The sequence below is a fragment of the Peromyscus leucopus genome, chromosome 1 (genome assembly GCF_004664715.2).
Source record: "Peromyscus leucopus breed LL Stock chromosome 1, UCI_PerLeu_2.1, whole genome shotgun sequence".
NCBI classification, from domain to species: domain Eukaryota; kingdom Metazoa; phylum Chordata; class Mammalia; order Rodentia; family Cricetidae; genus Peromyscus; species Peromyscus leucopus.
Window position 1 is genome coordinate 160,602,338 of NC_051063.1, and position 70,099 is coordinate 160,672,436.

Here is a 70,099-nt window from a genome sequence, read left to right on the forward strand (position 1 = left end):
CCCTCTGATCTCCAGATAAGCTTTATTTCTCAGAATATAAACAAAATATCTCACAAAAATATGCGCTGGGTAAGAAGAAAAAGTAATGACTATGCAAAAGAAGACTGAGCATTTCAAAACAAACTATTTCCTCACCACACCAGGAGGCTCATGGCAAAGTTCACGTTCGGCCACTTCAGGACAGGTGGGTTTGGAATCTGATTTATTTAGTTATTTTTATCATTAATTGTGTGTATGTGTGTTTGTCATGTAAGTGTCAGAGGTGTCAGATCCTGGAACTAACTGGAGTTACAGGTGGTTGTGAGCCACGTGACATGGGTGTCGGGAACTAAACTCTAATCCTCTGCGAGAATAGGAAGGGTTTGTAACTGCTAATCTATCCACTCACCCCACCTCACCTGCTTCTTTTCTTTCTTTCTCTTCCTTTTTTTTTTTTTTTTTTTTGGATACAGGGTTTCATGTAGTTCAGGCTGGCCTCAATGTTGCTCTGTAGTCTATAGTTAAGGCAGGCCTTGAATACCTGATTCTTCTGCCTTTACCTCTAAAGGACTGGGATTACAGTTATGAGTCACCATGCCTAGCTCAGCACCTCGTTTTTTTATCAGCTACCTGTCCCTTGAATGGAAATCAGAACCACGGGCTGGGGCTGAACTTACCACGCCATTAGAATCCCATCCCTTGGCCCTGCCCAGCTTCCCTGGGTGTGGCGACTCATGATCCCATCACTAAGGAGGCTGAAACAGAGTTTGACTAGTGAGTTCCAGGGTAGCCTGGGCTACAGAGTGAGACTATGTCACAAACAAACAGCAGTGACAGGCACAGCAGTGACAGGCGGCGTGGAAAAAATATATAAATCACTTTAAAGATGAATTTCTAAAGAAAACATGAATTTTACCAGGCAGGAGGGTGACTCTAGGTCCTTTTGCAACAGGTCCCCAGACCTTAGCACAACTGACTTCATTCTGGCCATAACACTCAGCACATAGACAGCACCACCTGCCAAAACAAAAACAAAGACCTACTCCATCAAAGCCCATAGCTCTGGGAAAGTCTCTAAATGTACTGACCTTGCTTTTTGGATTCTGTAGTTCTGCTTCTGGCTAACCGTTCTTGTTAGCTGAAGAATGTAAACTCTGGACATGGTTTTTGTGCTTAAAACCCTGAAAAAGACTCTACACTGGGATCCCAAACACTCAGTGTAGTAACCAGCCAGCTAATAATCTATTGGCTTAAACTCAAATCTGAGAGGTCTTCTCTTGTGGATACCCCACAAGACCGTCAAGTTGGTAATCAATATTAATGATTGAAGTCATTGTGGCCAGGGCAAACCACACTGTCCTCACTGTGGTCTTCCATGAGTGAGGGGGATTGTAAGGTAAAAGGGTCTGAACCAACTTTGGGGTTTGAAAACCTACCAAACCCCACCAAACCCACCAATCCCTGGGCTTGTCTTGAAATCTCACCAATCCCTACCCTGGAAATTTCCCTTAGGAAACTCCTCTCCCAGGAAACTCTGTATAAGCCTGTCTCCTGTTCCATTCCTGCTACTTCTCCTCAAGAGCAGAGGCAGCCCCTCTGGTGTCTATAATCTCTTGAGTATGGTTTGTGGTTGGCCGGCTGGAAGTCTCCAGTTCACGCCTGCTTGATCCGGAAAGCCCCATATCTCTCTCTCTCTCTCTCCAAACCCTGCCCTCTTAGAAAAATCTCCAACAAAGAAAAGGCACCAAAATCCCAGTTCCACATCCTTGGTGGCTGCAGCAGCTCCTCCCTGAAGTTGCCAGCAGCACAAGACCCCGTCTAAAAGCAACATTGGGCACAAACCCAGCTTATCAAGGACAGGTCACCCCTCTTTGCCTACAGGTCATTTAAACTCCCTGACCTCTCCAGGCCAATCTCTGGGGCTGAAGGGGTCACCAGGAGTTGCTTTGCTCAAATAAACCTGTTCTTTCAGGTTTTCAGTTCGGCTTGATCTGGCTTACTGCATATGCAGAGAAACCTACTACTACTGAGGTGTGGAAAACCTACTAGTTGTGTGGTATGACTTCATGGTATTCCTTGGCTCCCAACTGCCAGGATACCTTTCCTTCAGAGTTGTAACACTGGCATAGGGAAACTATAAGGGACCTTGGAGTTGGCACAGAACACAGCCAGACTCCATTTTCTCAGCACAGAGGAGATTTATTACCCTGGAGGACAAGCAGGAGTGGGGAGGTGGGGTTTGGGGGTGTCAGGGGACTGCCTCTGGATCAGAAAAGGACAGCAACAGGTATCTCTGCAGAAGTGGGTTTAAGGAGAGAAGGGGAAGTCTGTACCAGCCACTGAGTAAGAAGTAAAGAAAGGTATATAGAATAGAGAAACATAAAAGTCCAGAGGCAAAAGGTAGACAGGATAACCTAAGAAAAACTGGCTAGAAACAAGCCATGCTAAGGCTGCCATTCATAAGTAATAATAAGCCTTCATGCGTTTACTTGGGAGCTGGGTATCAGTCCCCAACAGAGCCAAAGAGTGAAACAACAACGTTTTGGTGTCCAATGTGGGGCTTGAATTTCCATGGGGCCTAAGAAAGCTTGAAAAGAAAAGGGAAAAAAAACAAACCAAACCTCTCCTTTAAGAAGTTCTGCTGTGCAGCAGAACACTTAAACAGACTTTTTCATGCTAAATAGAAACAAACAAACAAACAACAACAACACCTGCTGGCTGGGCAGTGGTGGCGCATGCCTTTAATCCCAGCACTCAGCAAGCAGAACCAGGCAGATTTCTGTGAGTTCGAGGCTAGCCTGGTCTACCCTCCCTCTAGGTACAACCTGGTGATGTGCATAATATGGAAAGGTGAGGTTATCCCCCCACACACAGAAAAGAAACCCCTAGGGGCACGTTGGGTCCATGAGTGCATTGCAGGGCAGTGCAGGGCAGAGACTAAATATGAGGATACCGACCTTTGTATGGAGGGATACTGCAAAAATATCAGTCATGGAACTGCTTACTGTGAGTCCATTTCTGTAAATAATACATCTATCAGCATTTTCAAAAGCAATTGGGCCTGTCCCAGAAGGACAGATGCCATATGATTCCAGTTAGACGAGCTACAGACCGTGGGATGGCACTTGCTAGGGGCTAAGGGGGAGTGGGGATGAGAACTTGTTTAGAAGTTTAATAAAACGGGGAAAGTTCTGGAGATGGATGGTGGTAGAATCCCATAATGTAGTCACATTTTTAATAAATTATTTTAATAAATAATAAAAAAAATTTTTATTAGCCAGGTGGTGGTGGTGCATGCCTTTAATCCCAGCACTCGGGAGGCAGAGGCAAGCAGATCTCTATGAGTTCAAGGCCAGCCTGGGCTACCGAGTGAGTTCCAGGAAAGGCGCCAAAGCTACACAGAGAAACCCTGTCTTGAAAAAACAAAAACAAACAAAAAAATAAATAAAATAAAATTATTTTTATTATTTTCAATTATGTGTATGTGTGTGCATGTGGATATGTGCCCATGAATGTAGGTGCTTGAGAAGGCTAGAGACATCAGATCCTCTAGAGCTGGAGTTACAGACAGTTGTGAGCCACTTGCCATGGGTGCTGGGACCCAAAGTTGGATCCCCTGGAAGAGCAGCAAGTGCTCTTAATTACTGAGCCATTTCTCCAGTCCTGTGATCAAATTTTTTTAAAAAGAATTTTAAAAAATTTTATCAGTAAGAGTGTTTGCATGTATGTATGTATGTATGTATGTATGTATGTATGTGCACCATATGCACACAGTGCCCAAGGAGGCCAGAAGAGGGCACTAGATTCTCTGAGCCAGAGAATCAGCATATTCTCACGAGAGCATGAAGTTCTGAGCCATCTCTCCAGTCCCCATATATGTTTGAAATGAAACATGAAGGTAGAAAGGGGAAGCGAGTGGGGGACGTAAGAAGGTCTAAAGGAAGAGGGGAAGAGAGCAAGAGGAGGTGCTGGGAGAAAAAGAAAACTGTGTTTTCTCATCTGTACATATTCTTTCTCTCAGGTGTGTACACACACACACACACGTGTGCACATGCACACACACACGTGTGCACACGCGCACACACACGCATGCACACACGCACACAGAGGTATTTGGGAGAGGAAGGTGACCAGTGAGAAGTGGGGGCCAGGGACGAGTAATAGAGGGTGAATATGAGCAGAGAACAATGATATATACATATGGAAATGTCTTAATGTAACCTGTTATTTTGTACACCAACTAAAACAAATCATTTAAAAATAGGGATGAAAACTCATCTAAATAGGAGACAGAAAAGATTGCTGAAATCACAAAAAAGATTGCTGAAATTAGCAAAACCAACAGCGTCGCTCTTGGGTGGTCCTTTCGTTTACAACGAACATGTCACTTCTCTAGCCAGTGAGCTCATTCTGGCCAGCCTGGAGGCCAGCCAGCAGATACCCCATTCCCATTTAAATTTAAAAAACAGTGTCTTGTCCACCTGGAACCTGCCTCCCAGATGCTGCCCAGCATTTCTGTCTGGCAAGTTTAACTTAGAAGCAAAGGTCTAGTTCCTGACCCTGTCTGTCACTGACCTCTACTCTGGTAGCTTCTAAAGTCCCAAGTGACTGGAGGCCATTCCTACCCCTGGTGATGCCTACCCTGACCACCAGGGGAGGTCTCTGCGCATTTGGGGAGGAGGGCAAGGCGCTGGGGTGGTTGATGGAAGTCTACTGCAAAACAGGCACCAACTTGGCACTGGCAAGGACCAGACACCGCAGCTCCCGCAGCACACACCGCAGCTCCCGCAGCACACCGCAGCTCCCGCAGCACACACCGCAGCTCCGGCAGCACACCGCAGCTCCCGCAGCACACCGCAGCTCCGGCAGCACAACCCGCAGCTCCCGCAGCACACCACCGCAGCTCCCGCAGCACACCACCGCAGCTCCGGCAGCACACCGCAGCTCCCGCAGCACACCCCAGCTCCCGCAGCACACCACCGCAGCTCCCGCAGCACACCGCAGCTCCCGCAGCACACCCCGCAGCTCCCGCAGCACACCCCGCAGCTCCCGCAGCACACCGCAGCTCCCGCAGCACACCGCAGCTCCCGCAGCACACCGCAGCTCCCGCAGCACACACCGCAGCTCCCGCAGCACACCGCAGCTCCCGCAGCACACACCGCAGCTCCCGCAGCACACACCGCAGCTCCTGCAGCATACCCCAGCTCCCGCAGCACTCACCGCAGCTCCCGCAGCACACCCCAGCTCCCGCAGCACACACCGCAGCTCTGGCAGCACACCGCAGCTCCGGCAGCACACCCCAGCTCCGGCAGCACACCCCAGCTCCCGCATCACACCGCAGCTCCCGCAGCACACACCGCAGCTCCCGCAGCACACCCCAGCTCCCGCAGCACACCGCAGCTCCCGCAGCACTCACCGCAGCTCCCGCAGCACACCCCAGCTCCCGCAGCACACCCCAGCTCCCGCAGCACACCGCAGCTCCCGCAGCACACCACCGCAGCTCCCGCAGCACACCGCAGCTCCGGCAGCTCACACCGCAGCTCCCGCAGCACACCGCAGCTCCTGCAGCACACCGCAGCTCCCGCAGCACACCACCGCAGCTCCGGCAGCACACCGCAGCTCCCGCAGCACACCCCAGCTCCGGCAGCACACCGCAGCTCCCGCATCACACCGCAGCTCTCGCAGCACACCCCGCAGCTCCCGCAGCACACACCGCAACTCCCGCAGCACACCGCAGCTCCGGCAGCGGCTCCTCACCTTTGTGTAGGGCCCTGGCCTTCCCATTTTGAGTAAGCTGTAGCAGGAATCTTAAAGAGTCTTATTAATAAAATCAAACCTGTGGCCAGGTATTGGGGTGAGCACTGGAAGATCAGAGAGACAGAACACAAACCACAGCTGACCTCACCTGCCAGTTCCTCTGCTGATCCTGTGTCCTCAGACTTGGAAGCCTCTGTGTCCTCATATCCAAATGAATCTCAGCTGAACTGTGCTGCTCAAAACCTAAAAGCTTAACCAGCCAAATGCTTAATCAGCCAAATGCTTCTAGTTTCTGGTCCTCACGCCTTATATATCTTTCTGCCTTCTACCATCACTCCCTGGGATTAAAGGCTCGCTTTCTGGGATTAAAGGCTTGAGTCACCATGCTTGGCTGTTTCCTTGAACAGATGGATTTCTGCCTCTGGAATGCTAGGATTAAAGGCATGTGCTATCACTGCCTAACTTAAGTATCTAGTGGCTTTTCTGTTCTCTGACCCCAGATAAGTTTATTAGGGTACACAATATTTTGGGGAACACAATACCACCACAGTAAGCTATTGCCTGCTTGCCGACCTTGACCAGATGTCCTCCCTATGCCAATTCCTTGCCGGTTTCCACCCTCCTGAATGCTTAAGGGAAGTTCCTTGTCTGTGTATCCTGCATATTGGGCATTAACAGCTTAGATGCAAGATTGTAAACATCAGTAGCGAACTTCTGCCCTCTGGGGTCCTCCCATTGTGCTGTAAGCCTGTATTTAAGACCTCCTCCCTCCTTCAGTAAACGGCATTCGGCATTCTGCTGAGGTGAGTGACCGCTGTCTTTGTCTTTTGATCCACAGCCCCTCACTCGGACATGGTGAGGGTAGTGGTAGTGTGGGCGGGTGTTACCTACACCTTTGCAATCCCAGCTCTCAGCTCCTCCAAAGAGAGGCAGCCATGGTGCAGGCGCCAGGGCAGGGGCTGTAGCTTCCTAGAGCACTTTTCGGCCAGAGGCCCCCAAACTCCCACATCCTTAGTTTGGTTCTCTCCAGTGCACTTTCTCTGTGCCTGTTGGCTTACCTGCCTGTTACCTAGCTAGAACCCTGGTCCTCTCCTCCACTGCTCTGTCACCAGACCCCAGACTGTGTCTGGCAGGCAGAGGGTTCCAATAGCATGAAGTGTAAAAGAAAGAATAAGTGAAGACATTGTAGAGTCATGAGCTAAGGACATGTTCAATTTGATGACAGTGCCATCCCCAGGCTCCTCTGAGGCCGGGGAATGGTCAAGGAGAAGCTCAGTATCCAGGACTGAGAACAGAGAGAACCAGATGTGGGAATGTGCATCTCTATATATACAAGTTGTCTTCTACTGCACACCAAAGAAAGCACCCCCATGCTTAGTGGCTTAAAAAATAGCAGCAATGGATAGGGGGCTAGAGAGATGGCTCAGGCGTTAAAGTGTGGACTGCTCTTGCAGAGGACCTGAGTTCGGTTCCCAGCACCCATGTACAATGTTTCACAACTGCCTGAAACTCCAGCACCAAGAGGTCTGACACCTCTTCTGGCCTTTGTAGACACACACACACACACACACACACACACACACACACACACACACACAGAACAGAGAGAGAGACAGAGAGACAGAGACAGAGAGACAGAGATAGAGACAGAGACAGAGAGACTTAGGACAGCTCATAATGTGGCTTTCCTCAGGGTGAGCTGCCCAGGGGATGAGCAAGAAGAGAGCGAGAGAGGGCAGTCCAAGATGGAAGATTCATACATGTGTACACATGCTTTTTGTTTTGTTTTCAGTATTGACAACTGAACCCAAGTAACAGCCCCTGCTAGGCCACATTTTACCACCGGGCCACGCTTCCAGCCCCTCACTGGTGGACTCTAGGTGGGAGCTCTACCATTGAGCCATCTCAAAGGGAGATTCAGGAGGTGGAGGACTCTGTTCCCACAGGTCTCCTAACCCATCTTGCCAGCCTTAAGTCCCAGGATCTTTACCTGTGTCTTGGGCTCCAGGCTACCTCCATACACAATCTTTATTCCCATAGAAACAATAGGGTTAATTCACCTTGGGGATCCCTCTCCATTAATCATTTAGTGAGGTACCCTGGATTTGGATTGACTCTCCCCACCAAATCAACACCTCAATGACCACCGTTTCAGCACACGTCTGAGTGCTCCAGCAAGGCCAGCAGGAAGTCCTTGACTGACATCTGGGGATGCACTCAGAATGTTACACAACCCAAGGTGTTCTGGTGCTTACATTCCATGACAATAAAGGCATCTGTGTGTGTGTGCGTATGTGTGTCTGAGTGGTGTTTTTATAACATACTTTCTCTCATTATTCAAGCCTATATTTTAAAATTGCTGCTCAATATTGAAGGAAAAATGATTTTATTGCTACTGGTCTGTAGTGTGGGGTCTAGGGAGATAGCTCCTTGGGTAAAGGTGTTTGCCAATAAGTCTGATGACCTGAGTTTGATCCCTGGGACCCACATGGTTGTCCTCTGACCCCAATGTGTGCACCATGATGTTCACACAAAATTAATAAATGCACTAAAAATGTAAAACAGATAACAATGGCTTTTTTTTTTCCAGGACAGGGTTTATCTGTGTAGCTTTGGAGCCTGTCCTGGAACTCACTCTGTAGACCAGACTGGCCTCGAACTCTCAGAAATCTGCCTGGCTCTGCCTCCTGAGTGCTGGGATTAAAGGCGTGTGCCACCACCTCCCAGTGATAACAATGGCTTTAAGAGTGTGACTAGACACACTAGGCCATGGATGTTCCTGCAGATGAACATAGGTAGACAGGTAGACTATGGCCTGGGCGTCTCACATCATAACTCTGCTCTGAGCCTTGCCCCTCCCACCCAGGAAGACTAAAGCTCTTGGATGAGAGAGACACTGGGAACCTGTCCTAAGTACCCAGCAGCCACCCAGAAGGCTACCCTACTCACAAAGTACACATGAAAATATTGTTACAACCAAGTACCCTGGTAGTTTGCTTTTAGTAAATTTTGTAATGGTGGTAAGAGACACATAACATGACATTTACCATTTTAAACTTGCTTTTTTAAAAAAGTGCTGGTGATCAAGCCCAAGGTTACACATGCTGGGGAGGTGCTCTACGACTAAGCCATATTCCAGCCCCTCCCTGGGGGATTCTAGGCAGGGGCTCTACCACTGAGTCACACCCCAGCCCTCACTGGGGGATTCTAGGCAGGGGCTCTACCACTGAGCCACACCCCAGCCCCTCACTGGGGGATTCTAGGCAGGGGCTCTACCACTGAGCCACACCCCAGCCCTCACTGGGGGATTCTAGGCACGGCTCCACCACTGAACCACACCCCAGCCCCTCACTGGGGGATTCTAGGCAGGGGCTCTACCACTAAACTGTAGCCCCATGGCTCCATTAACCATTTAAAAAATATACAGTAGACTGTGTAGGCAGAGTCACATTATCACACAACCACTGTCACTTACTATCCATTTCTAGACCTCTTCATTTTCCCAAACTGAAACTTTGCCTCCATTAAACAGATTTTTCCTTCCTCCAGCCACCACTCTTTCAGTCTGTACGATTTTGACTACTCTAGGCTCCCCATTTGAAAGGAATCATAGAACGTCTGTCCTTCTGTGATAGCTTGTTTTACTCTCATAAGGCTCTCAGGATTCATCCATGTGGCACCATAGGTCAGAATGTCCATCTTTCTAAGGACTGAGTAAATATTCCATCACACAGCTGTGTATGCCACATCACACCTGCTCATTCATCTGCCAAAGGACACTTGGGTTGCTTCCATGGTTTAGCTACTGTTAATAACTCAGTTATCAATAATGGTGTCCCAGTCTCTACTCAAGCCCCTCACTGAAACTCATTGGAGTATGTATCCAGAAATGGAATTCCTGGCTTACACGGTAGTTATATTAAGTCTTTTGAGGATCCACACCATACTGTTTTCTTTTGGGGGAATGGTGGTGCGGGCTCTGGCCTCGAACTCACAGAGATTCCCTCTGCCTCTTCCTGGATCAAGGAATTAAAGAATATGCAACGTTAGCATGTGCTACCAAGTATTTTGCCTGCATGTGTCTATGTGTGCCATGCACATACCTGGTGCCCAAGGAGGCCAGAAAAGGGTCCCAGATCACTTGGAATTGAGTTGTGAACCAATACGGGTGCTGAGAACCCAACCCCAGTCACCTGGAAGATCAGCAAGAGCTCTAAACCACAGAGCCATCTCTCCAGCCCTGCTTCCTTGTCAGATTTTTAACCCCTTTAACACTCCCTGAAGAAGGCTGCTTTGGAATAATCACAAAAGATGTACATGGAGAACAAGAAAACACAGAAAAACTCCAGTCTCCCCAAATAAATACTTTTGGTTCCTGCACAGTGAAAGTGAATTTGTGAGTTACTGTGATAGCAACTTTCACGAGTGGACCATTGTGGCCCTCAGCCTTCATAATGAATGGGTGATGGCGCCGTGAGAGCATGCACTCAAGCTCAGGAGTGTGGGTGTGTGGAAGGCGGGGCTCACCTGGACTGGTGGAGCCTCCTCGCTAAGGCGTCTTTGGAGACCTCTGGTTTAGTATCAGTTTTAAAGGACAGCTGACCTCGATTGACCTAACTTCGCTTCTTCTCCCAAGTCCATTCTGGCTTTTGCTTCCCCTGGATCCAATCCCTTGGTCATCTCCAAATGGCAAGCCCACACTTGGAAAGCATGCATCACCGTGGTCCCCTGGAAGACGAGGGGGTCACCGAGCCGGTTAGGGACAAAGGTGGGTCTCCAGAGGCCTCTGGGGGTTCTCACTAATGACTCACTTTTCAAAAGTGAGAGTCAGGGTGAGGTAAATGAGGAAGGCAGCAGGAGGGGATTCTCAAAGCAAACCACCCAGGAATGTATTGCATTTGTAAGAAGTTGGGCCTCAACCCTGCGCCTCCACGCTTTGTCTGGGTCCCCCAGCAGCCCCTTCCGTGCCACCCCAGCTACTATTGACCGTCTGTCTCCCTCTCTTCCCAGCCCAGTCGCCTGGCGTCCTGGCTTCGGGGAAGAGAGACCAGATCTTGGGATCAAGAGGCCAGGCGAGCGCTGCCCAGGACCCCAGGCTCAGTGCCAGCCCTAATCCCAGGGTCCAAGGTCCAGAGCTAGCGGGACCGGGCCAGAGCCGCCTGTGTGGAGCTGTCCAGCACCCCGAGGCGGGGCGTGTGCCCCCCGGCCCGCCCCAGCCGCCTCCGCCCGCCCGCCCTGTCAGCGCCACTGCGGCTCGGCGGGCGCGTCACGTGGCTGGCGCGGCGCGGCCTCCCGGCTCCAGGCTCCGGCGAGGGGCCGGCGGGAGGACAGACGGACCCACCGACGCACCCTCCTTGGCACCGTGCGGCGCAGCGCGGGGCGGCCCGGGGACCGACGGGCAGGGCGCGCCGGGGCATGGGCGCGCCGGGGGTCTCCGTGCGCAGGCCGGGCTGGGCGAGCCGGCCGCGGCTCGGGGACAGCGGCGGGCGACGGTCCTCCCCGGCGACCGCCGCTGAGCCCCCGCGGGGCCCGTGACGCCGCGGCCGATGTGGCCCCGCGCGTTGCGGGCCTGCACCGCCGCCGCACAAAGACGCCGCCGCAGCCGCCGTCCGCACCCGGGCCGCAGCCGCCGCGCCAGCCCTAGCCCCAGGCGGAGCCCCGGCCGCAGGGCAGCAGGCGCCCGCGCGCGGCTCGCCCCGGCATGGAGAAGCGCGCGGCCGCGGGGCCGGAGGGGCGCCGGGCGCCAGGGCGCCGCTCGCAGTCGTCTGCCTGGGTGAGTGGGCCGCGCGGGGCCGGCCAGGGTAGGGCTTGGAGCCCGCACTGCGATGGCTCCCGTGCCCGGGCTGCAGAGCACGCAGCTCCCCAGCACCCTTGGGCTACTGAGGAGGGCGACTCCCACAAAGCGGCACTCCAGGCCCCAGAGCTAGCGGGGGTGGGGTGGGGAGTGGGGGCGGTGGGAGCCAGAACGCCGGCCTTGGCTTCCTAGGGGAGGCTGGGGTTTGCCTGTCGCTTTCAGGCCGGCTTGCCTGAGCTGTGCTCTGGCCTCCGGAGCTGCGGACAAAGGCCTGGACTGCTGCTCCCCGCAGAAGAAACCGTTTCCTGCCTGGAGTCAGGGCAGGCCTGGGAGCTAGCCAAAGATGGAGAATCAGCTTGGGGGCTGGGGGGCTGGGGGAGGCAGATGTGAGAACTCATTTTCCCATTGTGTCTTCCTAGACCCAGATGGCCATAGGCTGTTCAGCCCTAAGGGGAGTGGGAGTCTGTTCTGGGGAGGGCCAAGAACCTGCCGGGACTGGAACCTAGGTTAGAAGGCTCCTTCCCAGACCAGGACATTTTTTTTTTGGGTCCACTTTCTCGGGGCCCATTGCTGGAGAGGGGAAGGAAAGAGTTAAATCCTCAACCCACATGGCTCTTTATTTACCTTGATGAAGGAGGGAGGCCCTGAAGAGCTGGGGTCATTAGGGGACACCCTATGATGTCACCGTTGAGGGCCCAGGAACCTGACAGGCTCCCTGAAACCACTGAAATGATAAGTTGGACGGGGAGCTCATTCATTTTAAGTTGTAACTCTCATCTGGCCTCCAAGAATACAGAAGAGTGAGTGTGTGTGTGTGTGTGTGTGTGTGTATGTGTGTGTTACTGCACAGGCTGGATGAGCTGTCGAAGTAATGGCATATGCCCAACGTGCCTGCTTCATATGCTGTGGGTGGCCATGGCATCTGGGTCCTGGCTGTAGTGTTTCCCAGGTGGGCAGGGCAGAGGTAAGATTTAAGATTCTCCTTGCTCAGGAGATGTCCATGTCTGGGTCTAGCAGAGCCTGGATGCCCTGGGGTGGGGATGGGGTGACTCCCTGTTTCTTCACCAAATGGAGAATGACTGCTCTAGAGACGAATACCTCAATCAGGGAGGGGATGCCCTGATCCCCAGGAAGTTAAATTTGCTTCTCACTTGGCCTAGACTCACTTGTTTCAGTCTGGAGCCCTTGAAGCAAAACAGTAGATGGAGGCTAAGGACATTCCTGTGGAGGTGGACCCTTACTGTGGTGGGAGCAGGCAAACTCTGCCTTTAGGATGGTGGGATGCCCATCAAAGGAGGAAGCCCTTCGGGTGGTAGAAACCCTCTTGAAATGCAAAGTTCTTGGGACTAAACCTAAGTGATGGGTAGCCTCAAGCCTGACAGAAAACCAGCTGATTCTGAAACCCAGGACAATACAGTCAGGCTAGCACACTGCTGTTTCTGGCTGTGGGTGTATGAGGGCAGGTCCTAAGACCTCTGAGTTCCTCGTCTTTGCCTATCCCAGATGGAACAGAGCTGGGAGGGAGGGTTTCTGGCAGTGATGTGGGCCATGCCCAGTGAGATAAAGGGGCCTCCCTTGATTTCAACTGTATTGTCCTGTGTTCACTGCAGCCCAAACATGTGCCCTGGAGTCCAAGTCCCTTACTGATGCCTCTTTGTGTCTTCCACAGTGAACCTCTTTCTCACTGGGAGGCTCAGCAGTGCGGTTCCTGCCTTAGGTGAGTTAAGCCCCTTTCTCAGGACGGCCTTCAGTCTGGGCTGTACCCTGTGGCCATCAGGCTTCTGGTTGGAAAAACCTCCCCCTGTGCACCTTTACAGCACCACAAAGGAGCTGTTGGCCTTAAGCAAACTTAACTTTGGTGAGCCTTGATTTCTCTGGTAAAATAGGTGAAATGCCAGACTACCGCAAACTTGGCCATTAGTGTCCACTGAAGCAATAACCTAAGATGTTCAGAAGGGATCTGGTGCTCTGTGGCTTGGTACTACCACAGACTGTCAAAATCCCTGTCTAGTTGATAGATGTGCCTCTTGTGGGTGGTGGCATTCCTGAGGGACCCTGGATGCTCATGTGTATTAAAATCATGCCTAGGCTTTACTTATAGAGGTAAGATTAATGTTGCCCCAGAGACCAGTACCACTGAGGGGAAAAAAAAAAAAAAAAAAAAAGCTGGACCTTTAAGACTGATTTGGTGGCACAGGCCTGTAATTCCAGCTACTCAGGAGACTGAGGCAAAAGACTGAACTTAAGGACTGCTTAGACTACAAAGTAAGTTCAAGGAAAGCCTGGCTGACTTTGTGAGACTGTCTAAAACTTTTTTTTTTTAAGGGCTGGGGATGTAGTTCAGTGGTAGAACACCTGCCTAGAATCCCCCAGTGAGGAGCAGGGGGTGTGGTTTAGTGGTAGAGCCCCTGCCTAGAATCCCCCAGTGAGGGGCTGGGGTGTGGCTCAGTGGTAGAGCCCCTGCCTAGAATCCCCAGTGAGGGTCTGGGGTGTGGCTCAGTGGTAGAGCCCCTGCCTAGAATCCCCAGTGAGGGGCTGGGGGTGTGGCTCAGTGGTAGAGCCCCTGGCTAGAATCCCCCAGTGAGGGCCTGGGGTGTGGTTCAGTGGTAGAGCCCCTGCCTAGAATCCCCCAGTGAGGGGCTGGGGTGTGACTCAGTGGTAGAGCCCCTGCCTAGACTCCCCCAGTGAGGGGCTGGGGTGTGACTCAGTGGTAGAGCCCCTGCCTAGAATCCCCCAGTGAGGAGCAGGGGGTGTGGCTCAGTGGTGGAGCCCCTGCCTAGAATCCCCCAGTGAGGGGCTGGGGTGTGCTCAGTGGTGGAGCCCCTGCCTAGAATCCCCAGTGAGGGGGAGGGGTGTGGCTCAGTGGTGGAGCCCCTGCCTAGAATCCCCAGTGAGGAGCAGGGGGTGTGGCTCAGTGGTGGAGCACTTGCCTAACCTGGGATCAAGCCTTAGTAGGTTTGGCCAGGCTGACTCAGGATGAGGGGAAGGCAGAAGCCCCAGCTTTCATTGTGGTTTCCAGGAGAAAGGCAGAGAATCAGGCAAACAACTTAGAAAGCTTAGAATGGCCAGTTGGAGTCATTCTGGAGGCTAATTCTAGGGCAGGTTCTGACTGGCTGGTACCTGGCCCTGGGATTCTTCAGGGCAGAAGAGTGTATTGGCTTGTGTGTGAGGGTCTGGAGGCTGGTGGATAAGAACACAGCCCTGGATCGACTGACTGCTCTGCGTGTGACAGGCTTGTTCTGGACAAGCCAGCTTGCAGCAAAGAGGTCAGCATGTACGGTGCGGGAAAGCAGTGAGAAGTGCTGGCCTCTTGCCTGTCGGTGTTGCTGGCCATCTGATGGCTGTCTGAGCTCTGATCTGGTGTCAGGAGAGGGAAGAGCAGCCACCGATACCCCTCCTTGGTGGTGGCGAGGCTCCCGCCGTTTGGAGAATGAATAGGTTGGGTAGCTGTGAGGCGGGTGACTTCTTTAGTCAACGTATGGCCATCTTCAGCAAACCCTAAAATGATGTTTAGTGCCAGGTGTGGCGTTGCACGCCTGTAACCTAGCACTGGGGAGGCTGAGGCAGGAGAGTTGCAAGTTCCAGGCCAGCCTGGGCTACATGGAGAGACCCCGCCTCAAAAGTAAAGCAAAGGTTTCAAAGGCTAAGTAATTGGCAGAAGTACACTGAGTCACAGTGCCTCGGGGTGTGGTCAGTAAGGATGTGTGACCCCAAGTCTGGCGACTGGAACTTGTGTTGTCTCTAGTGCCACAGCGTGAAGCGGGAGCCATGTGGCATGTCAGGTTTTAGGTCTGAGCCCATGACACTCCAGGTGGGTAGAGCTATCTGGTGGTGATCACAAGGATTATGGGAGGCGGGCAGAAGCATGGTGGAGATGTTCACAGAGTCCAATTTCCCTGCCTGTCTAGAAGACTGGGTTTCTGCTCCCCACAATCCTCTCTGTACCCCAGCTCTGTGTTTTTCTACAGCTGGGCCTCCTCTGCTGACCCAGGCTGGCCCAGAGCCCTGCCTTAGTCAGCACTGACCAGCCCGGCCCCACTTGCTGTACTGACCACAAAGGACAGCTCAGTTTCACATCCCGTTTCCAGGAAAGCACTGACTAGGTCAGGTGTCTGTGGCCAGGGTACGGTGCGGGAAGCGGGGTGAGCGAAGGCTGATATCTTGCAAGCGTGAACCCCAAACCGGCGGATGGGCATTGCTGTTCAGATGTGTCCCCCAGGTTTGCAGAGGTGGTCCTCAAGGGACAAGGGAGTGCCTGGGAGAGAATGACCCGGGTCCTCATGTTTGGCTTCCTTAGCTGTGCAGACCTGAGGCCCAGCAGAGCGTCATCACTCACTTCCACAGTGGTTGTTCACACATTGGTGTCTGTGTGTGAGGTCCTTGATGTGGGGAGCAGGATGCACAGCTTGCATGGCAGTGACAGGTGGTAGGGTGGATCCTCGTGTCCCTGGAGTCCAGTTCTGATCCCTCTGGCATTGCTGACCAGCTTCTCCCTGGCCTAGTCGGCCCCTCCCAGCATGGGCCTCATGACTGCATTTCCAAATACTTTCTCTGTGGTCCTACCGTCTCCTAGCCCTTTCTCAGCCTGCACCAGATGCATTTTGTGCCTCAGCCCAACCCTTGCTCCTCCTGTGTCAGGTCCTCCCTGGATCAAAAGACCTACCTCCTGAGTCCTGCATCCTGCTGCTCCCACTGTGATGCTAGGGAGGTCTGGATCAAGTTCACACCATCTCCTACTAGTCAGTCAGGCATTGGCCAAGTGCCTGGGGGTGAGAGAAGCCTGCTGGCAGGTTATAACATGCAGGTTGTCCCGGTTACCAATAGCTTCTGGAAATCAGATCTACAAGTCATGCTGCATCCGGCCCTGCCCCTGCCCTCTCAGAGGATTTGACAATTCTTCAGACCCACGACTAAGACACTGCCTATAAAACTGCTGTTTATCCCTTTCCTATATAGTCACTGAGAGCTCAGACAGTCTCCTGTAAGAGCAAAGGTTGGCCTCCACCTGAACATCAAAGGGACCTCCCTGACGCCCCAACACCCCCAGCATCTCTCCTATACCAGTATCCCATGAACAGTCCTGTTTCTGCTCTGACCTTACTATACCCTGTCAAATCCTCACCCCCACAAGACATTCCTGTAGACTCCTCTGCCCCACTGGTCTGTCCATCACATGACTGTCTGCCTCGAGACTGTCTCTCTCTCTCTCTCTTTTTTTTCTCGAGACAGGGTTTCTCTGTGTAGCTTTGCGCCTTTCCTGGGACTCACTTGGTAGTCCAGGCTGGCCTCGAACTCACAGAGATCCGCCTGCCTCTGCCTCCCGAGTGCTGGGATTAAAGGCGTGCGCCACCACCGCCCAGCAAGACTGTCTCTTTCTTGATTGTTTCTAACCATAGCAACATTCTCCAGCTCTACTTCTACAGACGTATAAGGTGCATCCTCACACAGGGATACATATGGCCATGAAGGTTAGGCCTAGGCCCTAGTGTGGTGCATTGGGGTGGAGATGAACCTACTGTCTTGGAGAATTGGGGATCAGCGTGTTGAGCAAGCTAGACACATCTCCAAGCTTACTGCCAAGTAGTCAAGAGCCCTTCATGGAGCTCCCAGGGTAGACTTGATGTGAGACCCAAGTAGTAGTTGTAGAATCATGGTCCGGTACCCATGACACCCCCCAGAGATGAGGAAACAGTTAACAGTGATGCTCTGTGGGCCTTATAGGATAGAGGGTTTGTGAAAAGGCTGAGTTGGGCTGGCAGTGGTCCAGTTGTCTGGACAGACAGGCCACCTAAACCCTCAACAAATGTGGGTGCAGATGGACAAGTGTTCTGGCTGAGACAGGAAGAAAGCAAGATGTTGATTTAGGACCTTGATGGAGTCTGTGTAGGAGAAACACACCCCCAATCTCACTGGGCTCTGCCCACCAGGAACCACTCACCCTGCACCTCAGGAAGGAGAAATCCTCCAGGTCATATGAGGTGGACACCGAGGTCTCCACAAGATCCTCCGGTTAGTGGCTTTATTTGTCGGCAGGAGCCAGGTCCAGCCTGGGGGCACCTGCAGGTTCTCTTGAGACCCTGTTCTGCTAGCTTTGGCTCCTGGGCTGGAAGTGGAGTGCACAGCTCCTGTTTCCTTGGCGAAACACCTGAGACTGGGGAGGGAGGCTGCATCCTCGGGCCACGTGTGAGCATCAGGAGCAGAGGAGCTGGCATGCACCTCACTGAGCTGGTACCCTTGATGCCGCAGAGAATGAAGCTCTGAGGATGGCCACCCCCACATTAGGGACAAAGGTGGCCTTCTCTTCCCTCCTTTTGTTTCTCCTTCCTGTTTCTTCTTTCTCCTCCTTCTCCTTCCCATTTCTCTCCACTCCTCCCTCAAATCCTTTTTTCCTTTCTTCCTTTGGTCCTTCCTTCTTTCCTTTTTTCCTTCTTTCCTTCCTTCCTTCCTTCCTTCCTTCCTTCCTTCCTTCCTTCCTTCCTTCCTTCCTTCCTCTCTCCCTTTTCTTTCTTTCTTTTCTTCCTCAGGGTCTCATGTAGTCCATGCCAGCCTAGAACTCACTATATAGCCCAGGCTGGCCTCAAAATCAGGCTCCTCCTGCCTCAGCTTCCTGTGTGCTGTGAGCCACCACACCTTGTTCAAAGATGGCATTTCTGACTTAGCTCTTTGATGTTCTTGTGAGTAGATTGGATAATAGGATGCTCATAAGGTACTGGACTGGCCATACATACATACAGCTGGGCACCTGCTGTATGGCAGGCACTGTGCTGGCCCCTGGGTGTCAGGCCAGAGTGTCCCAGCCTGCCCTCCTCTGGGGACTTGTCATCAAACAGTTTCTGGAACAATAGGGAAGTGACTATTGTGGCAGAGGCGAGGAGGAGAAGAGGGGCAAAGGATAGGGGCTCCATTGGGGGTGACATGGTGAGGGCTTCTCTACAAAGGGGCCCCAAAGAGCTGAAGCTGAGGGGTCCTTCTGCAGCGCTTCCCAGTCAGAGGCCACACTGGAGAGAATGACTTTTCAGAGGCATCATGACAGGTGCCTGGAGTCCACTGAGGAAGTAAACTCGGAGAGAGCCTTGCTCTTCCCTCTGTAAAGTGGGCCGGCCTTTGTAGCAGGTTGGATTAGATAAACATTTGGAAGTCACGGCAGGGATGCAGCTGAGTGTAAGGGAGGGAGAGCCCATGCAGCAGGGCAGGTGTGGTGTCTCTCACTCATGCTGGCTAATAATGGCTTTATCTTCATTCCCTCATGTGGCATTCAGTTGACGCTCCATAAATGTTTGGGAACTTAGGTTCTCCTGCGGTGAGAGGTTGAGCCCACCAAAGGACCAGGTGAATCCTGACTCTGCTACTAACTGGCTGTGTGCCCTGGAAAACATTTACCTTCTCTGAGCCTTATTTCTTTACCTGGCTAGGATATCTACCTCCAGTGTCTTTTCACATATTTTAGATAAAAATCTCAAATTTTAAATGAAAAAAGATTTATTTTTACTTATGTGTGTAATGTGGGGGAGGATGGGCTGCACATATGTGTGCAGAGGCCAGAGAGGGCATTGGATCCCCTGGAGCTGGAGTTACAGGCAGTTGTGAATTGCCCACCAGGGGTGCTGGGAACCAAACGCTGGTCCTCTGCAAGAGCAGCAAGTGCTCTTAACCACTGAGCCATCCCCTCAAGTCCCCCAAACCCAACTTTATACAAAGTGTGCTGAGACCCAGACTACACTAGCAGCCAGGTCTGGACGTTGCCACCTGCCTTCACGTCACCAGGGGTTCTGTATAAATTCTGTGTTTTCAGCCCCAGCCTGCGAGGTGCACAGGGATGGCATGCCTGTCAACTTTTGCTTGGGGCATAGTAGGTGTCCAGTAAGATGCATCAGATGACAAAGCCCCTCTTTTCCTGGCACCGTGTTATTTTTTAATATTTGTTTATTTAATTTTATGTGCACATGTGTGTGCCTGAGCGTATGTTTGTGCCTCGCATGTGTGCAGGAGCCCATGGAGGTCAGAAGAGGGCCTTGGATCCCCTGGAACTGGAGTTACAGATGGTCGTGAGCAGCCATGTGGGTGCTGAGAATTGAACCCGGGTCCTCTGCAAGAGCAGAAAGTGCTCTTAACCGCGGATCCATCTCTTTAGCCCCCTTGGGGCTGTGTTCCACACGGTCACACAGGACACTGTAGTAGGATGGCCTGTGGAGGCCTCCATGCAGAAGGTTGATTTGTAAGACCCCCACTAAGCTGAGGTTTTGAGACCTCACATGGCATGTGCTGGGTGCCAAGGGGAATTAAACATGTCTTGCTCTTTGTCCTACTGAAGTGGGGGGCGGAGACTGGACACACAGGGTCAAGACTCCACTATACTACAGGACTGGGCTACACTGCTTCAGGTCTAGAGGGTCCCTCCTTGAGTTCCACCCACACATGACTTCATGAAGACTTGAACTGTGGACTGGCTGGGCCTAGTGGAAGCTTGTGTTCAAGCCATGAGCAGAGTACCCCACCAAGCCTGCTTTCCACCCATAGGTGAGCGGACATTTCTCGGCCTTCTCTCCCAACAGCTGCCTGCAGTGGGAAGTTGGAACAGCACACTGAACGGCGAGGGGTCATCTACAGCCCAGCCTGGCCCCTCAACTACCCGCCGGGCACCAACTGCAGCTGGTATATTCAGGGTGACCGTGGTGACATGATCACCATCAGGTAAGCGGAACCTCTGTGCGACTGCGCGTGTGTGTAGGCCTAGCAGGTGTGGAGGGCACACACATGTGGGTGTGGACAGGTGTGATGTGCAGAAGCCCAGGACTTAGCAGGGATGATGATGATGATGATGATGATGATGATGATGATGATGATGTGTGTGTGTGTGTGTGTGTGTGAGGTATGTATGTGTTAGGTGTATAGACACATTTAGGAACAGACAGCTGAGAGACCTGTGTGGCCATGTGTGAGCTATAAGCCTGCGTATGTGAGCATATGCGTATGTGAGCATATGATCATTTAATCGCCCACTTCCTTGGCTGGGTGCTCTGAGCTGGGCCACTTCCTGTACTGAGACTTCTCTTTTCAGTCCCCCAAAGTGAGCCTGAGGAGCTGGTGGGCAGTCTGGCTGCTTAAGGTGGCAAAGGAGTTTGTTTCTGTCCTGAGGAGTGGCTTGAGGCCAGACTGGCACGGAGCCCAGGCCAGGGTTTCTGCAGGGACCTCAGGTGGTCCCTCAGTGAATGGAGCTGTAGATACGGGCAGAGGGTGACAGCGAAAGGTGCTAGTGAGTGTCACTGAAGAGCTAGAAACCCGGACCTAGGGTGATCATGGGACATTTGGCTAGGGAGTCTCCATGGGTTCTGTGTGCCACACTTGTAAATGCTACAATCCAGAAGCCTGCCCCACCGACCAGGTCTACTTCCTCCATAGATCTGAAGGCTAGGAATGGGATGGGTATGAGCGGAGCCTGTTCTGGTTTCTGTGCCTATTTTGCTCAGCTCTGATGCCAGTGTTTCACCTGGGCAGCTTGCAGTCACCCAGCTGCAGTGTGGGGTAACCCCGTGGGCAGAGTTCCACCTTCAGTGTGCAGTCCTGGGAGTTTGTGCAGTCCAGTTGACTCAGGATGGGAGGGATCTGAGCCCTTGGTTACCACCCTTTAGGGGACCGTGTCAGAGGGCTGCTGACACTCCAAACTCAGTTTTGAGCTGGGGGTGCTATGTGTGTGCTCATGGGGCAGAAAGCTGGAAGGGAGTGGACTGATGGATGCGGCCCATGGATGCCATGATCTCTCATGGAGCTGCCTCTGGACCCTGGGGTCGGGGCAGAGTGGGCCCTGGGGGCTGAGAGCGTAGAGCCAGGCAATTTGGGAGCTACAAGGAGGGCCACTGGGTGAGACGGAGCTAGCCTTTGCCATGCGCTCCAGCGTGACTGCTGCTGGCCCGTCCTGGGCCATGAGGCCCCTGTCCTCCTCCCCATCCCTGGGGTCCCCTCTGCCCCACAGTTTCCGGAACTTCGATGTGGAAGAATCCCACCAGTGCTCCCTGGACTGGCTCCTGCTGGGCCCCGCAGCTCCACCTCGCCAGGAGGCCTTTCGCCTCTGCGGCTCGGCCATCCCACCCGCCTTCATCTCTGCCCGCGACCACGTCTGGATCTTCTTCCACTCAGACGCCTCCAGCTCCGGCCAGGCCCAGGGCTTCCGCCTCTCCTATATCCGAGGTGATGCAGCAAGCTTTTCCTCTGGCCCCGGTTTTCTGCGAGGGCTCCCCTTGCCTCCCTTACTAATCCTGGGGTAGGGGTAGGGCTGATGTCTGGGGGTGCTTCAGCGTCTCTTTGGGTAATTGACCCCAGTTTGCAGGAAGTGAACCTGCCCTCAGCCTAAGCTCAGCTCCGATACTGAACCTAGCCTTCCGTCCATGAGTCTGGGCCCCGTAGGTGGCCCTGCTTCTTTGTACAGAGCCCCAGTTGGGACTGAACCCATTTGCCTGCTCCCAGCCTCAGGCCTGGTGCTCGAAAGAGGCTCATCTTGTCCCTCTTTGCCTCCAGGGAAGCTGGGCCAGGCCTCCTGCCAGACAGATGAGTTCCGCTGTGACAACGGCAAGTGTCTGCCTGGCCCCTGGCAGTGCAACCTGGTGGATGAGTGTGGAGATGGCTCGGATGAGGGTAACTGTTCAGCACCCGCCTCGGAGCCGCCAGGCAGCCTGTGCCCCGGGGGAACCTTCCCATGCAGTGGAGCCCGCTCCACGCGCTGCCTGCCGGTTGAGAGGCGCTGTGACGGCACACAGGACTGTGGTGACGGCTCCGATGAGGCTGGCTGCCCCGACCTAGCATGCGGCCGCAGGCTGGGCAGCTTCTATGGTTCCTTCGCCTCTCCAGACCTGTTTGGCGCTGCCCGCGGGCCTTCGGACCTTCACTGCACGTGGCTGGTGGACACACAGGACCCTCGGCGTGTGCTGCTGCAGCTGGAGCTGCGGCTGGGTTATGATGACTATGTCCAAGTGTATGAAGGCCTAGGCGAGCGTGGGGACCGTCTCCTGCAAACACTCTCCTACCGCAGCAACCACCGGCCTGTGAGCCTTGAGGCGGCGCAGGGCCGCCTCACCGTGGCCTACCATGCTCGTGCCCGCAGTGCTGGGCATGGCTTCAATGCCACGTACCAGGTGAAAGGCTACTGCCTTCCATGGGAGCAGCCGTGTGGGGGCAGCAGTGAGGGGGACGATGGGAGCACCGGGGAGCAGGGCTGCTTCTCAGAGCCACAGCGCTGTGACGGCTGGTGGCACTGTGCGAGTGGCCGGGACGAACAGGGCTGCCCCGCATGCCCTCCGGACCAGTACCCCTGTGAGGGTGGCAGTGGCCTGTGCTATGCACCTGCCGATCGTTGCAACAACCAGAAAAGCTGCCCCGACGGCGCCGATGAGAAGAACTGTTTTTCCTGCCAGCCGGGCACCTTCCACTGTGGTACCAACCTGTGCATCTTTGAGACATGGCGCTGTGATGGCCAGGAGGACTGCCAGGACGGCAGCGATGAGCATGGGTGCCTGGCCGCCGTGCCCCGCAAGGTCATCACCGCTGCCCTCATTGGCAGCCTGGTGTGCGGACTGCTGCTTGTCATCGCCCTAGGCTGTGCCTTCAAACTCTACTCACTGCGCACGCAGGAGTACAGGTGGGCACCACGTGGTGGCAGGAGCCCCAGTTCCTAAGTCTCCCTGGAGAAAATCTCACCACATTCCACGCTATGGGTTTGGGTCATCCCAATACAGGAAGACTGTTCTCGTGTGTGCATGCAGGGGTCCGGATGCAAGGGTGGGGTTCCTAAATCCTGCCGTGATGGCAGGTGTCTATCATTCTTCCCTTCTGCCCGTTGCTTTCAGGGCCTTTGAGACCCAAATGACACGTTTAGAGGCAGAGTTTGTGCGGCGGGAGGCCCCCCCATCCTACGGCCAGCTCATCGCACAAGGCCTCATCCCCCCGGTAGAGGACTTTCCTGTCTACAGCGCGTCCCAGGTGAGCCTCCATGAGTTTGAGATCCTACAAGGCCCAGGTTTCTTTCCTGCTGGGTCTGAGAGCCCCCAAGACCAGGAGGCCCCCGGGCCAGCTAGGGCTAGGGTGTTTGGAGTGGGGCAGGTAGAGGAAGCTCAGATTAGTCTCTGGTCTGGAAGGGGGTTGTTCCCAAATGACCTGGCCCCTACCTTAGCCGCTCCCCACCCCTAGGCTTCAGTGCTGCAGAACCTTCGCACAGCCATGCGACGGCAGATGCGTCGGCATGCCTCCCGCAGGGGGCCATCCCGCCGCAGGCTCGGCCGCCTCTGGAACAGGCTCTTCCACCGCCCACGGGCGCCGCGAGGCCAGATCCCGCTGCTGACGGCTGCGCGTACCTCACAGACCGTGCTGGGTGATGGGCTCCTCCAGGCAGCACCGGGATCTCTCCCAGACCCCCCAGCACCCCATACAGACACGGGCAGCCCCAGGGAAGCTGGAGATGGGCCGCCCAGCGGCCCTGGCCACGTGCCAGAAGTGGGGCCTTCAGTGCCACCCCCACCCTTGAACCTGCGAGACCCAGAGTACAGGCCAGAGGACAAGGAGAGAAAGGCCTGTGAGGACCCTCCGGAAGACAGCCCAGCCCCCGTGGACACACCTCCAGAGCCCTGCTTGGCCCAAGACCCCTACCCCCAGACTCCCACTGCCAGCAGCATCCAAGATCCCCACTCACCAGAGTCACTGGGAGTCTGCAGGAGCCCCCCACCAACCTGCTCCCCAATATTGGAGGCTAGTGACGATGAAGCCCTGCTGGTCTGCTGACCCATTGGACACGCTGGTGACTGCCACAGCCCCGCTTTGTAACCAGGGAATACACAGTCATTTCTACCCTGCCTCTGCATTCTTTCTTACAAACAGAGGCCCACCTAGCATCCCCGGTGGAAGGCCTGGGCGCTCAGCCAGTGGGCTACCTCTGCACGCCCATAGCCCTGATGGGCATTGCTGGCAGGGGCTTAGGGGCCCATTAGTTGGCCTGGGAAGGAGGGTGGGGTGATAAAACCAGCTTTGAGGTTGGCAAGAGCACAGCCCCCGGGAGTCTCATGTCAAATTGCTCCCTGCGACTCTAATCTGGGGATTCATTTCCAGAAAAGCAGGAGAGCCAGAGCCAGGCTTTCCGCAATGTTTTCTGTGGCTTCTCAGTTCATTCACCCGGCAGTGGCACCAGCTGCCCATCCCAGAACTCTGCCAGGAGCTGTAGTTGAGGCCCGAAAAGGTCATGGGGGGTGTTGGACCTCATTCATGGTGAGTGCGTTATTCATCCTTCCCCACAGGGCCCCTGGGGGAGATGGGCTAGTGGCTGCTGTCCTATCCTCATGCCTGTGGCGGCAGCAGGGGCCTGGCTAGGCTGGGGCCCTTTGCCCACTGGCTGCTGGGTCAGTCCCTAAGCATAATGGTAAGACTGAAAATATGAGAGAGGATGACCATGACAGAGGCCATTCTATGGTTTCTCAGGATACAGAAGCTAAGGTACTGAGTGACAATGGTAACATCTATCCTGTCCTGCTTCAGAGCCCAAAGCCAGGGCAACGCTGTGCTGTCAGAAGTGGTAGCATTCACTTTGGTGATTGATGGGAAGGATAGCCCCAGCTAGGGATTTCTGGGTTATTCTGGGTGGCTGAGCTCAAGGTGGGATGGAGGGTCACAGGTGGAGTCTCACTGTCTCCTATGGGCCCCATGGAGCCAGCCTCAGGCTCCAGTAGCAAAACTCGCCAGAAAACTCCCTCCATAGTACCTTCCTACCTAGCAACCGATATGCCATGCTGAGCCCCACGGACCCCCTCGTGCACAGCAACAACCAGCCCTGTTTATTTACAGGCTTTTTGGGAGAAGCTAGCAGGGCAGTGCTAAGGCAGGAGACCCGACCCCAGTGGCCGGTCCCTTACAATAGGCCTCGAAGGGTCGGATCTCTCTCTTTTTTTTTTTTTCCAGAAAAAAAATTTTTTAAAACAAACAAAACACAAAACCCTCCTCAATAAACAACATGTAAACAGAATCAGCTGTTTCAGTCTCTACAAGGTCTCATTGTGTCTTCAAGGGCTTGTCCGTGATGGGCAATGGGGAGGCCTGGCCCATGGGGCCATTTTCCTCCTCCTCCAGGGAGCCCTGGGGGTAAACCACGAAACACAGCTCCTGGCCCCAGCGTGTCATGGACTCTAAGAACAGACAGATAGATCACGGTTGATCCTTTGAGACAGGGATGACCCTAACTCCATACACCTCCTTTGGGCAGGGAGTCGCTTCCTTTGCAGATGGATCCTGGCCACATCTCCATGTAGCAGGGATTTTGAGGGAGGTCACTGGGTCCTTTGTCACCAGCCAGGCTGGTCGAAGGCCCTTGTTCTGGGGTGGGATCAAAGAGATGCCCACCCTCCCCCCAAGAGTCATGGTGGCGGCTCACCTGTGAGTCTGTGCACACACTTTGGTTTGCTTCTCCAGAACACTCCCAGGAAGAAGATGGGGACCCCAGTGAGGATGATGATGACACCGACCCCACAGACCATGGGCTCCGAGATGAAGCTGAAGACCAGTAGGAATGCCCAGAACACCAAGTACGCAACAGGAATGAGGAGGTTCACCTAACAGAGAAAGGATGGACAGGAGCACCGGGGAAGGACATCGCCCTAGCTCTCCTTCCCGAACCACCCTGGGGATCAGAGGCACTCTCTCCATCTCTTGGGAACCAGGGCCTGCATTGGCCCCTCTGGTTGCAGCCCAGTGCACTGGGGAGCAACTCCTGGGTTGACCAGTTGGCTGAACTGCTGAGGCTGTCTATTTGAGGAGTGCTGAGCTATCTGTTGCCGTTTGCATTTGGCTGCAGCTCAACTATTTTTTGGTGCTTCATATTTCAGGCAATCTTCAGTATTTATATACAGATGGGGGCTTTTCTGTCACTCTTTCATGTGAGATCATGAGAATGCCAGGCTCTGTCATTGGCAGTCCATGTCACCTTGGTCTCATTGTCCCTGTCTGTGGACTGGGAATATTAAAAGCACATGCTTCCTGGGGCTATGAGGAGAGAATATGTCAGTGCATGGAAAGCCCTGCGCTCTGCAAATGCTGTAGTCCTGGTCGTTGTCACCCACACCTGCCTCTGAGGCTCAACTTGGCCCTGGTTATTTCCAGCCTCACCTTGATGGGCCTGTGGAGTGCTGGCCGCCTCCAGCGCAGCACGAGCAGGCCCAGGATAGTGACTCCGTAGCAGAGGTAGTTGATGAAGGACACATAGTTGATGAGTGTGTATGTGTCACCCACGAGCATGATGACCGCTGTGGCCCCGCACTGGGAGAGGACCGAGGGCTGACAGCTGGCCTCCCACCTGCTTCTGGCCATCCCTGCAGGCTGCTCTGGGCCTTCCCACTCAGGTCAGGAGGTCAGGGAAGTCCCAGCCCTTTCCCACCCTCCATGGCTCATCTACCATAGGCAGGAATGAGTTTTGCCATTATTTAAAAACAACAACAACCACCCATTGCTAGATGTCTCTGGCTATGTGCACTGGCTGATCAGGTTCCCAAACTTACACAGACGAGGAGGGCAGGGATTGGGGTACAGCGTCTGACATGGATCATGGCCAGCAAGCTGGGCAAGTGTCCCTCTCGGGCTCCAGAGAAGCATAGCCTGGGTACAGGGAGGGAGATGGATAAAGACCAGAGTCTGGTGTTGGAGCTTCTCTGTGGCGCTAGAACCCAGCTGTCACCTTTGACCTCTGCCCTCTGCCCTCCTGGCCCTACCAGCTCTCCTCATGTAGTCTGTCTCCTGACTTTCTTTACCTCAGGATTGGGTTCAGATATTTGTTACTGGAGAATTCATTGCCTCAGCTTTCCCTTCCCAAGGTCCCTAGTGCAGCCTGCACCCAGCAAGGTTCCTACCTAGTCTTGCCAATACATCCTCTCCCCTCCCTCAGTCCAGTCACCTGGATGAGGTGAACAGGTAGCCATTGATCCCTCCAAAAGTAGACAGTGCCACAGAGACAGGCATGACCCACGAAAAGTAGCCCAGCAACTTCTCACCGAAGGTCTGCATGGGCACAGAAGAGAGGTGAGGCGTGAGGCTGGGTTTGGGGGGGGGCTGCAGGGGGCTGAGGTCCCCACTCACCACGGCCACTGCGTTGGAGGACAGCAGCTCCTGGGGGGACATGGCAGTGAAGTAGGCAACGTTGGTGAACGTGTACACGAAGGTGACCAGCGGGATGGAAATGAAGATGGCGCGAGGCAGGTTTCTGGGGACAGAGATTACAGTGTCAGTTCCCGTCCAGGGACGCGGCGCTGGGAGAGGGGGCGTGGCTTCGGGCAGGAAAGGGAACGGCATTGCTGCTGGGGACAGGCACATATTGCTGTCTGCCTTTCCCCCAAAGCCCTGTCTGAGCACAGAATGAGGCACAGAGGCCACTGGGATGAGGACATGTCATCCCCTGAGGGCAGGATCTAATTAATGTCTGGGTAGAAAGAAAAAATGCATATAGCCAAAGTCAGCGTGGAAAATCTCAAATGCCTTCAGAGCTCAGCCCTCAAGTCTGAGGTCTCCCTGGGGATTCTCCACAAACCCCTGCCCCCTCAGCTGCCACTGTCCCTGCCAAGGCCTCTGGCTGGGCATCAGAAGGAACATCACAGGCTCTGTCCTTCAGAACCATGTTGTGTGCATATGGATAATTTTGAACCAAATGTAAATCACCAACACCGCAGCATAATGATATTCAAGTCTTTCCAAGGTCCCAGGAGGGGCCCAGCTGCAGCTGCAGACCGGAAGAACATGGCCTCAGGACTCTCCTTCGAGCCTGTTGTCATAGCAGCAAGTGTGGTCAGCGGATGGCCAGTCTGAACCTTGGGTACCAGCAGATCTGTGAGGACCACTGCTTCCCTACCAGTGCCTGTCCAGGTGCGTCACTCACTTGCGAGGGTCAACCAGCTCCTCGGTGACATAGTTGAGAAAGTTCCAGCCGCTGAAGGCAAAAGAACCTTGCAGGAAAGCCAGGGCAAGGTGACCCACGGACGGTGTCATCCAGAACGTGAAGGCATTGGTGGGCCTCAGCTCTTCAAAGTGTCCTGGGGAGTCCAGATGTCAGGGGTTAGCACCCCCCCCCCAATTCTCTCCAATGCTCCCACCCTGGTTCTACCTTGGAAGATCTGGACAAAGCCAACACCAATGATGAGTGCCAGTGCCAACAGCTTCCCGCCGGTGAAGATATCCTGGATGCGCGTGGCCCAGCGCACACTGGAGCTGTTCACCCATGTCAGGAGCACTAGAGAAGAAAGGGGTGTGGGCACCTGAGGCCAGACAACAAGGGGCACAGACTCTTCAGCAGCCAGCACCCTGGGGCTGGAGGTAGATGTTACAGGTGACGGCACGTAGAGGTTCCCACCCCACCTTCCTCCCAGCGGAGTGCCCAGAGAGTATCATGGGGGTGGGACAGCCAGCTGCTCTGAGGACAGAGGCTCAAAGACACTCACTCAGGCAGGCCATGGAGAGTACTCGAGAGGCTGTGGCCGGGGGAATACAGTTGGGAAAGACAGGCTGAAGCACATAGTTGGAGAAGGTCATGGAGATGACAGCCAGGCTGGTGGGGTACATGATGAGGACAGCACTCCAGAGCAGGAGGAATCTGTAAGCAGTGAGGGCCAGCATGGTAGAGGGCACCCTCAGTCCTCCTACCCACACCTGCCTGGCCCAGATGGGAGGGTCTGGGACAGAGGAGGACCAGATCCCGCCCCCCCCCCCCAGAGCTGGTGGGCTGCCAGAGGCTGGGGAGGTGGGTATTGGAACAATTGGAAATTGATCCCAGGCTGCCCCCTGAACCCAGGCAGGCAAATCCCAGCCCTCAAGCTATAGCATTATCTGGGGCTCTCAGCACTTTGTGGCTTAAGATGGTTGATGGTGAGCAATGTTCCTGCCTTGACTTTGGAAGAAGAGTGATTTATGTCCCTTATTTATTATTAAAGACCCTCACCTTTGCAGTACCCTGCGGGAGACTGGGACTCTCAGCTTAGGAATATGCTCAAGGACTGCCTTCATCCAGAGAGGTGGTCCTGCCCGCACCCTTGGGGATGGTGTTAGCTAGCTCCCGGCTCACCGTTGAGGGTGAAGAGTCCCTTGGGACATGCCTCTCAATCCTCATCTTTAATCCACCCCCCCCCCCAGCTTTCTCATAACCCAACTCCTCGGCTTCTCAGGCATTACAGATCAACAGTCCATCCCCTCTGTTCATTCTTGCATTCCGGTTGCCCATGAAGTGGAGTCCCTGGAGTCCCCCTTTCTCTCACCCTCTCCCTGAGGATTTTCTCCAGACCCACAGTAACAGACTTCTGCTTTTGTGGGTCCTAGACCTTTCCACCCAAGACCCGACTGAGGGCCTCCTTCAACATGCCACAGACCTCCACAATAATACAAGTCCTGCCCAAGACTCCTTCTCTATTACTAAGACCATCGTCTCCGGAGCCTTTGAAATGGGACAGTGGGTGTCACCCCTGATGCACCTACCTGAACCTCATGACACATTGGCTACCATGTCCTCCTGGAGTAGGCTGGGACCTTAAGAATCTTCATTGAACTTGTCTAGACAACTACAGCAATTTCAATCCCCCATCTTCCCCAATCCTGCTATGAACCTGGCCTAGCCCCTGCCTACAGCAGACAGACTCCCTGGGCAGACCATTCTCTGACCATGCTCTCAGAGCCACGGAAGGATGCTCTCCTTGCTAAGGGGGCTGATAAAAACCATATCCTTTTTTTAAAAACAAGGCAGTGTAAATGGGGTTTCCCTACATGGTGTGCACCCCACTCTCTGCTGCATAGCTACTGACCTTTGTCATACCCTCAAAATAAGGGTCTTCTAGGTTGAATCCCATTTGAGGGGTTGTTCTGCTCTGCTCTGTGAGAAACTTGAGGTTGGGGACAACGTGTGTGTGAGTGTGTGTGTGTGTGTGTGTGTGTGTGTGTGTGCTCAAACAGGTGAAATACATGGGAGGACATCCTCTCTCCACTTACAGCAGACAGCTTGACTAGAATCAAGACCCTCCTGACCAGCATGCTAGCATCCTCTAGTGGCTTCAGAGAGTAAGCATCCCTCCCTCCATCAACGCCCCAAGGGGAGTGACCGGAAAGGGCATTCCATTTAAAAGGAGACACAGAAGTGGGTGCCCCTTTTCTGTCAGGCCTGTGATCCCAATGGGGAGGTACATGCAGGAGGATTGTGAGTTTAAGGTCAGTGTGGGTTATATAGTAAGACTGTCCCAGAATACCAGACCGAGTAAGAGAAAATAACAAGGTAAAGGAAGCCCAGAGAGGGCAAGGGTCTGAACCCAGAGAAATGGAGCAGGCATTGGTGCTGCCCACTCTAGCTGTGGAAGGCTGCCAGACACCCCCAGACACCATCTGCATCTACCCCTACTCCACAGTAGAGAGCGCATCCCCTGCCCTGCCAGAGTTTCACTCACCCAGCCAGGCCCCCGAAGATCTCAGTGACATAAGCGTAGTCCCCACCGGACTTGGGGATGGCGACGCCCAGCTCTGCATAGCAGAGAGAGCCTAGAGCGGTCACGCCCCCACCCAGGACCCAGACGAAGAGGGCCAAACCCACGGAGCCCGAGTGTTCCAGGACACCTTTGGGTGAGATGAAGATGCCTGAGCCAATGATGTTTCCTGTGGAGAGAGACACGGGCCGTCAGACTGAGGACCAGTCAGTGGCTCAGGCTTCCTGGGGGTCGGAGGCCCAAGATACTTCAGTGACGAAGGAAGCCTTCGTCAAAACTAAACTCAGGGGGAGCGCAGACAGGTGATCTGGAGGCATGGGCTGTCACTGAGCCTCTTGGATCTGGGCAAGCCCATTCTGGGATCACCATTGGCTTTTCTCTATCTCTGGCATGGGGAATGGCACCTTGCCCAGCCATTCCCCATGCCACTGGTTCCTGAGTTCTCCTCTTCCCTGGCTTCTACTCCAGGCGAGAGGAAGGTGTCCCAGCCATCGGAACAATGGCAGAGAATGGGCACCGATCTGTAATCCACATACTCTGGGCACAGCTCTGGCTCGGGCCCTCAGATCTAGCCATCTGTTGCCCTCCTACCTGCTGGCCAGAGCTGGCCTTCTCCAGCAAGACCTTGACCCGTCTTTCATCTACCTGCCCTTCTCCTATTGGCCAGAGTCCAGACTCACGGGGCATCTTAAAGAGTAGTGATCGAACCAAGGTGCTGCCCCAAGAGCAGCCTTACTCTTACTCGATTTCTTCCTATTCTATTTTCCTTTGGGGACGTAGAACCCAGGCCATGAACACAGACCCCCACCCACCCTAAGACCTGGTACTATTAACATGTTTAAGTGCTGGGCAAGGGTCAGTGGGGTGAGGAAGGGCAATGGGCATTAGAGGCTGTCGGCAGCCGACACAGCAGGGTTGGGACAGGCCATAACAGAGATTCTTGTCCTGCCTGAAGTTTGAACACAGACTGCTGGCCCTAGCTGGGGCTTAGAAGCTTTGCACTCTCCACTCGCCTTGCCGGGCCCGTCTGTAAAATGGCCTATTGTAAAGGCTCAGAGAGCGCAGGCAGGCATAGAGCTTTCATCTGGCTCACAGCCCGGCGTCTCCACCAGCAGACAGTGGGGCACCTGCCTTCACTCAGCCCTGCACCCTGCTCACTGCAGGTACTGAATCCCACAATATCCAGACATGGCCCTACCCTGCTCTTCCTGCTGAGAAGTATGAGATTGAACGGATGCCGAGAATCCCACTTATTCCAGAGTCTGCTCTGTGGACCTTTGAACATCCCTGGAAGTGGTGGACCAGACTCCCTTCCCAGACATCCAGAGCCCACAGTTGTGTTCCCTACTCTATGGATGAGTGGACGAGACCTTTGCACCAGGCAGCCCTTCCAGAACCCCAGCAGCTTCCCCTTGCATGAAGCCTCAGGACCCTGCCGCTCTCCACAGACACCCACACCAGCGACAAACAGAAACTTCTGTCTCCATCTTACAAATGAGGAGTCACCATCCTTCACGCCCATGCCTGGAGGCCTCATGGGGCATCAGGATGACTGGTCATCTGTTAGTTTCCTCAGCACCTGCAGTGAGCACCGGTATAGGGCCCAGGGCTGAGTGAAGGCAGGTGCCCCACAGCCTGCTGGTGAAGGTCTCAGTAAGGACACCAAGCTGTGAGCCAGAGGAGGGCTCCATGCCTGCGTTCTCTGAGCCTTTACAATAGGCCATTTTACAGACCTGTCTGGCAAGGTGAGGGGGAGCCCAAAGCCTCTAAGCCCTAGTTTTACATTGTGTAATGGGCAGCAGAGGGTCAGTAGTCTGTGTCTAAACCACCGGTGGGGAAAAGCCCAGGATGCACACTGGTCCCCCTCTAACCCCTAGGATGCACACTAGTCCCTGTCCAAACCCCAGGATGCACACTAGTCCCTGTCCAAACCCCAGGATGCACACTAGTCCCTGTCCAGACCCCAGGATGCACACTAGTCCCTGTCCAGACCCCAGGATGCACACTGGTCCCCCTCTAATCCCTAGGATGTACACTAGTCTCTGTCCAAACCCCAGGATGCACACTAGTCCCTGTCCAGACCCCAGGATGCACACTGGTCCCCCTCCAAACCCCAGGATGCACACTAGTCCCTGTCCAGACCCCAGGATGCACACTGGTCCCCCTCCAAACCCCAGGATGCACACTCGTCCCTGTCCAAACCCCAGGATGCACACTCGTCCCTGTCCAAACCCCAGGATGCACACTGGTCCCCCTCCAAACCCCAGGGTGCACACTGGTCCCCCTCCAAACCCCAGGGTGCACACTCGTCCCTGTCCAAACCCCAGGGTGCACACTAGTCCCTGTCCAGACCCCAGGATGCACACTGGTCCCTGTCCAGACCCCAGGATGCACACTGGTCCCTGTCCAGACCCCAGGATGTTCTAGTCCCCGTCCACCCCCAGGGTGAGCACTAGAGCCTGCCCACAGCAAAGACTTCCTTCCAGTCACTGGCTACATGTATGAAAACGGTAGCACTGGTGGGGCCATCAGCTCAGCCCCTCCTAGTAGGGCTGCGTGTGTGTGTGTGTGTGTGTGTGTAGTCTGCTTACTCACCTGTCAGGTCCACAGGCGGGGCTGGCAGAGGACACCGCTGTGGTTGCCAATCTGCATTCACTCCAGGTCTACCCTGCCATCCCTCACCCTCACCCCCACCCCCGGCCGACACAGATTTCCAGTCTGGACAGCCACGACGCCTACTTGGTGTTCTGGTCACATCCCAGGAGCCCTAAATGCATCCAGATAAGGACGGAATAATTCCTGTGTCTCAGTCCCCAGAGGTAAGCCATAACCCTGGTCCCCTTTCTGGGAATGGGGCTGGGGTTGGGGAAGCTGGGGAGCAGCCACCTTCCATATCTCAGATGAGGGGCCCAAGGCCTGGGTGGGCTGTTGGGTTTGTAAAGAACCTTTGAGTCTGCTCCATCCGGCAGCAGTTCTCAGGACCTGGCGGAACAGGATTTGCCAAAAGCCAGTGAAGTCTGAAGCCAGCGGGGGCTGGGTGGCCTTGGAAGGAGATGAGGATGGTGGAGCTGGGGGCATCCAAGGTTCTGAGGCACCCTCCTCCTGTAGAGACCCCATTGCTCTGCACAACTCAGTCTGGTGACATGTGGACAGCCCCTGGGGAAGCCCTGCCTCACAGAGGGTCTTCGGGGTCAGGGCTGCGTCCCTAGCCCTGAGCCACGTGGCTGAGACCCCGGTGCTGGCCTGGGAATGGGTGGAGGTGCACCATTGTTTTGGACTCATGGCTTCGGGCTACCACCCGGAACCTCTCTCGTGTGCCTCGGAGGTCCCGGGGGACCAGAGAGCTCTGCAAGGACAACTTGCAGCACCTGATCCAGTGCTTGAAAGTGGCAAAGAAACCATGATCTCTGATGGATGCTCTGGGCACCGTGTGGGTGGGATGGATGCAGGCAGCCACAAGGGGGTGGGCCTGGGTGACAAGGGGGTGGGCGGAGGGATGCTGCGGGCAAGGCTAAGGAGGGTGGTCCTAAGTACCTGAATGATTATGGATGTGGGGAGGGTCCCTAGAGCTGACGTTTTAGAGCAGTGGTCCTCAACCTTCCTCATGCTGTGACCCTTTAACACAGTTCCTCATGTGGTGGTGACCCCCAAAACATACAATTATTTTCGTTGCTGCTTCATAACTGTAATTTTGCTACTGTTATGAATCGTAATATAAATATTTTTGGAGATAGAAGTTTGTCAAAGGGGTCATGACCCACAGATTGAGATCAAGATCCATCCATCTTGTTTTAGAGGGTTTTTTTTGTTGTTGTTTTGTTTTGTTTTCTACCAGTGGTAGACTAAGAACTCTGGTCCCACATTCAAACCCAGTAGATCTGTCTTACGGAAAGGATGTGCAATGTACAAACCAGCTCTTGAGGAATTCTGCATTGGAGAAGGAGGAAGAGGAAGAGGAGGAAGGAGGGAAAGGAGGAGGAAAAGAAAGGAGGAGGAGGAAGAGGAGAGGGCCTAACAGGACCAAGGTATGAAGATATAGGATGAAGATATTACAGAGTGCTTGGATGGGCATCTGACTGACAGCCAGAAAGATGTGAGTCCTGAGGCCTCAACATTCCTGTCCATTCAATGGGACAACTGTTCTCTGGTCCTTGTTGTTCCTCCCAGGCAGGCAGGTGGGAGGACCCTCAGGTCTCCCCCACCCCCATCCCTTGTGCTTTCTCTGGGTGGTTTTATCACATTAAGATGTTTGGCCTGATGGGGCTTACTTGCCTCCAGGAGGAATGAAGAAAGGACCATTGTTCCCTGCGGCTGCTGCCACGGTGCTCGCTGACCTATTTCTGGAAGGCAGTTGCAGACCACAGAGGTCACAGGGGTAGACTGTGGAGGTCAAGTCTGCAGAATGAGCTGCTTGCTTGCCCATGGCCTGAGAACATGCGCGCGTGAGTGCGTGTGTGTGTGTGTGTGTGTGTGTGTGTGTGTGTGTGCGTGTGCGTGTGCGTGTGCGTGTGCGTGTGCGTGTGCGTGTGTGTGTGTGTGTGTGTGTACATGCAGTCTGATTGAGAAGGGACAGGGAGGTCCTGACACTGTTAACATCCCTATCCTTAGAAACACATACAGGATTATACATCTAGCAAGCGCTTTCTTCTGGGACTCAGTTTCTCCACCTGCTAGTGTGGCCCCAGGGCTAGAGGTCAGCAGAGAGATGGCCTGATCTGACTAGGTCAGAGAGGAAGCACCCTGTCTAGGATCTCGATCCTGATCAGGCCCCCTGTACCCTGCTGTTGTGAACAGCCCTAGTCACCGGACTTTCTGAAGCAGCGCCACCCCCAGGTCTCTCTCCAGATTACCCATTTGGGCCCCAAGAATCTGATCCCGCCTCATTCACATAGCCCTGGAGGAAGGCTGTAAAGGGATTCCTTAATAATTGGCATGCCTTGGCTGGCACATCAATTGCCAAGGGAAGTACTTATGGATCTCACTATTTTTATAAACCCAGGAGATCCCTGTGCCCCACACAGCTTTTCCTCTGGAGACCCAGTTCCCAGAGGGACCTCAGCACCCTGAGGTGACATGCAGAACGTTGCTGAGACCTGGGTGAAGTCTGCCCTCTCTTCCCAGGCCTTTCTAGTAAGTGTGTGTCCTTCTGTGGTGTGACAGTGGCCCCACTGAGGTCTTGGTAGGATACTAAGGAAGTGGGTGGGGACATCCAGGACGTGCCCTGGGTTGCTAACGAGCCGGCGTGCACCTCCAGCTTAACCCACTTTCCTTTGGAGAGAGGACGGGCAGATAGGTGGAGACCTCCCGGTTTGGCCCTCACAATCCAGTCCCATCAAGTCCAGTATGCTCACCAGCACCTAGTCTCCAGGCCCAGACTTGTCACGGTCACTAACAAACTCTAAGATCCTAAATCTGACCCTCCAGCCCCAGCCCACATCTTCCACAATTAAATGGTGTTATGTGGCAGGTCCCTGCATGCTGCTTACTCAGCAGCCCAGCCAGGCTCCTGAGATGTCGGCTTCCCAGGGATTTTATGTTGTTGTTTGTTTGAGCCAAGTCTGAATATGTAGCCCAGGCTGTTCTTGAACTCACGATCCTCCGGAGCACAGGGGTGACAGGTGCATACCTCCATGCCCTATTTCTTGGAATTCTTTGCAGGTCCTTCATCTTAAGCCCAACTTTTAACCACTGGGTGCCCAGGGCTCAGATCTGGGCCCTTGACCCTGTTTATTTCTATAATCAGTCCCTTGGAAATCTCATCCTGGCCCCGATGGCAACTCCCAAATGTATAACTGGAGCAGGGACCTCCTACCAAATTCAGCCTAGGCCACAGACTTCCCACCAGCCAGCCTCTCCCACGTAACTCCAAACAGAACTCCCAACCTCCTCTCCCTTCTGCGGATCTGATCCTTCTGAAGCTGTTCTGACCAGTCAGAGACAAAACATCTTCCCAAGTGCTCAGGCCACCACCTCTGTGGCCCTGGACCCTCCCCTCTTGCCCCCGTGCCCAGTCTATCACAGACACATCCAGAACTGAACTTCCTCTCCGCCCTCCACCGCTGCCCCATCTGGAGCCACCATTGCCTCTGTCCACGTGGCTTCCCGCCTGGCCTCCCTTCTGTAACCTTTCTCCCCATAGCCTCTCCTCCACAGGAAGCTAGCTCCCACCCATCTTTTCTCAGGTCACCCCCGCCCCAGCTCCCACCTCCTAAAGCTCACAACCCACCAGCAAGCCCTACCGGACTCCCCCCTGCCCCAACACAACCCGCCCCTTCCTGCCTCAGTCGTCTGGTCCCAATACTTCTCACGGCCACGGGGCGCCTGGCTGCTTGCTTTGTGCGCTCGCTGACCCCGGGGGCATCAGGCCTCGCAGAGGGACCAGCCTGCCCTGTGCCTTGCTGGACGTCTAACCCACCTGGCACTGTTGAATGGGTGCATGAGTATCTCTGGGGCCAAGAGACGCTCAGCCTTGCGCCTGCCGTTGCCCTGACTTCCAATGGTGTCCTACACTATCCTAAGGACATCCGGTCTTGAGCAGGTTGCAGCCCTAGGGCTCAGTTTCCTTGTTTGTAGGCGGGGCTGGGGTATCCTCGGGATCTGTAAGGAAGAGTCCCAGGAGGAGGATGGGTGACCTGGGCAGCAAAGCCACAGGGACTGGGCCTGTCGGGCTTGGGCACGCTGTGTGGACCGTGTGAGGGGGTAGCTAAGGTCTCCACGGCAGGATAAGAGACCCTGTGTGCACAGCCACAGGAAGGGCTGACTTTCCTGGCTCTGTTACTACCTATTGGAAGGAGTTCTCAGTTTACCTGACTCAGTCCCCAGATGTCCCCCATCAAAAGGGTTGAGTCGGGCCTTCATTTTTGCCAAGCCTCCATCTCACAAAAGACACTGGAGACTTGAATCCAAATTCTGAGCTCACCAGTTGGGAACAGTGCCATGTAACTCTCAACCTCAGTCTTTCCATCTGTGTAATGGGTGCAAAACTTGCTGTCCCACAGGGTGGACGTGAAGTGGTACTTTGAGCAGATATCCGATGCCTCGGTGTCATGCACAGTCCTGGCCCAGCTGGCTGTTCCCTTCCTGCCTCGTCCTCTCCAGGTTTGTTTGGCTTTTTGGCTGTGAGCACTGTCCTACAGTCGAGGTGCAGTCTCATCCTCTCTACAGCCCATCGTCCATATCTCCCATTCCCAAAAGCCTCACTTCTCCGCCTGGGATGAGGCTGATGATGTACTGAGGAATGAATACAGAATCAATGACCGTTTTGGAAATATCCAGTGAGTAACAGCTAACCGCTCCCAGACAAGGGTGACTTTTTCCAGATTTGTGTGTTAAACTATGGCTGTGGAGACTTCTGACTTTGACCGAGCTTCCCGAGTTAGGAATGGAGAAGAAGCAGGTGCACCCTGGACTGGGAGTCGTGTTGTGGGGGAAGTAGCCCCAGGGCCTTGTATGAAAGGAAGGGGACCCCTGGGGCATCAGGGGGTGCAGATCTGGCCTCCTCCTCTGGTTTCTCCACTGCCTGGTCCAGTGTCTTGGCGGGAACTCTTTGGTGCTCCATGAGCCTGGCCCACGGCCGGAGAGGATCATTTGCGTGTTGTTCCCACATCTAGCATACTTGGTTAGCCCAGCTGACTTTCACCCTCCTCAGCTTTCAGCTTCTGGAGGCCAAGGGGGAGCCATGAAGCAAGAACAGGCTGAAAGGTGAAGGGAGCTGGCGGGCCAGAACCAGGCTCCTCCCAAGCCTGTGCTGAAGAAGGAACAAGATGGCGGAGCTTGCCTCTTCTAGTCCCCACACGGCCACCATCGCCCTCTTCTAGAGGGCTGGAGCCCTGGCAGCCTCGGACTTCCTTGAGGATAGGATAGTAACGGGGTAATGTGCACTATGTGACGCCAGGTTTTGTCTCTCTCTGAACCTCTCTGGCAAGCCCCACACGTGGGCAGCCTCGGACTTCCTTGAGGATAGGATAGTAACAGGGGTAATGTGCACTATGTGGACGCCAGGTTTTGTCTCTCTCTGAACCTCTCTGGCAAGCCCCACACGTGGGCAGCCTCTTGACTCCTAGTACACCGTGGACACCCAGGCTTCCCTTTTTGTGGGGAGTGCAGCCCCTGCAAAGGGTGTTGGCTGGAGGCAAAGCTCTAACCAGTACTCTCTGGCCAAGCCCCCGCCTCAACCCTTCCAATTATTAGGCAGCCAGGCAGGGATTCCTTGGGTATCACCAGGACCATTCTAGAGGGCAAGATGATGGAACTGTCCGGAGCTGGGTGACTCTGGGTATGAGTGCGGTGGGTATCCAAGAGACACTACATCTCTCCAGCTGGAGTTTCTCATGGAGGGGCAGGAAGCAGGAAGAGGTGAAGACCCCTGCCTGCCCCAATGAGCCCTCAGCCTTTCTCCATCTTCAGGGGTCAAAGGGCAGAAGGGCAATGCTGGGACTGCAGCTCCCACTGCCGGGAAGAGGACAGTCAAGGCCCCAATTATTGATCTTTTAGACCCTCAACCCCTGGGCACAGGGGGACAGAAAAGGTCCCTCCCAAGAGGGTTCGCCCAGTTCTCCAGGAGTCAAGGGACAGAGGTGTGGAGGGTTGGGTGGGGGGGGGGCTACCACCACTGTCCTTGTCTCTGAGTGTTCTTCCTACCCAGAAAGCCCCATCTGTAGAGAGAACAGGAGAGCCAGGCCATGAGAGCACGCCCTCAGAGGCCACCAGGCCACAGGGGCACCCCCTCAGGTCCCAGGACTGAATGGGAGCTCTCCCGGAGGCTTGGTCTGCTCATGGCTGGCCACACCACTGCCTCTCCCTGGGTTCTGTCGCCACAGCGGCCGGGAAGGATGGCTCGGAGGCCATTTCCCCCCGGTTTAGGCTCTATCTGGCCATTTACCCACAGTCTTTCCTGCTTTCCAAGAACAGACGGCTTCATTGCTCTGGCACTTGAACCCCGCCCCGCACACAGTAGGGATGCAGACGGCCTGCCCTGCAGTCGAGAACTTGCCACTGAAAGCAGCCCCAGTCATTATTTCCCAGATGGGAATAGGGTTAATTGTCTTGACAAAGCCCACAGAGAAGTGAAGGCCAGGGGAGGTTGCAACAAGGAGAGCGCCCCCTCCCCACCCCCCACCGCTGCCGAGCCACTTACGGACACAAATTTCCAGAGAGGTTGGGGAGGCAGGAGCCAGAGGATCTGTGTCTACTATGCCAGATCCGTTCCGAATAGGGTCAAGTGTACCCTCAGCTACAGCAGCAGGTGCTCAAAGGGGTTCTTTGCCCCTGGGGTCTTAGGGTCCTTGTGAGGGAGGAACACCAAGGGGGTCCCCAAGAGCCTTCCACCCTGTGCGCGCCCCGCTCACCGATGATGATGGTGCAGGCGCTCACCAGCCCGATCTCTTTCTTGAGCGCCACCCGCTCCGAGGTGCCCGGGCCGGGTCCAGGGCCCGGGGAAGGCGAGGGCGCAGGGCCGGGGTTCCCGCGCCCGCCGGGCTGCTGTATGTGGCCTGTCATGTCGCTGTCCCGCCTCATCCCAGCTCCCTGCGCTACCCCGTCCGTCCGGCCCGCCGCCAGTCCGTCGGTCGGTCCGTCTGTTGGTGCGCTCGCGGCCCTCGCAGCCCGGGACAGCGCCCACAGGCGGGCGCATGCGCTGGCACGGGGCCCGGGCCCCCGGGGGCCCCCAGAGCGGCTGGATCCAGGGAGGGACGGAAGGAGGGCCCGCCGGCAGCCCCCTCCCCCACCGCCCTTAAAGGAAACTCCCCTTTCCCCCCAACCCTAGCCTGGGGAGACAGAAAGGGACTTGGATCAGAGTTAGGAAGGACTTCCTAGTTGAGGGAACGAAGGGGCTACAGCCAGTCTTGGGTGAGGTGGGGGAGCAAAGCTCAAAGACCGGATTGTCCCTGCCCTCAAGGAGTCTATGCAAGGCACGCGGGGTGGGGGCTGCTGCATGCCACGACATGCACTTTCTAAATCCCTCCTGCCACATTAGTGAAGGAAGGGTGGGCATAGCACAGATGAAATTGCGACCCAGAGGCAGGTTTACCTCACAGTGTGAGGGCCTCGGTGCAAACTTTTTCTGATAGCTCCCTGGCCTCCAGGGGTTCCGACCGTGTCTGGTGGGCAAGTCATAGGATGAGTGGGGGCTGTCCCTAGAACAATTCTAGAGGTCAAAGGCTTGTGGAGAGATGAAGACCTCAGAGACCCTAGAGGTCCCTTAGGGAGCCCCAGGCTATCCTGGGAGTTTGGGACAGTCTCCACCATCACCAAATCCACCCCAGCCTCTCTGAATTCCTTTAGAGTCCAACCTTATGTCCCCACCGCAGACTCCTTTTTCTACAGAGGTCCAGAGTCAGGGCTCAGTGGACTAGGACTTTAGCCCAGGCCCCAAGCCGTCCAGCTTGGCCCAAGGTGACCAGGCTACTGGAAGTGCCAGGGAGTCACGAAAGGGGCAATTATGGTAGCAAGGAGGTCTCAGAGGCCAGGGTCCAGGGGAGCCTGCCTCCTCCCGGAAGCCATCGGATGGTGCAGCCCGGATCGTGGGGCAGATACACTGGGGGAGGCGGGGCGGGTCTAGGCCACCGGGGCGGCGGGCGGAGCGAGGCTGGCACGGTGTGACCGGCGGCGGCGGAACAGCCTTTGTGTGCTGCTGGCGATCGCTGCTTCGCACCGTCCCCTGCATGTGGATGAGGCCACGCGGGGCCACTGGTCCTTCCCCCGATTGCGGCCTCCGGGCTCGCTGGGGAAGGGTAGGGAGGACCTGGGATGGAACAGGCGCGGAAGTCCAAGAGCCTGGGCTGGGGGCGGAGCATGGAGGTGGGAGCTGGGCCAAGGCCCAGCTCTCCTGGCAGGAGGGAACTTCGAAGTTGGGGCGGGGACTTGATAATAGAAGAGGGCGGACTCTGGGGGCGCCGGGAGGGGGAAACCACCAGGCAGAGCTTCATCCTTCGCACTCCCGACGGAGCCCAGCATTCTTGGCGGCCTCTGCCTCCCGCCCCAGAGACGCGCCCCGCGTTAAGCGGAACGTGGCGGGCTCTCTTAAAGGAACCCCGCGCAGGGTGGGGTGGGAGAGTGGTCCTGATCCCTACGACACTCTTGGTGGTCGCAGGTCTTTCTGGTTTGACGGACACGCCATTGTCTTTGCAATGCCGAGGTCTGCTGGGCGAGGCTCCCGCCTGTATTCCGCTGAGGCTGGTTGCCAAGGGGCAGAGTATGGCATCAGAGTCACAGGCCAAAAGCCAGCCGTTTTTCAAAGTCGAGCCTCTCCTCGGACTCAGAATGGGGAGAGGAAGGGCTGAGTCTGGGGCTCTGCACAGGATGGAGTTTGCTTGTCTCTGTCCTGGGGCATAGCTCAGGCATATTCATTTTAGCTGAATAGAATCTGCAAACGCAAAGGGGACCCAAAATTCAGTAAGACTAGACTAAGAGGCAAATGTGGGACCTTCTCAACAGATGGTCATTCATGACTTAAACAAAGCAAACTGCAATCTGCAAGTTAGAAATACAGCCGCCTTGATCTGAAGAAAAACAAAAGAAAACAAAATTTTCCATCTAAAAGTATAGTGCCCAGGAAGCAAAAAACCAAAACTCTACAGCTCCCATCGTGCTTACAGGGTGAAATTGTAAGTGCTGTACCACAGCGGCTGGAGTACGGGGAGACAGGAGCACGTATCAGTGCTGCACAATATGGTACGAGCCAATGCCATAAGGCAAAGAAGGAGAGGAGGAGGGGGAGGGAGAGGAAAAGGAGGAAGAGAGGAGGAAGAGAAGGAGGAAGAGGAGAAGGAGGAGAGGAGGAGGGGAGGAGAGGAAGAAGAAAAGGAGGAGGAAGAGGAGGAAGAGAAAAGCAGTTTGAAGACTGAGGAAAAGGCAAAAACTTATCATTCACATAGGCTACAACTGGGTGCATAGGAAGTAAAAAAAAATAATAAATTGCAGGTTAATAAGTTTATTTGGTCCAGTAACTGGATACAAGCTCAATATACAGAGATGGATTATCTTTCTGTATACCAGCAGCAATTAAAAATAAGTTTATAGTTGCATAAAAACAAATACTCTGGCTAGAGAGATGACTCATCAGTTAAGAGCACAGTGCTCTTGCAGAGGACCCTGGTTCAGTTCCCAGCACACACAGGAAGGCCCACAACCATCTGTATCTCCAGTTCCTGGAAATATAGCATCCTCTTCTGGCCACTGGTGGTATTGCACACACAGTGCACATAAACTCACATGCTCACACACACACTTATAAATGTTAACAAAAATCTTTTTTTTTTTCTTTAGATAAGGTTTCTTCATGTAACCTTGGCTGTCCTGGAACTAGCTCTGTAGATCAGGCTGCCTCTGCCTCCTGGGTGCTGGGATCAAAGGCATACACCACCACCATCCCACAAGAAAATCTTTAAAAAAACATTCAAGAATACACTATGTTTGGATATTGGAATTTAAAATAGTTTTTCCCCCATTGAGAGTGATAGTGCAAGCCTTTAATCCCAGCATTCAGAAGACAGGGGCAGGCAGATCTCTGTGAGTTTAAGGCCAGCTTGATCTACACAGTGAGTTCCAGGCCCAGGACTACACAGTGAGACTTCATCTTAAAAAAAAAAAAAAAAAAAGTTTTGCTAAATTAACCTTAGAATAGATTGTTGGTTGACACATCTCAGTATCTTTGTGTTTATTTTTCCCCCTGGGGGAGGGGTAGAAGATGACAAGCTGATATTGAATAATGTTGGAAGATGTCCCCCCTCGTGTAGAAGACACATGACACTGAGGAAAGGTAAACCAAGGCACCACAGAGATGAGTTCATAGATAGAATGGATCCTAGAGATCCACCCACTCAGGCTTATCACCACCAAGTGATGCTGCAGAGCAGTGAGGCAAAGACGGCCATTTCAAAGCACTGTGACAGGCCAGAGTCTCCATACTGGGTGGGTAACAAAACTCTCTCAACTTTGCTTCACTTTGTACCCATAACCTATCTGCATTTGCTTCTAATACTGCAATACCTGAGAATTAACTTATATAGAGAAAGTACTTTTTATTTTATAAATGCTTTGATTAGCAAACAAAGCAATGGGTCTCGTGATAATGTTTTCATATGCATCTAATATTGTACCTTGCCCCTCACTGCCTTTCCTCATCCCTCCTACACACCTCTCGCTGGTCCCCTTTCTCTCCTCAAATAGACCTCTTTCTGTTTTATGTCAGAAATACCTACATACATATGTATGCGTGTACATAGTTCAGATTCCACATAAGTGAGAAAACACGTGGTATTTTGTCTTACAACCCCTTTACCCTATCCTGTTCTCTTCTTTCCATGCCTTTTAGACCTCCCATAATTCATAGTGTCACAGATGGATAAATACATAATACATAGATACAGTTCTACATGTAAGAGAAAAGAGGTGATATTTATTCTTCCGAGTCTGGCTTATTCCCCTTAACAAGATGCTCTCCGGTTCCATCCATTTTCTTATAAGTGACAGAACTTCATTTTTTTTTTTTTTTTTTTTACAGCTGAATCAAATTCCATTGTGTCTATGTAGCACATGTCCTTTGCCCATTCGTTGTTGATGGGCATCCAGGCTGTTTGACTATGGTGAATATCACAGCAACAAGCATGGGTGTGCCGGTATTTCTGTGGACTTCGATAGCTGAATCCTGTGGTAGTTCTACTTTTAGGTTTTGGAGAAAACTCCAGAGCGATTTCCACAGTGGCTGCATCAGTTTACAGTCCCATCAGCACCACGCTGAGTCCTTTGCCTCCATCCTCCGCCAACTGGGTGAGATGGACTCTAAAAGCAGCTTTGATTTACATTTCCCTGGTGGCTGAGGATGTTTAACTTTTTTTTCTTTCTTTCAAATATTTATGGCCATTTGTATTTAATCTCCTGAGAACTATTTGTTCAACTCATTTGCTCATCTATCGATGAGATGGTTTGGGATTTCTGTATTTGTCAAGCTCTTAGTAGATTCTAGGTATTAACCCCCTGTCTCATGTATAGCTAACAAAGAATTTCTTTTCTCCACACTGTAGGCTGACTCTTCACTCTGGTTATTTCCTTTGCAGCAAAGAAATTTTTTTAAGCTCATGCAATCCCATTTGCCAACCCTGGGGCTGCTTCCTGGGCTATTGGGGTCCTGGTTAGAACCGGACCTTGAAGTGTTTTTTCCCCTTGCAACTTGCGAGTTTCAAGTCTTTGATCCATTTTGGATTGATTTACATAGTTTCACTCTTCTACACAGGCTGCATTTGTTACTTTTCTGTTGCTGTGACTAAACATCTCCACCAAAGGCAACTTGAGGAGAAAATGTATTTTGACTCAAATTTTTTTTTTTTTGTTAATTCTTGAGTAAATCACATTCTGTATTCATACAAAACAAGGTTTTTTCTCTGACAAACTGTACATATAGAAATAAATTTCCAATTGGACATGAACTCAACTTTGTGGAGGTGCTCCATTTCTTCTGACACGTTAAAAAAAAAAAAAAAAAAAAAAAAGATTCCAGCTTTCATCTTCACAGACAACATGGGAGGGAGCATTAGGGCGACGAGGTTGGACAAGACAAAATGGGGCCAACTACCCTGGGTAGTGGCAGCAGTCTCTTCATCGTGATAATCGCATTGGGCTCCTCGAACTCAGCTGCCCCAGAAGAAGAGCTCGGCTACAGTGGTAAAGGCTTCTTCTCGCTTCCTTGGTGAGTCCACAAGAACTTCTTAAATACTATGCAGAGGCCCAGGGCTACTCAGCCCCTACTTCTACCGACCCCTCCCGCCACCCCTTGAAGAGCCTCTCCGTGGAGGTCCAGAGTTCATGTTACTCCCTCTACCCCAGTTACTGCCACTCCGGCCCCCTCGAGAAGATGAGCTGCTGCCTGGAGGGCCACCAAAAGGTTCATCTCTGTGGTACCCATCATGATGGTCTCCATCCAAAGAGCTGGAACGCCCGGACTTTGGCACTCTCTGGGAAGGTCCTGGGCCTGTTCGGCCTTTGCTTCCTCGGTCCTCTGAGGGGCCTCCCTGGGCCTCCATCTCTCTGTGTTCAGAAGTGCCCGACCCATCATGCCAGGGACGTTTCCGGGGTGGTAGGGAGGCCATGTCCATGCCTTGGAGAGAAGAGGAGCGCTCTCTGCTAGCTGGTGAGTGGCCATCATGAGGGGGATGATCGGGGCGGGGAGCATCACGGAAATGTTCATGACCTGGTCCGGGCTCTCGGTTTCCATCCCAGGAATCTGGCTTCCGTCCTCCTTCAAAGCGAGGGAACTCGTCAGGAGTGGGGAGTAGGCACTTCCTGGATCCCCCTCGTGGGTTGGCACGTCCTCGTCCTCTGAGATCTCGTTTTGACTCAAATTTTAGAGGGATAGGAGTCTGCCATGGCAGGGAAGCCTAGCAGTAAGTGGCAGGCATGGAGGCCCAAGAAGGAAGCTGAGCTCCTTTCCAACCACAAGCACAGAGCAGAAAGCAAACTGACAGTAATTTGAGGCTTTTAATCTCAAAGTCCACATGTGGTGGTTTGAAAGAAGATGGCCCCCAAAGGGAGTGACATTAGTAGGTGTGGCTTTGTTGGAGGAAGTGTGTCACTGTGGGGGCGGGCTTTGAGGTCTCTTTTGCTCAAGCTGCCCTCAGTGTGACAGTCAGTCAACTTCTTGTTGCTTCTGAGTCCAGATGTAGCACTCTCAGCTCCAGCACCACATCTGCCTGAACACCTCCATGTCCCACCATGATGACAATGGACTGAACCTCTGAACTGTAAGCCAGCCACCTCAGTTCAATGTTTTTCTGTATAAGAGTTGCCATGGTCATGGTGTCTCTTCACAGCAATAGAAACCCAAGCTAAGACACCACTTCAGTGATGTGCTTGCTCCAGCAAGGCCACGCCACCTAAACCTCCTCCATATTGCACCATCAACCAGGAAACCAGATGTGTGTAAGTGTGTATTGTAAGTCTGTTTGTGACATATAGGAGAACTACTTATTTCTCTTCATTAATTTTGCTTTCTGCTACTTTGCTGAAAGTGTTGTTTATAGGTCTCAGAGTTTCCTGGTAGAGTTTCCAGGTCTTTTAAGTGTAGTCTGCATGGGATAGTCTCACTTCCTCCTGTTCCATTCACAGATCTGTGGGACTCCACAGAGGTTTTCTAGTGAGATCTGAGCTTGCTTTACACAACAGGGCTGCATTAGGGGATGGCATGATCATGTGCATGGTTACTAGGTGTTTGGAATGTTCTGCACTTGGCTGTGCTGGGGAGAGGTCTTTTGCTCCACCCCTTGGCATTTCTTTAAAAGCCCTTTAGCAGAGACAGAAGGGGCTGGTGGGTTTTGATCCAGGCCCTCCCAAGGCAATCCTGTGTTTCTATCTGTCTCTCTCTTTCTATATTTCTATCTAAATATTTCTCACTTCTCCCTGCTCAAGAATACCCTGGGGGAAAAACTGGGGCCAGGTCCCCCCACCACAGAGCTCTCATTTTTTCCCCTTGGCTTATTGCTCTAGCAGAGACTTAAAGCACTGCGCTTATCTTGCTCATGATTTTAGAGGGAAAACTTTCAATTTTCCTCAATTTGGCATAAAGCCCTATAGGTTTATTGTGTGGGTTCTTGAGTATGCTGAGGTATGTCCCTTCTATTCCTGATTTCTTCAGGGCTTTTATCATGAGATCTTGAACTTCATCAAAAGCTTTTTATGCAAGAAAAAAATCTATTTTAGCAACTAGCTTTGGAGGTTCTAGTCCCTAATGGATTAGCCCCATGGCTTTTGGACCTGCACTCAGGCTGCATATCTTATTGAGGACCACAGGGTGAAGCCAAGTTGCTTACTCATGGTAATTAAGAGGGAGGGATAAAGAGAGGGAGGAGGAGAATTTAAAATCAAAACAAAATGTTTTTTAAAGTGGTTTTGAGGTGAGGGGGCTGGAGAGACAGCTCAGCAGTTAAGATCACTGGCTGCTCTAGCAGAGGACCCAGGTTGGACTCCCATCACCCACATGGTGTCTCACAACCACCCATAACTCCAGCTCCAGGGGATCTGACACCCTCTTCTGGCCTTCACAGTCACTGCATGCATGTAGCACGCGGACATCTATGCAAGCAAAACACCCATATATATATAAAATGAAGATTAAAAACCCTGTTTTTGTCAGCTTTATCTAAGTGTTGTAGAGCAGCTGGGTGTTAAAGCACCATTTGCTCCTCGGGACTGCTGTAACCAACCTTCTGGGTAGTCAATAGCCACACAAGACAATGAGAGCAAAGCCAGCCAAGACAGGGTGGCTAACAGAGCAGCCGACACTGTGTCCCCTGCCTCAGATCAGCCAGGTCCTGGGAATCAAGGGATGACAGGACACCTCTAAGAGATCTAGTCTTCAGGTACGTCTCCTGTCCTATTGATTTAAAAGTCCTGGGACAGGCACAGGTCTAGCCACTTCCGCTTCCAAGGGAAGTCACATGACCAGCAAGGCAGACCCATCTTACCAGGTGGCCCAACCAGGACAGAAGAGTTAAAGGGTTAAAGGGGTGCCTCATAAGTCCCTAGTAATAACCCTGCAGTGGTTGATATTGTCAACAACCTCTGGGCACGTGTGTGAGGGAGCTTCTAGAGGGGCTAATCGAGGAGGAGGACTCACGGTAAATGTGTGCGGCTGGCGCCATCCCATGGCCGGAGTGCTGGACTGAATAAGACTCCTCCCTGCCTCCCACCTGGGGTGCCGCGTGACCAGCTGCCTCCCGCTCCTGCTATCTCTGCTTGTCTCCCATAAAGGACCGAACCCTCAAACTGGAAGCCAGAATAAACCCTTGCTCCCCCAAATTGATTTTGGTGAGAGTTTTATCACAGCGACGAGAGGAGAGTAGGACACTCATGCACCACATACCTGAATTCAGGCACACCCACACAGGCTCGAGCATACCCACACCTCTTACACACACACACACACACACACACACACACACACACACACACACACACACATTCTCCTGCAAACTCAAGTACCCAGTCGCTGCCACACTTGCATACACACCAGCCTTCTCTCATCTAAGGGGCTTTTTGCTCACACCTCTTCCACATTTCACCTTTGCTCCACCAGCTAGCAAACTTGAGAACCTTCTGACACTGAAGGTAAAAAAGGTAACTTCGCAGATGCCCGTGACATCTGCCTCTCCCTGGTGGGGGTAGTGGTAGTGGCGTCCACAGCATGGACCGTCTTGCCCAGGTACCACACCTTGTGTGGTCCAGCTCCATATCTGCCAGCGCTTCTAGAATGATCAGAAGATGTCACTCCCAGGTTGCTTGGGTGGTCAAGTGCCGCAAAGCACCCACTTCCTCCTGTGATTGGGACCCAGAACCTAGAGCGCCTGCCTGGAGCTCTGACTGCTGCCCTTTCATCCCAGACACCCCACACCCTTTCCTTGAAGTGGGTAGTAAGTAGCTTTGTTCCCGCTGCTCCAGAGGGCACACTCAGTCCCCTCCCCCATCCCGAGCCATCCTTGCCCAGTGCTGCCACAGGTGACAAGGATCTCCCCCACGGTGAGGTTTTGGCAGCCAGGCCGCTCATGTCCCCAGTGGAAATGATTTTTAAAATAAAAAAAAAAGGCACTATTAACAATTGATCCAGGACACGAGTATGAGCCAGGGTAAAGACACACATTGGGCATGTGGTCACTTACGTTATTTGTTATTTATTTAATTTGGTGGCACAGGGTCTCTCTGTGCAGCCTTGACTTGCCCGAAACTCTCTCTGTAGACCAGGCTGACATCAAACTCTTAGAGGTCTGCCTGTCTCTACCACCCAAGTGCTGGGATTAAAGACCACACCCAGCCTTGGTCACTCTTTTTCAAAGCCGCCATCCTCTGCTCTGCATACGAGAATTGGCTCTCTCAGCCAGTGAGTCAGGGTATTGTCTCCTCCAGGAGGCCTTCCCAGTCCCCAGAGTGAATGGTGGGCCCCTTCTGTACCCACATTGTTGTTCAAGAGCTGACCTTACTCTTGGATGTGAGGCAGGTCTCCACAGAAACATGTGACCCAGGAATCACCTTCACCCTAGCCCTGTCTCTGTCTTATAGCTGGATGCGTCCTTAACATCCGGAGTCCCTGTTCTGTGTGAGGGAGCACGTGGTGTCTCTGAGCATTCCAGCTGGCAAATTCTGTGGACTTATTCCTTGTCCCCTGGCTCTGGAGGCCAGGCCTTTCTAGTCCTCATGCCCTCCACCCTGTGCAGCCCACCGTGGGTCATTGGGAGTTACAAGGATCTCTAGGGAACATCGGCAAGTTGGGTTTTGGGTTTCTGATCTGGAATCTGGAACTCCTTTCTCTCCAGGTGGTCTCAACCTGAATTGGGCCAGACCGGTTTTCTGGATTGGGACTAGGGGTGGAGATGGGGTGGAGACCCCTCCCCACATGAATCTTCATGCCCGTCTTTCATTCAAAGACACGGCGGCCCACACCTTTAATCCCAGCACGCAGGAGGCAGAAGCAGGTAGATCTTTGTGAGTTTGAGGCCAGCCTGGTCTACAGAGCGGTTTCCAGGACAGCCAGGACTGCACAGAGAAACCCTGTCTCAGAGGGGAAAAAAAAAAAAAAAAAAAAAGACACCGTCCATCCCAAATACAGACACTAGAGGGCAGCCAGTCTTTCAGACTTCACTGCCTAAAAGTCTCAGCGGGACCTCCAGCTTCTGAGTGTTTAAGGAACCTGGATTTGGTAGAGGGTTCAGGAGAACAGGCACCAGGCCCGTGCTTCTCCCAAGATGCTCAGAGGCGGTGAAGGCCAGGCTTCAGTCCCCCAGGCACCTTCATGCTGCAGCCCCAGTGGGGGTTGCCTTCTGGCCTGGAAGGTGCAGACGAGCCCCCCCCCCCTCCCCAGGGCCCGTGGGCGCTGGCCTGGGTCAGGAAACTCATAGTGAAACCCGAACAATCTGGTAGTGAGATTCATTCCGTGCAGCGCACCTGCCCCGGGGCAAGGCTCGGAGGGGCTAAGAGGCTATATGGTGGCCCAGGTGGCTGCGGGGGCTGCCCCAGCCTTATCTGATGGGCTTGCGCTTTTCTCACATCGCAAGGCCTTGCCAGACCCATCATGGAGGTCTCATGGGGCGCGGCAGGCCCTGGACTCAGAGGCCCACCTACCAGGAGCATGGGAAAGGCGCGGGTGGCCCGATTGGGCCTCCGAGGCAGTGTGATGGGCAGCGTAGGGCTGGGAGCCAAGCTGGCTTCTCTGACGCTTAAAGAAAGGTCAAACTGGGGTGCAGAAAGGAGGGAAATGTAGATGTTTACTTTTCTTTTCTTTTTTTTTTTTTTTTTTTTGGTTTTTCGAGACAGGGTTTCTCTGTGTAGCTTTGCGCCTTTCCTGGAACTCGATTTGGAGACCAGGCTGGCCTTAAACTCAGAGATCCACCTGCCTCTGCCTTCCAAGTGCTGGGATTAAAGGCACGCACCACCACCGCCCGGCTGTAGATGTTTACTTCTGACAAATGTTTCTAATGCAAAAAGAGAAAAGTTGAACTGTGCTGGATTTAAGACTATCCTGGTTTGAGTCTAGGACCATGGTGCACCTCTGTAGTTCCAGGTGGGGAGATGGAGAGTTTGAGGCTAGCCTATGTCAAGACCCAGTCTCCAAGAACAAAACACAGAGAGAGGGAGTGGGTTTATGGGGTTGTGAGGCAGGCAGCCTCTTCTAGACATGAGCTGGAGTTGTCCTGGGAGTTGGGCATGCCCTCGGTTTTGGGGGGCTTAAAGACAGTGGCGGAAAGGTCAGTAGGTTCTACGCAGAAAGTCTGGTCATGAGGCTCTCTGAGGCGCCTCTCTGCCTGCATCTGCTTCTAGTGGGGAGAGTGAGGATCCATGTTCTCCAGGATGAAGTGTGGGGAAACAGAGGCCCACAGTGGATGGGTTCTGGGTGCCGTCACGTCTCAGGGTCTGAAGAACTCCCACCCTGGCCTCTCCTCTCTGAACAAAGGCACCCAAAACTCCAGGCGACTGGTCTGAGATCTCTGTTGGAAAGAGATATGAGTCTGTCTCCTCTCCTGTGGCCACAGAGGGCCTCTAGCTCCAAGACCAAGAGTGCTTGGGAATAACGTCTGCCTGAAGGCAGAGGATGACAGTGCTCTAAGGCTGTTTCACCTGGGAGGAGGAATGTGAAGGGTGGGGCCCAGGTCACCCGGCCAAGCCTGGACTCTGCCAGGAAGAAGGTCATGGCTTAGCCAGATCAGGGTGTTCTGTGAGGCGCAGGACGGAGGACCTGTTATCCTCCTCTGTTTTAGAGTGGGAAGTGAAAGATGAAGAGAGGAGATAAGTGGCGAGCTGGGACAGCCAGGTAGTAAACCCCTAGTCCCCGGGAGGCATTGTCACATGGCTCTGGGGTCCTCTGCGTCATCTTCCCCGAGTCCAGGCACTCACCATTGCCCTGCCCAGTTTGATGAGCCTGCCAGCGGCAAGGTGTTGCCAGCCCCACGGGCTTCTTCCCAGAAGAGTAGGTCTCAGAGGGAAGCCTCCAGGCAGGTCAGAGGGCGTCTGGGCCGTACAGTGTCTCCACCACCCTAGAATCATTCAGGTCTTTGGGAATGGCTCCTAGTCTTTTCTGCCTTCCTCCCAACCCAAGCCACTCTGGACCTGAGTCCCTGCTGCTCGGACATACACCGCATGTCCTCACCTAGCCCTGCACTGCCCCCGGGCCTCTCTTTCTCTTACTCGGGGTGCATTCTAGGCCTACAGTCTCTGCTTCAGACCCTGCTTAAGATCTCGGTCGCTTGTGCCCAGCCACCCTCAAGCTGATGGTCGGGTGGGCAGCGTCCAGTCGTGGGGCTGCTTTCATACTTAGCCCCTCTTGCCCTTCCCTACATAGGCAGGGCACACCTCCATCTGCTGCCTGTGGTTTCACAGACAAGAACCTGAGAAGAGGGTGAGGTAGCCCAGTGGTGGATGCTTGCCAATGTGTACAAGGCCCTGAGTCCCATGGCCAGCACCACAAAACCCTCAGGGGCAACCTCTTTACTTCCCTACACTGTCCCCATAAACACAACCAGACACACCTCTCTCTCTTAAAAAGGAAGACGTGACTGTGTGCAAGTGTGGTTACACGCATGCTCTAGTGCACGCACGTGAAGATCAGGGACAACCTCGGGTTTGTCCGCTCCTTCCTCCTTCCTCCTTGTTGGAGACAGGGCCTGTTGTTTGCTGCTAGCTGGCCTGTGGGTCTCCTGAGAGTCGTGTCCCTGCCTCCAGTCTCAAGGGAAGAGCACAGGATGATAGGTGCATGTCACAGCCACCAGCTTGCTATGAGTTCTGAGGGTCCAAACCCATTCTTGTATGGCAAGCATCTTACCAACTGAGCCATCTCCAAAACCCACGTTTTTCTTATTTATTTATGTATTTATGATTTATAGACAGGGCCTCACTATGTAGTCCAGGCTAGTCCTAAACTTGTGATCCTCTACCTGGGTCTCCTGAATGCTGGGATTTCAGGCATGTGCCACACCTGGTGATGAATGGGCTACAGCAGGAACAGCTCTGTCATGAGAGAATGCTCTCTCTGACTCCGTATATTACGCCTTCTGCCACATTAGAATGTGGCGCCTCACCAGGGGCCACCACCTGATACTAGGACTTCCTAACCTCTAGAAGCATGAACTAGAGAAATCTTTATATCTTCTTTATAAGTTCACCTCAAATATCTTTCTATACGACAGAAAGTGGGCAGATCATATTACAACACTTCAATGAACATATTCTCTCCCTCCCCCTCTCTGTCTCTGTCTCTCTCTGTCTCTGTCTCCCTCTGTCTCTCTCTCTCTCTCTCTGTCTCTCTCTCTCTCTCTCTCTCTCTCTCTCTCTCTCTCTCTCTCTCTCTCTCTCTCATGTTTGCAAGTCGCACTGGGAGAAGCAGCCCATAGTTGGGGTCTTTGACTCACTTGTTTCTTGAGTGCAGTGGTTACGGAGGTCAGCAAGGTCCTCCCCACCTCTTGGGAGACTTGATGCCCTCATTTCTCCAAACAGGGCTCCTATGGCTCCTTCTGTTCCCTGTTTCTGCCTCCGGCCCCTTCCAGCCATTCTTTTAGCCTTATCCTTCGGAACTGCGCCACATCTTTGGCCCGGTGGAGCTTCCTCAGCCCTGGTGCCCTTCTCTGGGGAGCCCTCCTAAACTGCCCTTTCCCCAGATCTGGGTCCCCCCTGTTCTCTGGCAGCTCCCATCATGTCTTTCTCATCATGCTCCAGCTAGGGGGTTTCCTCTCCTCTCTGCAGCCTCCTAATCCTGGCTCAGCCTGTCCCCCGAAAGACACCATAAACATTAATGGCAAAGTTGAGACCGAGACTATCGGTTCAATTCTGTCTTCTTTCTTGGACACTTCTCATGCCCCACCCCTAGAAGTGCGTGCAGACCGGAGGGGCTGTGGGGCCACAGTGGACAAGGTCTTAAGTCCCTGGGATCCTTTGGGGAGCCACTGGCAATCTTGCCTCTTTGCCCAGAGCTTCTGCCTCTTCTGCAGGATTTGGGGGGAAGCCTGGCAGGTGCCTCAGTTGGCAAGGTTCTGAGCACCGTTGCCTACCCAGCCCTTTCCCCTAGTTCCTTTGGGTGGATTATGATTATGGGATATCTGTGTCTGAAAATAGCCACCAGGAAACAACAGCTCTAATCCAAACAGAAAAAGATCAGCAGGAGGCTGGGGCACCTTCGTTCCCTTCGGGGGATCCTGTAAATCTATGGCTTCAGGCCAGTTCTCTGGGAAGCCTAAATTTCCAGTTCCCAAAAGGTCCCTAGGGCTCTGGGCAAGCACGGCAGGTAACCCACAGCATCGTCTCCCCTTTTTATGTACCCCCAAACCTGCCCAGCCCAGATTGCTGTGTGCCAATCAAACAGACTAGACTCGTGAGGAGGGGTAGGGACAAGGCTGTGACTGCCCCCATCCATCCATCCATTCCTCAGTCCACTGGGCTTCTACTGCCGTCAGGCAGAGACCTACCCTGTCCCATCCTGCTTTGCGCTGTGTTGTGGGACTGGAAGTCACTGCAAACAGTGCTTGGAAGGGAGGTGCCACCTCCAAGTTGGCAGGCCTGGGCATGTAGTGCTGAGAGCCCCCCGAGTCCAGGGACGCTGCAGAAAGTAGAACTGGGCAGCTTTCCCCTGACAAGCTGAGAGCCGGGGGGGGGGCCTCTCCCCCACATCTGCTGCCACGTGCCCCTGTTGTGGGCCTTGCTGTTTCCAGCTGAGAAAAGAGCCCCGTGACAGGCACCTTCACCTTTCGGTGGCATGTCCACAGTGGGACCTTCTGGTCAGCTGGACTTGAAGCTTCAGGCCCCTGGCACTGCCATGTGCGACTGACCGTGTGTGCCCCATACCTCAGTTGGCAGGGCTCTGGGCACCATTGCCTACCAGGCCTTTCCCCCAGTTCCTTGGCTCCTCTGGGTGACGCAGGCAGCCTGGCTCAGCTCAGAGAGTGGCTGCCTCTTGGCTAATGTGAGCCTGGCCTGAGTTAGGAGAGGGACCGTCACCCTGTGGGCCTGCTTTTGGGCTGAGTCCTTCTGGTCAAGTGGCAGCCTTTTTCCTACCTGGCCTCGGACTGTTTCTTGACTCTGTCTTGGCTCTGTTGTGGGTTTGACCCAGCTGGGAGGATAAGGGACAGGAGTCCAGGGTAGCCTTGGGTCCTTCTTTTTAGGCCAACCTCCCTAGATGGACTAGAGCGTTACAAGGCGTGCTCCTGGGCAGGCACACCTGGCCGGGAGCGGGGAGGTGCAGCTAGCCTAGGAAAGACCCTGTGCCCAGAGGGCCCGAGGACACCCTGCCATGGGCCCCATGAGCTGTCACTGAGCGTGTGTGTGGGAGGGATGAACCATGAATGAAGGTGTGAGAGTGAGCGTGTGGGCGCAGATGTCCCAGAGCCCGCGTGGGGGAGGGGGACTGTGAGAACAAGTCTGTGGGTGGAGACCTTGGGCAGGGGGTGCGGTTGCTTTTGTTGGATAACCCCAGAAGATAAGAGTTTGGGAACTGGAGGCAGAGAATGCAAAAGAAAATACTGGCCACTAGGTGTCACTAGGAGCCCATGGGAGTGAAAAAGCTCTCACCAAGGAGCCAGAAGCCCACATCCTTCAGGTATTCCCACTGCCGCAGGTAGAGGGCACTCCCGAGTGTGTCACGGAGTCTGTCACGGTGTCAGCTGAGATGTCAGAGTCTGATCCATGAGGACACATTATAGAAGCCACTCTGCTCCACCCACACAGACCCAAGCTTCCGAAGGGGACCTTCTGCAGCACCTCCAGGTAGGAGCACCCCACCCCGTGCCTCCCCTACCTGCTAGCCTCAGCGAAGTAGGTGAAGATACCTCATTTACATCCCCACCCTTCTCCCCACCCAGGTCTACCTTGACAATCAGATTCCTAGACCCCACCCAGGCTGTGGACCTTGGGAGCTGTGTTTGGTGGGTAGGAAGCCAGAGATTTGCGTCATATTGCTTTCTTCTCACCAGGTCCCCCTCAGGATCTAACCCCTCGGCAAAAAAGCTGGAACATTCTAGCTGGTGTGTTCGTACTGCCTGGAACTCGTGGAGGCTGCAAAGACAGGATGCCATGGCCCTGAGGGCCACACAGGACCCAGCCCTAACATCTTTACGAGCTGAGAAGCAGCTGAAACCTGAGACAGACCCGGGCAGGCAGGGCTGGTCTGCCTCAGCCCTCAGAACTCGGCTGCCCCCACTTTAGTAAGCCCCAAGACCCAGCCGTGACAGCCACCTTGTAATCTCACTGTCCTCCCTCTCACCCACATGGCACCAGCAACACCGCTCCCCAAGTCAGCTCTGTCCGCCTCAGGGCCTTTGTACTGGCTGTTCTCTCGACCTGGGAAGCTCTTCACCCATAATTCGCAGAGCCCACTCCCTCGCTCCCTCAAGGCTTCCTCTGACCATTCCTCTGAACAGCACACCCCACCTCAGCTCACCCCATCTCAGCTCTTTCTCTTCAGACTGTCTTGCTTTTCCTTTTGATCAGCATTTGAAACTCTAGATGTCTCACTTAATTATTTTTATTTTATTTTATTCTTTCAACACTGAAGTATTGAACTCAGGGCCTTATAGGCAGGGGCTCTACCACTGAGCCACACCCCAGCCCCTCACTGGGGGATTCTAGGCAGGGGCTCTGCCACTGAGCCATACCCCAGCCCCTCACTGGGGGATTCTAGGCAGGGGCTCTACCACTGAGCCACACCCCAGCCCCTCACTGGGGGATTCTAGGCAGGGGCTCTACCACTGAGTCACACCCCAGCCCCTCACTGGGGGATTCTAGGCAGGTGCTCTACCACTGAGCCACACCCCCAGCCCCTCACTGGGGGATTCTAGGCAGGGGCTCTACCACTGAGCCACACCCCAGCCCCTCACTGGGGGATTCTAGGTAGGGGCCTTACCACTGAGCCACACCCCAGCCCCTCACTGGGGGATTCTAGGCAGGGGCTCTACCACTGAGCCACACCCCAGCCCCTCACTGGGGGATTCTAGGCAGGGGCTCTACCACTGAGCCACACCCCAGCCCCTCACTGGGGGATTCTAGGCAGGGGCTCTACCACTGAGTCACACCCCAGCCCCTCACTGGGGGATTCTAGGCAGGGGCTCTACCACTGAACCACACCCCAGCCCCTCACTGGGGGATTCTAGGCAGGGGCTCTACCACTGAGTCACACCCCAGCCCCTCACTGGGGGATTCTAGGCAGGTGCTCTACCACTGAGCCACACCCCCAGCCCCTCACTGGGGGATTCTAGGCAGAGGCTCTACCACTGAGCCACACCCCAGCCCCTCACTGGGGGATTCTAGGCAGGGGCTCCACCACTGAGTCACACCCCAGCCCCTCACTGAGGGATTCTAGGTAGGGGCTCTCAGTGGTAGAGCCCCTACTGGGGGATTCTAGGCAAGTGCTCTCCCCTAGCCCCTCACTAATGAATTCTAGGCAGGTGATCTACCACCAAGCTACATTCCAATCCTCCACTGGTAGATTCTGGCAAGCACTCTACTGATGAGCCACACCCCTATTCTCCTTTTACTTTTTGTCTTATGCAAGGTGTCACTACGTTGCCCAGGCCGGCCTTGAACTCACTATACAGTCCATACTGTCCTAAAACTTGTGATCTTCCTGTTTCAGTCTCCCAAGTAGATGGGATTACAGGCTTGTGCCACGAGGCCTGCTGCTTACCTGTTTATTACTCTCCTATCACCCACACTCTGCTGTAAGCTGAATACTCTGGCTTCTTTGCTGAGGCAGGACCCAGCTCATACAACCTAGCTCAGTGTGAGCACATGGCAACAAAGGCATGCATGAATGAGTGGGTGAATGAGGTGAGCGGTGTGCAAGGCGCAAGGCTGCCTCCATCCTTTCTGAGTTCATCTGGCCATGACAGAACAAGGGTTTGGGCCTTAGCTTTCATCCATCCCCTAGAGAAAATCTCATGGGGCGATCGTCTCATGGCTGTCTAGGCTAGAGTTGGCCGACAGCCTGAGGCCCACGTGGCAAAGCCACAGACCACTGCAAAGCTACCTTGTTTCGTGGCCCTGTCACTCATGGTTTACCTTTGGCAAGTTGCATTTGGTGACCGTGGGCACATACGGCAAGGCGTGGGCTACAGGCATTGTGGTATGTTGTACCCCTATGACTCTGGGGACATGCAGGAATCAGGAAACCACGTGGTAAGGAAGAGATAATGCCTCAGGGAGAGTCAGGCCTTCACAATGCTGTCCCATCTAGGAGAGGAGGCAGTGGGCCATTGGAATGTCTTGCTATTAGGGTCCCCCCTGTCAGGGCTGTGGTGAGGCAGAGCTCCCACTGGGAGATTCCCATTCAGCTCCAGGGGTGACCCCAACTCCCATTGCCTCTTCCGATCTCCAAGAGATATTTAAGTCAGCTCCCCCTGGCATTGGGCATATGCAGCCTCTTTTAAGTGATTTCATACACCTTTTAATAGACATTTGAGGTGTAAATGCATTAAAATCCATGTCGTCATTCAAACAAAATGTCTCACGGAGATGTACACAGGTAAAACTAGCCTAGAGATTTTGCCCCTTTTCTTTTTTTCCTTTTATTTTATTTTACAATACCATTCAGTTCTACATAACAGCCACAGATTCCCTTGTTCTCCCCCTTCCTGCCCCCTCCCCTTCCCCCCAGCCCACCCCCCATTCCCACCTCCTCCAGATCAAAGTCTACCCCGAGGACTGAGATCGACCTGATAGACTCAGTCCAGGCAGGTCCAGTCCCCTCCTCCCAGACTGAGCCAAGCGTCCCTGCATAAGCTCCAGGTTTCAAACAGCCAACTCATGCAACGAGCCCAGGACCTGGTACCACTGCCTAGATGCCTCCCAAACAGATCAAGCCAATCAACTGTCTCACCTATTCAGAGGACCTGATCCAGTTGGGGGCCCGTCAACCTTTGGTTCATAGTTCATGTGTTTCCATTCGTTTGGCTATTTGTCCCTGTGCTTTATCCAACCTTGGTTTCAACAATTCTCGCTCATATAAACCCTCCTCTTTCTCGCTAATTGGACTCCCAGCGCTCCACCCGGGGCCTAGCCATGGATCTCTGCATCCAGATTCCTCAGTCCTTGGATGGGGTTTCTGGCACAACTATCAGGGTGTTTGGAGATTTTGCCCCTTTTCAAGGAGAGCAGTAAGGAGCCTTGAACCTCCAGTGTATGTGTGGGGGAGCTCTGAAAGCAGCTGAAGGAACCCCCGAGGCTCCCAGGTGCACCATCAGACAAACTCCAGCTCCCGTACACTGTAGGGTGGGACCTTGTCACGACAAGGGCTAATAGAGTCAGTCTGCAGTACCAAACATACCCAGTAGGTGGCATCATCACAAGGAAGTCCCAACCAGACACTGGCTGTATTGAAGCTGCAGACCCAAGAGGGCTCACGTGCTTCTGCCTTAATGTTAGTGACCTCCAGCCTGGGTCTGCTTTGAGCCAGTGGCCACCACATGTCTTCCCAGTGGACAGAGCTGCCCTCTAGCCATCTTGCCAGCTGGCAAACACTGGTCAGTAGCCCTCAGCCAAGGCCAGTACTACAGGGACGGGTAAGTTTCTAAGTCAGGGCCAAGCCGTTGCAAGGGACAACTGCAGAGCCTCAAGGGGGGCCATGTCAGCCTTGGACAGGGCCCAAACACATGCCAATACAGGCAAATGCACCCATACCCATATGTGTGCACAAATACATATGCACACACTTGCATTTGATGCACACCAACACACATACATGCACAAATAACACAAGCACACACAATCAAGTGCACTGAGTGCAAGTGGACATTTACACACACACATACACACCACAGAGCACATGCACACACTCACTCATATACATTCCTGTTCCCTGTCCCCAGGCTCTTGTAGGTAGGTGCAGAAGGCCCCCGTTGCCGCTTCTGGACTGGCGGGTGTATGGGAGTGTGAGGCTTGAGGGGCAGCTGCAGTGTCCGGTCGGAGCAGGGAGCCTCCACCAGGCTCACCCACTGCAGCCGTCTGGAGTGGAGGACCTGAAATTCCTCCTGCAGTCCAGGGACGTGAACTGACCTGAGAGCTGAGGTGGGTGCTGTGGGCACTGTGGGGGCTGAAGAGTCACTGGGGCACCTTGCAGCTGAGCTACTCAGTCCTCCCCCCCCCCCCGGCCTGCTGCTGTCTTAAAGACCTCCAGTACCTTGTCCCTGCTGGAGGTGGGGCTGCTGCCTCCATCTGCCTCCTTCCCCTCCTCCTCCTCCTCCTCCATCTTTCTTTTCTTTTCTTTTTTTTTTGAGACAGAGTTTTCTCTGTGTAGCCTTGGCTAATCTGGAACTCACTATGTTAGACCAGGCTGGCCTCGAACTCATAAACATCTGCCTGCCTCTTCCTCTCAAGTGTTCAGATTAAAGGTGTGTGCCAACATGCCCAGCAAGGCAGCCCTTCTCAATTCCTTCAATTCTTTGGTTGTCTCAAACCTTCAAGAGCTTCAGAAGCTGGAGGCCCTGGTCCCTGCTGTCCCCCGGCTAGTACATCAGTTCAAGGGTGACAATGAAATAATTAGTGGCACCATCATTTGTCCCTGCTGCTGAGAGACCCGGGGCCATGGGAGGGGCTCCGGAGGCACTGGCTGCGCAGCCTTGCTCTGAGCAGGCTGTGTGGAGTCCAGCGTGCTGACCACCAGCCTTGCCCACTGTCCTTGGCAGGGTCAGAGTTCTGTCACCTCCCCCATTAGATCAATACCTCCCAGCCTACTGTCAGCAAATCTTTGACCCGTGACCTGGCCACACATGGTAACCCCTGAACCTATTGGTCTTTCCACCAATCCTTGCCCTGGTCTCTGGGGTGGGTGAGGGGCTGGCCCCTGGCGCTGGCCCAGGCTTAGAGAGAAAGGGAGGCCTGTAGGTCCAGTCTTTTCCCTTTCCTCTAGACCAGGGGCTGAGGGGTGGGGTGGAGGCTCTGTGTGTAGGCCCCTTGGTACTTCAGGGCCCCCGGAGGCTATGAGTGAAAGATGTGAAAACCTTTCTGAGGCTAAGAGGCCGAGGGAGCTCCAGCCTCAGGGCGCCTTCCTGCTTTTTCTCCAGTGCCCCCAAATGTACCTAGTAGTGCCAAATTCCTGTGCCTTGGGATTGGATTCTGGGGCTCACAGCTCCATTTTCAGCATGGTCTGGTTGAAATGGGGTGTAGCAGGGGATGCCATACGGCCAACATTAGGGCCAGTCACAAATCTGAGGATGGGGAGACACTGTCTTTCTCACCCAGAGGGTTCTTCCCAGCAGCAAGTCAGCCCCTGCCAGCCGCAGACCCAGCAGCCCTGCAGCTTGGATTGGGAATGAGAAAGGACGGCTCAGATGCCTCCACTGTGCTCCCTGGGTCGTATGTCCTGTGCTCCGCTGGGAGGGTCACTGATGTGCTCACTCCTGTCCTGTCCACTCATCCTGCCCCACTTGGGAAGCTTTGCACATTATCTGCTGGTGGATCTACCGGGGGTACCAGGAACCCATTCTTCTGACCCACTCAGGTTGCAACTTAAGGACTCCAGAGCTCCTTGGAAAACACCACTGACCCAGAGACTGTGGGACAAATATGTGACCCTTACCCGGCTCTTGAGAGGAGATGCCCTCTGCTCCCTGGGGTACTCTGAAGGTCCTAGCGAGGCTCAGCTATTCTGTGTCTCGGATCCATGATTATCCGCTTCAGGGAGGGACAATGGCTCAGAGACTCCAACAAAGAAACCTCCCCTCCCAGGAGAGGAAGAGGAGCAGAGAGGAAGGGCAGGGAAGAGGAGCGGGGCGAGGTGTGAGAGGCTGCTAACGTGGGGAGTGAGCGTTTGGTGGGGAGCATGCTGCAGATGGGGACACAGCGTAGAGAAGGTGAGGATGGATGCTCACATGCGCCCCACCCAGAGTTCTGGGACTCATCTCTCCCTTAACCCCACTAGCCTGGAGCACACTGGCCCTGGGAAAAGTCCTGACCACTTCAGGGAGCCCCTTGCCCTGTCCAGGTCTTGCCTGTCTGCTCTCCCAGGGGAACTATCAGGGCAGAGAGACAGCAGCAGGTCCAGAGTTCAGTGCGTAGTGCAGAAGGTCCAGCTGTGGCAACTTGGGCTTTTTTGTTTGTTTGTTTGTTTTGCAGTCCTGGGGATTGGACCTAATGACTCATGTATGCTAAGCAAGTATTCTATCATTGGTCACCGCTCCCAGCCCCTCGCTGGGGGATTGTACGCAGGTGCTCTATCACCAAGGCCCACCCCAACACCTCACTGGGGGGTTCTGAGCAGGTGCTCTATCACCAAGGCCCACCCCAACACCTCACTGGGGGGTTCTGAGCAGGTGCTCTATCACCAAGCCCCACCCCAACACCTCACTGGGGGGTTCTGAGCAGGAGCTCTATCACTGAGCCACACCCCAGCCCCTCACTGGGGGTTCTGAGCAGGTGCTCTATCACCAAGCCCCACCCCAACACCTCACCGGGGGGTTCTGAGCAGGTGCTCTATCACCAAGCCCCACCCCAACACCTCACTGGGGGGTTCTGAGCAGGAGCTCTATCACCAAGCCCCACCCCAACACCTCACTGGGGGGTTCTGAGCAGGTGTTCTATCACTGAGCCACACCCCAATACCTCACTGGGGGGTTCTGAGCAGGTGCTCTATCACTGAGCCACACCCCAGCACCTCACTGGGGGATTCTAGGCAAGTGCTCCACACGGAGCCACACTCCAGCTCTCTTTTTACTTCTGCATTGGGACAAGATTTGACTAAATTACCCGGAGAGGCCCTGTGTGTGTGATCTTTCTTCCCCAGTTCCCGAGTAGCTGGGATCACAGACGTAGACCACCGGGCTCAGCTGACTAGTGGTCCTGAGGCCTTCATCCCACACCATGACCTTGGCCGTGTCTTTGGCCAGCCTTCTGGCAGTCTTTGAACCTCTCTGAGGATAGGGGTTGCCTCCGTAGCCAAGACAGGTCAGTCAGGTGGGAGTAATCTAAGCCTCCTTGCCATGCAGTCCTGGCTTAGAGAGTGCTGTGTGCAGCATGCAGATGGACCCACTCAGGCATCTGGGACACTAGTGGACCTCCTGGGAAACCAGGATTGAGAAGGGAGTTGGCTCAGGGGCTGGGGATGAACTTGGAACTTGGGTGGACTCCTTGGGCACTGAATTAACAACCCGCTATAAGTTGAGAAGCTTGGGCATGGCCATGGTGGGTCTGCTACCAGCTTCTCTGTTCCTGTGAGTACCCAGAGCCCCACCTGGACACAAGAAAAGGGATAGTGGGCCCAGTTTCCCCAGCCGAGTCTACTAAACATCTGTTTGGAAAAAGAATGTGGGGATCATGGTCCTGAGCTGGTCCCCCACAAAGCCCGGAAACTAGGTATCCACCCGGGAAAAACCAGGTTCTCTCTATTTCTCATTGTTTCTGGGGCCCGAATCTCCTGTTGCCGGCAGGTCAAGCACAGCACACTGCGCTGCCTAGTGCTCATGGAGGCTCTGATGAGGTGGCTGCTCCCACAGGGCCATGGACACACGCCTTGCACACAGAATCACACACATGTGCCACAGCCACATCATATAGACACAGACCAGCGATATCACACAACACACAGTGACACAAGCCACAAATGCCATACAATACACAGATACACATCACATGCACAGAATACACAAACCACACAGACACAGCCCATATGTCACACCACACATATAGATACATGCTACACACATATGGAGGACACAACCACACAGACATAGCTCAGATAATCACAATACTAACACAGACATGTGCTCCCCACCCCCCATATCTGTATATGCACCACACAGATACAACCCATGGATGTCTCTCTCACACACACACCGTATACACACACAGCATATGTGCCACACTAACACAGCCCACAGGTGTCACACAGACACACCCCATACACACACAGAGCACTCATATACCACCCCAATACAGCCCACAGACGTGAAATCACAGAGACACATATCACATTGACCTCACCTACAGCTACACAGTGCCTGCCCGTCCTCACTCTACCCATCCTGGACACAGACTGCAGAGCTGGTACAGTTCACCTGCAGCAGCCCTCCAGCCACATGGTCCCTCCTAACCCCCAGACATTCTCAGGCTTCCACTTGGCCACCCGGCACTTTGGAAGGCCAGGACACAGGGAGGGACTTGCAAGACCGGGGAGGCAGGCAGAGGTCAGGCTGCAGTTCCTGGCGGGGAGCTGGAAGCAGAAGCTTGCGTTAAGGGACAGCCTCAAGGGCTTCATGAGAGCTGGTGTCCCTTCCTACACCCTGGAGTCTGAGTGGGCACAGAACACCCCACTTACTCCTTCATGGTTGGCCCAAGGTGTCTGGTAGGACCCGCTTCCCTGATAACCCTTTGTCTTGAGACATAGGACTTCAGATGTGAGTGGGGGTCCCCATATCTTGTGCCCAGAACGAATGGCTTATCCTACAGGAGACATCTTTGATCTGAGCCAAGACCTACCATCTGCCCCAGGCCACAAGAAGGCCTGTCCCCGACCTCAAATTCTTGAACTGTGAGCTGATAGGGGCAAAAGGCCCATCTTGGAGATCAAGGCCTTGGAGACTCTGACTCACTGCTGGACATTCCACCCTGGAGCTAGACCCTGATGCCTCAAAGAGCCCCAGGCTCTACTAAAATGTGAACCAACTGGTGGCCATTGGGGAATTGGTTAGAAAGGGTGGGTCAGGGAAAGCAGGTGAGGTCTTGTGTGGGTTCCCGAGAGCAGCTGGCTTTTTGTAGGCCTCAGGGCTCTTCCGAGAGGTCACAGGCAGTGGGCAGTGGGATTCCGAGCACCAAGGCTGCCACGCCTTCCTCGGGGTGGGCCAGCTCAGCAGCAGCAGCAGGGTGCAAAGGGTGAGGCAGAGGCAGGTGTGGTGGTGCGTGCCTAGAATCTCAGCCCTGGAAAGGCCAGGAGGAAGCTTTGAAGTCTGAAGCTAGCCTGGGCTAGAGAGCGAGACTCCGTCTCAAAATAAGGAAAAGGAAAAGGAAGCTGGACAGGTAGGTGCTGGGCCGAGGCAGCACTTTGAGAGGCTGCCTTGTGGTCCTCCTGGGTAAGGCAGAGCAGTCCCGCCCGGCAAGGTCACTCCCACTCTCGACCACCACTCTTCTTGAAAGAGTAGATCTTTTATTTATTTCTCAGTAATTTCATATGTGTAAACAATGTCTGGACGCACACAACCCTCCCTTCTCACTCCTTCAAGGCACTGAACATATGTCTCTCCCCGTTCGTCCCCCCCACCCAGCAACCCCTTTTTCTTCAAAGCAGGGTCTCCCTATGTACCTCGGCTGTCCTGGAACTGGCTTTGCAAAGCAGGCTGGCTTCAAGCTCATAGAGGTCCGTCTGCCTCTGCCTCCCGAGTGCTGGGACTAAGGTTATGGGCCACCACGCCCGCCCGGTTTCCCCTTTTGCCGTTGTTAATGACCCCATGAGTCCAGTCGGTGCTATCTTCTGGAATGTTGACGTGGTGTTAGGCAGGTGGCCGTAGCCTCAGTGAGTTCATGGGTAAAATGGCGCTGGCCTTCGCTCTCGATTCTTCACTGCCCACTGAGGGCCACAGCTGGAGCACTGGCCATTGCTCACTAGGCCTCCTGCCTGAGAGACATCAGTGGTGGTGGGAGCAGATGCCACTTGATCTCTGGAGTCATAACCTAGAGAAAGAGAGCTAAAGGCTGCAGACTTTCGAGAGGACCCCCATGCCCACTCCCACCTGGTGCAGGGGGCCCTTGGGAAGATGTACTTCAGGGGTTACAGGGTGACAGATACCCTCTCTCTGGAGGTTCCCATGCTGGGTCTGGAAAGGACATCTTGCCTAAATTAGCTCTGCCTGGACCCTGTCTCCTTCTGTTCAGCTGCAAATTCTAACCTCCATGCCCTGGCCCTGGTCCTCTCAGGCTGGTGAGGCAGCCAACTTGGGCAGGAGTCATACTCCCAGCAAGCACAAGATGAAACTAGGAAGTGGCCCTCAGTGCCACGCAAGTGTCCGCCTGCCGTTCTTTCTGGGTGTGGGGGTGGCATTCCTGAATAGAGCCTTAGTCACTCTGTCAGGAACCCTATACAAAGTCTCTGGGAAATGCCACAGGCCTCCACAGGCCTCCACAGGGCTCCACAGACCGCCACAGGCCTCCACAGGCCTCCACAGGCCTCCACAGGCCTCCACAGGCCTCCACAGGCCTCCACAGGCCGCCACAGGCCTCCACAGGCCTCCACAGGCCTCCACAGGCCGCCACAGGCCGCCACAGGCCTCCACAGGCCTCCTTGGGGCTGACCCAAAGTCCCACAGTCAAGCTGCCTGCTGGGGACCAGCCAGGCTCACTACCTGTGATATCTCTGCTGTCCCTTGGTCATGGAAAGCCAGCCTGTGAAGTTGCCCACTGCCTCTCTCTGCCCACCCTGTCTCTTTCCTCTTCTGTCAAGGACTTTCTGGATTCTCACTGCACCCAGGAAAAAGCCTGAAATCTGGAGAATTTGAGGACTTCCCTACTGACAAGCTCTGGTTGTACCCCTTGCTGGATCCTGCCCCAGCAGGGACAACTTCCCTCTGTCCCATATCAAGACCTGCACAGAGCCAGGCTCTAGCTCTCTTTCCTATACAGCAGGCTCTGAGCTCGGGTCCTGTGGATGCCCTGGAGTGCTTCCATCACTGTGCTTGTTGGTTTTATGTCAATTTGACACAAGCTAGAGTCATGATAGAGGAGGTGGCCTCAACTGAGAAAATGCCTCCCTCCATAAGTTTAGATGGCAAGCAAGCCCATAGGGCATTTTTCTTAATTAGTGATCAATGGGTGAGGGCCCAGTCCACTGTGGGTGGTGCCATCCCTGAGCTGGTGGTCCTGGCTGCTATAAGAAAGCAGGCTCAGCAAGCCAAGAGGAGCAAGCCAGCAAGCAGCACCCCTCCGTGGCCTCTGCATCAGCTCCTGCCTCCAGGTTCCTGCCCTGCTTGAGTTCCTGTCTTGACTTTCTTTGATGATGAACAGTGATGCGGAAAGTGTAAGCCAAATAAACCCTTTGCTCCCCAAGTTTCTTTGGTCATCGAGATTGGGATGCCACCTTCCCATCATCAGCAGGATTGGAAGTGTCTCCTGGGAGTTTGCATGCAAGGTGGGCTAGAAGGGCCTGGCAAACCTCAGGGGCAGACTTACAGCAGCCTGAGGTACTTTCTTTGTTCTTCTTTATGATGCTGCAAAGGGGATATGCATTCAACAGAACTCATACTTCAAATTTTGGATGTGGACCTTTTCTCATGCATGTGGTATTTGGTATGATTCTCTCTTGTGACGCTAGGCAGTGGCGGCAGTAAACAATAGAGAGAATTGATATTCTCCATTGTTCTGGGCTGGTAAGCTAGGATGCCTGGCAGGGTGGATGTAGCTAAAGCCTTCTCCACTTCATCTATTATGTACTGCTATGGCAAAAAAAAAAAAAAAAAAAAAAAAAGATCTGAGATTGGGTAATTTATAACGTAAAGCCTCAGCAAAGTTTAAGCTGGGCACAGTGATTTCAGCTGTGTGAGGGGCTGAAGCAGGAGGGCCCCAAGTTTGAGGCCAGCATGGAGAGCTGAGGGAGACCTTATCCCCAGAGTTACCAAGCAGATCGTTTGGTGTTGGCTCACAGTTTTGGAGTGTTGGCAATGCAGAGTATGGTGTCAGCCTCTGCTTGGCGTGTGGTGAGGACTTTCTTGGTCCACCGTAACATGGCAGAGGGAATCACATGCCAGGACAAGCAAACCTGATAGCTCTGGTCTTTCCTTCTCTTCCCATGAGACCTTTGGTGATGTTGTGGGGACTTGACCCCTATGTTCTCACGCAACCCCAATAACACCCCAAAGCCTCACCCTCAAATGCCATTCACATAGTTATTTGCTTCCTGACACATGAACGTTTGGGAGAACCATGGCAGATATTTTTCAACTTATAATAGGTTTACCAAGCTGGGCATGGTGGCCCACACCTTTAATCCCCACACTCAGGAGGCAGAGGCAAATGGATCTCTGTGAGTTTGAAGCCAGCCTGGTCTACAGAGTGAACTCCAGGATGCAATGCCATCGTGAGTCAAGATGCAAGTGTATTTGATCTTATCGTCACTGTTATTCTATCTAGCATGGTACCCACACTGCTCTCCCCCGTCTTCAGGCCCGTGTACCAGCTTCCCCACGTGGAACTATGCTCATGCACATGCTAATGCCAATGCTAATACAGTGCGAATATGAAGTGTTTTCTACAGCGTATGTGCTTGAGCTCCTGGTCCCCAACTGGTGGCGCTGCTCTGGGAGACTGACCCAGCTGGCAGTAGATCTGCCTAGATCTGCCGCAAGCTCTCCCCACAGCCGTCAGCCATAACTGCCATGCCTTCTCTGCCTCTGCGACTGAAATCCCATGAACTGTGAGCCAAGGGAACTCCTTCTTGCCTTAAGTGGCTCCTGTTGTGTATTTATTTGATCATAGCGACAAGGGAAGTAACTAATCCAGGTGCCCTGGTAAGGGCATTTCCAGCTGAGGATGTTCCCTGCTGGGCTGTGCAGGCACAGACCCTGTTCCCTCTCTCAGGTGCCCTCTCTGCTGGGAGGAATAACAGAGCCTAAGGAACCTCATAGGGGTGACAAGTTGCATTAGATGCAGGGCCAGGGAAGGCACATGAAAGAGGCAATATTTGAATAGAATGCAAAGAAAGATTGTGCGAGATATCAGCAACGAGTGACAGCACCCAAGAGACAGAGCGTTGTCCTCTGACCGTCCCTGGCCTTTGACCCTACCCGCAGGACAGGATTCTCTCGATACTTTGTCTCCTCCTCAGGGCATAGCTCAGTTTTTTACTTTGGCTTTCACCATTTGTTTGTTTGTTTGTTTGTTTTTGTTTTGAGACAGGGTTTCTCTCTGTGGCCCTGGCTATCCTGGAACTCGCTCTCTAGACCAGGCTGGCCTCAAACACAGAGATCCACTCTGCCTCCTGAGTGCTGGGATTAAAGGCGTGCACCACCACTGCCTGCCTGCCTGCCGGGGTTTGACCATTTGTGAGTTGAAAGCCTCCATCCGAAGTGAAGCCGTCCTCCAGCAGGTCGCCTGGATCACCTCCACCTGCCCATCCAGTATTGACTTGCTCCAAAGAGTCACCTTCTTCTTAAGATCTTGCCGGGGAGGTACAGCGTTCTGCATCCTGACTATCTGTCGGTAGTTTGGTTCACTGGGTGGAAGATTGTTTTCCCAGGCTCTCTATTTCTTGATCCACCAAGATGCCACCTGGAATCTTCTGGGAGCCATTGATGAGAAGCTTATTTTTAGTATGATTGTCATACTTCTGTGGTCTTCATTTCTCCCTGGTATTGTAAAGAAATATTTTTGTCTTTAACGGTCTGTAGTTTCATTGTTGTGTGAAGTGCTTTTTTTTTAAAAAAAAATTAATTATTTAATTTTTTGAGATAGGCTCTCACCATACAGCTAAGGCTGGTCTTGATCATGTGGCCTCAGCCTCCTGAACGCTAGAATTACAGGCATGTGGCATCATGCATTGACCCTTCTTAGAATTCAGTGTGTTATCTTCAATGTGAAGATATTCTCTATTGAAAATTTCTCAAAGATTAGGTTTTGGATGTTTTAGCACAGAGTCCACATTATATGCATGTTGGCCCTTCTTATTCTAAAACAAGAC

At 53.8% G+C, this 70,099-nt stretch overlaps 2 protein-coding genes across 6 annotated transcripts; one reads left to right on the top strand and one right to left on the bottom strand.

Moving 5' to 3' along the window:
• Positions 1 to 11,351: 11,351 nt before the first annotated feature.
• Lrp3 (LDL receptor related protein 3) lies at positions 11,352 to 24,361 on the top strand. Its single transcript, XM_028877775.2, is given in 8 exon segments — positions 11,352 to 11,468; positions 11,471 to 11,509; positions 13,200 to 13,247; positions 20,083 to 20,221; positions 21,501 to 21,715; positions 22,043 to 23,159; positions 23,368 to 23,500; positions 23,708 to 24,361. Coding segments are annotated over 8 exon segments (2,310 nt in total). The 5' UTR covers positions 11,352 to 11,437; the 3' UTR covers positions 24,296 to 24,361.
• Positions 24,362 to 25,315: 954 nt separating this feature from the next.
• Positions 25,316 to 40,649, bottom strand: Slc7a10 (solute carrier family 7 member 10). 5 transcript variants are annotated; one of them, XM_037199422.1, is made up of 11 exons: positions 40,344 to 40,649; positions 31,127 to 31,165; positions 28,978 to 29,129; positions 28,644 to 28,769; positions 28,419 to 28,572; positions 27,626 to 27,749; positions 27,444 to 27,547; positions 27,052 to 27,148; positions 26,663 to 26,812; positions 25,932 to 26,109; positions 25,316 to 25,686 (listed from the first exon to the last, which is right to left on the bottom strand). In XM_037199422.1, exons 1-11 carry the CDS (start codon positions 40,625 to 40,627, stop codon positions 25,553 to 25,555), a joined length of 1,542 nt encoding a protein of 513 aa, XP_037055317.1. In that variant the 5' UTR covers positions 40,628 to 40,649; the 3' UTR covers positions 25,316 to 25,552. The 5 variants fall into 5 exon arrangements, with proteins under 5 accessions (XP_037055317.1, XP_028733609.1, XP_037055318.1 ...); XM_028877776.2 differs by having other exon boundaries at positions 30,961 to 31,165; positions 40,344 to 40,641; XM_037199423.1 differs by lacking the exon at positions 31,127 to 31,165.
• Between the last annotated feature and the right edge of the window lie 29,450 nt (positions 40,650 to 70,099).

Excerpts from the sequence above, each read along its gene's own strand:
- Slc7a10 (XM_028877776.2), bottom strand. The coding sequence starts at position 40,512 with ATGAGGCGGGACAGCGACATGACAGGCCACATACAGCAGCCCGGCGGG. Across the intron at positions 28,573-28,643 it reads CTTTGTCCAGATCTTCCAAG|GACACTTTGAAGAGCTGAGG; the intron begins GTAGAACCAGGG and ends TGGACTCCCCAG. Across the intron at positions 27,750-28,418 it reads GAGCTGGTTGACCCTCGCAA|AAACCTGCCTCGCGCCATCT; the intron begins GTGAGTGACGCA and ends CTCTGTCCCCAG.